The sequence below is a fragment of the Adiantum capillus-veneris genome, chromosome 30, assembly GCF_014529385.1.
Source record: "Adiantum capillus-veneris isolate H3 chromosome 30, ASM1452938v2, whole genome shotgun sequence".
In the NCBI taxonomy this organism is placed as follows: Eukaryota; Viridiplantae; Streptophyta; class Polypodiopsida; order Polypodiales; family Pteridaceae; genus Adiantum; species Adiantum capillus-veneris.
Window position 1 is genome coordinate 79,299,280 of NC_140960.1, and position 72,089 is coordinate 79,371,368.

The 72,089-nt window shown below is 40.9% G+C and overlaps 3 protein-coding genes across 3 annotated transcripts; all 3 read left to right on the forward strand.

The window, feature by feature from the left end:
* The first annotated feature begins 2,961 nt into the window (after positions 1 to 2,961).
* LOC147418264 (F-box/kelch-repeat protein At3g61590-like) lies at positions 2,962 to 4,783 on the forward strand. Its single transcript, XM_086507433.1, has one exon. It carries the CDS (start codon positions 3,260 to 3,262, stop codon positions 4,442 to 4,444), a length of 1,185 nt encoding a protein of 394 aa, XP_086363559.1. The 5' UTR covers positions 2,962 to 3,259; the 3' UTR covers positions 4,445 to 4,783.
* Positions 4,784 to 38,374: 33,591 nt separating this feature from the next.
* Positions 38,375 to 39,822, forward strand: LOC147418265 (phytolongin Phyl2.1-like). The gene has a single exon (XM_086506969.1). The coding sequence runs from the start codon at positions 38,887 to 38,889 to the stop codon at positions 39,820 to 39,822; it is 936 nt and encodes a 311-aa protein (XP_086363095.1). The 5' UTR covers positions 38,375 to 38,886.
* A 114-nt stretch (positions 39,823 to 39,936) lies between these two features.
* On the forward strand, positions 39,937 to 43,223 carry LOC147418266 (uncharacterized). The gene is made up of 4 exons (XM_086506970.1): positions 39,937 to 40,025; positions 42,471 to 42,571; positions 42,702 to 42,792; positions 42,882 to 43,223. Exons 1-4 carry the CDS (start codon positions 39,937 to 39,939, stop codon positions 42,952 to 42,954), a joined length of 354 nt encoding a protein of 117 aa, XP_086363096.1. The 3' UTR covers positions 42,955 to 43,223.
* Positions 43,224 to 72,089: the final 28,866 nt, after the last annotated feature.

A 72,089-nucleotide genomic window follows, 5' to 3' on the forward strand; every position in this document is an offset into this window, starting at 1 on the left:
TCTATATCGGCCTCTTGCTCGCTACCAACCATTGTCTTTACACACTTTTAGCTAAAAGTGTGGCCTTTATTAATTTGAAGCCCTTGGCTAGCCGCCCAGCTTAGCCAATTTCCTTTTGGCTGCACACCAAGCTCCAAATCCATTTGCAATTGAAGGGCCAATTCATTCTATACATCACGTGTCTTGCCCAGCACTAGCCATGTTTAAGTTCTTTTGAACCCGGATCTCCCAAAGCTTTGCAAAAAAAACTCCAAAACTTCAAAAATTCTCCTCAACCGTTAAGTCTTTCCTACATAACTTAAATAGAAGCTCAGCCAATCATCTTTATTGAACATCATCAAATACATTAAAGGCAGGTTCTAAAAATTTAAAGGAAAACCCGTGATTAATTCTTTTACGGATCCCTTTGCCAATTATCACTTGCAAACTGGGAAAGGGAGTTCGGAAGCAAAAAATGAAATTCAAGTTTCTCGCATGCTGACCTGCAATCGCCGACCTCAACCTCACTCTTGCATTGCACATGTGGATTGGGCAACCACTTGCAAACTTACAGCTAAGTAATTTTTATTATGTTTATTCTAAACTTCTTACCGCTTACATATCCTCTTTATCCATACATATATCTATTCAAAGAAGCATTAAAAGATAGAAAAAAAAGCACGTCATCATGGCTCGTGTTTGACAGTCACCAGCAGTCACCAAATATCTCACCAATCTGATTTTGATGGCACTAAAGATGCTAGCACTATTTTGGCATGGGCTAGTCAATTAAATTATTATTTTCATGATAAAAAATTTTAACGTAAAATGATTAAATGTGCATCAAATCACCTCACTAGTAACGATGTGCTATGTAGAATGCCATCAAACAATTACGACAGACATCCTCGCACTTGACATGCATTCAAAAAGTTTAGAGAAGAGCTAGGAAAAGCCTAACCTTCAAAAGAATTGCAAACATTTGAAAAACTAGTTGTATGTTCTTCCACTTTGTGTAGAAAGGATGGGGAGTTTTTGCTAGGATTTCAAAATGAAAAGTGAAGTCACCCTCCGAAGGTGAGGATTGATTGGCATTCTAAAAGAATAACATGAAAAAAAAGTAAAATAAAATAAAGAGACCCATTGACAAATCAAAACAAAAAAATTACTTTCATAAGAAGAGGTAGGTCTAGTAAGCATAGAAAATAGTAAGACAAATCAATGAAATGAACCTTGATTGAGGCCACAAAATACTTTATATTTTGCTAGGAAATTTATGCCATAAAAGAGGCTATGTCACCAGTTTTAAAATTAATAATTTGGCAAGCTCATATAATTGACACACGGTTTATTACATTTTCAATTACTAATTGTTCTTTGTGAAGCTTGTTTTTCTCATAGAATTGAACTCTTAGAAATATATAGCCGTTAACTTATCATTTTTGTCTTTTTAAAAGAAACCCTTAGTGTGTTGTGTTGGTTTAAGGAGACTCCTTTCATTTCACATTTCATTTCACATCTTAATATGATGGAGACTTACCTTTCATTTCACATCTTACATGTGTTTATTTTTTGTGAATTCTATTGTTTTCCCTCATGATAGAGACTTACCTTTCATTTCACATCCTTTGACATGTCTTTACTTTTCTTGAATTCTATTGTTTTAGAATGCTAAAGTGAAGCTTCAGTTTGCATAAATTTTAGTAAATTTTCCACACACACACACGCGCATGTTCTTTTTGCATTCTATTGTTTTAAAATGCTAAAGTGAAGCTTCACTTTGCATAATTCTAATAAATTCTATACACACACATATATATATTAATTAGGTCTTTTTATTTCACCTTTCATTTCATAACTTCACATAACTTTACATTTCTTGCATTTTATAACTTGATTCGAATCAGTGTTAACGTTAGAAAAAGTCTCTTTTATTAAGCGACTGCTAATCGAGTTTCTTCCTCACAAAAGAGAAAATAAAAAATAAAAGCAAAAATTTTGAGATTTGCAAAATTTTGGACGACTTTTTCACATATTTTATCGGGTTTTCTTCCATTTACCATGGTTTGCAGTTAGCTAGTCTCGATTTTCAATCGGCTCAAGATTAAGCTGAGGCAATCCTTTCTTAAACACTGATACCAGTTTAATTCAACTTAACAATTTTATCACTTTCTTATTGTTTTTGAAAGCCGCCGTGACCCTTTCACTTGTTTTTGTTGAAATGGAATATCAAAAATACAAAAGTATAAACCGCTTATGGTATGACAAAGGAATATAGTTGTTTGAGTGGAAACCTTTTTTCTTTTTTTTGCAAAACTCACAACAATGAGTGGTATTGTATTTTAAAAATCCAAAAGATTTACAAGCCGAGCCAGGGCACCAAGACAAGATTCAAGAAACCACAAACAGTTTCGAAGAGAGCATCACATAGTTGGTGAGTAGAAACCGCATCACATAGTTGGGGTGTAAAAACCTTTTAAATGAGCTATTGTTAGAAGGTTTCTCTTGTTGCTTTAAAAATGTCATTTATGTTGAATTGGATGTGTTTCTTGTTGATCGAATAGCTTGTATGCAAATACCCGGATTTGCATCTCCTACTTACTCCCCACAACTCTCATCCCCCCTTGCCTTCAGCATGCTTTCGTGACTCCTCACCTTGTTTAAATTAGCATTTTAAGTTTGTAATAGGAGGGCTCCCCCATACGCCCTCTAAAGGATATGTGGAAGGCCCTTCTTCTTCTGTGATGGAGCCCCATATGCATAGCACAACAAACAAGGTGACTCCCTAAATTGGCAAGCAGCAGCGACCTTTTCTCTAGGGGATGCTTCAACCACCCCCCACATGTTCGTATCCCTTTTGCACTAGTTGGTGACGGCCCTAGCATTGATAAACTCAACCTGCAAAACTTCACGACGTGTTCAGAGCACAGAAAAGGCCCCTCAATATTAAGGGTTTGAGCCCTCTAAATTTGGTCTCCCTCATGATAACTTTTATAGCCGACCGCGATTCGTACTTGGGACTTGCTAAGCCAACAAACGCTTGCTAGTGTTAAGCTTCAATGGCGAGCTTTTAGATCTTGACCGGCGTAAGCACTTAAAGGCGCCGCATCGGAACTGATACTAGGGTTTGTGTTGCGGGCTGACACTGCTGAAGGTTTGTAAACGGCAAGGGCTTGTGTGGAGGGCACGGCAACTGAAGATTAGGGTTTGCGTTTTTGGTTGAAGACTCAATTGCTAGCAGAAGCTGTAGTTTACTGATCGCTTTTGCTCAAATTAAACCATGGATTTCTGTCAGAAGGACGCGAGTACCAGAACTGCCCTCGCATGCAGGTCGCCTTGCTCTTCATCCACCTCTTCTGAGCTTTTTTGTGTTTGGGATGTGCTCCCAGATGTTCTGGTAGCGAAAATTATTGCTTTGCTTCCCTTCTCAAGCATCTACCTAGCCAGAGGAGTCTGCAAGCGATGGCGTGAAACTGTGTGGTCGCCTATGTTCTTCTCCTTCCTCAAATCAAGACCCTTGCACATGCCGTGGTTACTTGAGTTTCAGCAACACATGTACAATCAGGCATGGTCTTATGATCTTGAAGGTTGCCAGTGGTTTCATTTGAACTTCTCCTTCATTCCAGAGACTGCCATGATTCTGGCAACGTCTTGCGGCTTGGTTTGCCTTGGGAGAGTAGCAGAAGAAGGTTATGTCATGTATGTATGTAATCCACTAACCAAGGAGTGGAAGAAGCTGCCCACGGCTCCTAGGCAGCCAGATGTGGTTGTAATGGATGTCGATCGGCAGTTGCATGCCTACACAATTGTGGGTCTAGTGACACGGAGTGCTGCAGGCAGTGGATCGAGTGGTTCAGTACTTGTTTACAATGGAGTAACACAGAGTTGGAGAGAGACTTCTCGTGTTCCAGTTAATCTTCGTGCAGGAAACCTATGGGATGCGACGGTTTCAGGTGGGATACTCTATTGCCTTTCCACAAAGCAGCGTATCGAAGCATTCGATTTAGAGCTCGGGTTTTGGAGTCCTGTTCGCTATCCGAATGATTCGCTGTCAAGGATCTTGCATCTGCAACAACTTAGACAGCTGCAAGGGGCCCCTGCTCTTGAGCATTCCTACATTTGCAATCGAAAGGGCTGCTTGGCCATGATCACGCCTCATCATAATTGGAGGAACATTTTTATCACAAAGCTTGATCCGGTGTCAAGAACATGGAGGTCAAGCCACATCTCGGCAATGATAGGGAGGATCACGTGTGTGGGGCGCTTTTCATCTGTATCTTTGTCAATGGAACATGAGCAGAGCCATGTCTTCCTATTGCATCCAAAAGGGAATGGGCATTATAGCTCCGTGTCGAAGTCATTCCAGCAGCTTCCGCCAAGTCCAATTTCAAGGTGCAAGCTTCAGACAGGAGAGATTCTTGTGAAGGGACTCTGGTTCGAACCTCGGCTTGATGTGGCAGTTTAGGAATATGAGCTGATATTTGTGTGGTGGCTGTTGTAGAGCAGACGGTACATTGTATTTTATTAGCTTTTCCTGGGGAAGTTTGGTGGAATTTCTGCATCAACCACTTGTTGTATGCTACTTGTCCGAGGAAAATTGTGTTACGCATAATGCACTCAATTGCACAAAGGACAAGAAGTCAGCTTAATTGCAGGACACATAGTATGCGACAAAATTTTCTGAGGCAAGTGACCTTTTTCGACAGTCTAAATAGCTTTATGCATTTTGTACTTAAGAGGCTATTTGGACTATATATATTTGAGTTTACTATTAGTATAGTCAGAGGTTTCATGGATTTTATCACTTTTGAGTTTACTTTTAGCAGGGTTTTTTCAAGCAGTGGGAGTTTATACACTAAACAGACATTGAAAATCAAGTGTATGTAATTGAAGTGTGATGCTTATTTGGGTCAGGTGCAAGCAATTTTATGGAGTTGTCCTCTTATGTAGGCCATTGTGACTTTTCACCTTGTTATGTTAGTGCAAATGTTCAATGGTTCTCTTGTTTCTCTGGTTTAATAAAGTCAGAATAGCATGCCTATTTTGACTTCCCTTATGCTGTCACTTGTGCTTGAAATTGGCGTGCCCCAGTTTTCACACCTCTTAACACAGGGATAAAGCAATGATAAGGCCTAGCTTGATTGGTTAGAATTATTTGATTTATTTAGGAGCTTTTTGTTTACAAGTATTGGTGGCTAGGGTCTATAAGAAATTGCTTGTCCTAAACGATGCATCGAACTACCGGACTCTCTCTCTCTCTCTCTCTCTCTCTCTCTCTCTCTCTGAGGAAGATTGAAGAACTTTTGTGTCAATCATGAATGGTAGATTGTGTATTAGGCTTTCTCGTTTTATTTCTTGACTCATAAGTTATACAAGTAAAGAAAGATTCGAAGCTAGCAAGGGTGAAGCATTAAAGGGTGATTTCTTCCTATTTTTGCATATTACTAGCCTATGGAAATGGTAATTTTTCATTTAAAACACAGTAGTCCACATGCTTTTTCTTTAAGCATATCAACCTGGAATGAATGAACAAATGGGTCAGCTCTGAGTGATTAGCATGGTAAAGTCTAATGCAACTCATGAAAGGCTTCTTAGGATTTTACACAATGCATTACCATTTTTCAAAATTTGCAATGCTTTGAGAGTAAGTAAAAGTTTTAGTCTAATCAATGCTTTATTTGATTCAAGTATTTGATGAGCAGCTTCTCTTGAGAGTAGACCATGACACCAAGATTTGGAAGTTTTTTCAATATCTGAGGGAAGACATTGTATTGTTTACTTAATAAAGTTTATGATCTTTGTCAAATTTTCATTAAGAAAGATGCTAAAATTTTATGTGAATGTTAAAGAATCAAATTTGACCAATTTTATTTTGAAGTATTAAGTGACATTCCACATTACTTTTGGCTTTTGTTGGTAAAAGGGTGTGAAAATATAAAGCCTTCTTAGTTATATTAAAGCTCATTCTACTAAAATTGATCATTATGTTCCCTAGAATTAACTATCGTGTGCAATCTCACCTTCCTATTATTGTTGCCACGTGTATGAAAATTGAAGAATTTTTCAAATTCGAGTCATTTAGACACTATTCTATGCACAGCAACCGCTTGTATGATGATTGGCCTTCGCTAAACACATAAGCCTCTTGTTAATTAGCCAACCTTGATTGCACACTGACTAATAGAAAGTCCAGTATGATGAGTCCAACAATGAGACGTTGGACTGGTGGGTGGGAGCTTCCTTGGAAGCCACCCATGTAACAATTTCGAGTATAGAATGCAAGGGCTTAGGTGTAACAAATAGTACAAAAATGGGTCTTACAACTTGACTCTCCACTAAGAGACATGCAAGTGACAAGGCTCTCTATATGTGCCCTCTTAATATGGAGTTATGTTGGCCTTTAGAATCTCTACATCGCTTAGGCGACAAACATACCATCGTTGTATCACAAGTAGAGGAGCTCAATGGGCTTGCACTGGGGTGGGGAGTAATTTTGTCTCTTTGATGGTCCCTCTCAACCATTATAGAGTGCACTACCCTTGACTTTGTTTCTCCTGTGTAGCCCGCCTTCGCCATCGCTTTTCAGAGCTTGTTGTTTTTCCACTTGGGGCACCCAAAGGTTAGCCTGTAGGGTGAGGTTCAAAAAGAAAACAGTAACAAAGGGTGCCCGCGATCAACATCCCCCCCCCCCCCCCCCCCCCCCCCTCACTTGCTCTCTTTGGCTACGAACTCAGCTAGCCTTTGTGGGAAGGTAACCGAGGCATGTAAAGTCCCAAACCAGGTGATAGGGGTGACTTGATAGTTTGCCTTCTTTGATTCTCAAGTTCCATTGATGACACCTTACTCCAATTTGAAGAAGCAAGGATACGAGTAATAGAAGAGAGAAAGTCCTCTATCCATCACAATCATGGATGTAAGAGTCATACACCACAAAGTAGATTGATAAATCAAAGGTTGTACTGGAAGCTAGTTTCTATATCACAAAAATTGACATACCCAGGTTCTATAAACAACTCCTTTCTCCCCACATTTAAGAGGCAGGGCCGCCATTCAGAGTCTTAAATGTGATATGAGACTTATTCTTAACTAAGAAGTAAACTTTTAAAGAGTACCTGACTAATCGGGTTCACCCATCCATCATAGACATAGTTCCGTTTGAATACTAGTCTCCCACTTTCCACATCACACTCACCCATTCCTCGTTTTTTAAAATTACTTTCACATTCTTTTACATGCACAATGAGGGTTCCTTCATTAATTTTGGGTACGCGTTCTTTCATACAGCCCTTCAAACATTGGCCAAATAGTTCTTTCTCAAACAGTGTCTAACGAAAACAATCCTATATTTTAACAAAAAGAATTATCCAATTTTATGAGTTTGTCACTCCTTGCGAACTTTCTCTGTCTAACCAATAGAGCATTTGCAAAGGTTTTCTTATTCGCTAAATGCAAAGGGAACAATCAAAACTTTCACTACTGCTACCCGCCATGGATACTCGCTCACCCCAAGATGCAAGTGTTGCTAACCACAACTTATTCTTCGCTAACCATGGTATTTCCTTGCTAATTACGAGCTTCATCTGGCAAGAGTATCCCATATTAGTATTCTTTTGTAGGGATAACTTTCCATAGTGATCAAACATGTTTACCCTAGATCAAACAATTATTTCAACTTAATTTATGAAAACACGTGCTTGTCTCTTGTGATGATAATTACATTCTTGGTCTGCTTACGAATTCTTAGGCTTCTCTTAGTAAGGTCAACTTATGAATGAACAATGCAAAAATTGATAATTACTTACTAAATTAGGAGCAGGTGCAACAACAACTTGCGGTTGAGGATGGTCTCCAAAAACCTCATTCTTTAGTGCCACAAGTTGAGGATTCACTGAAGGTTCATGTATGGCATTGGAGCTTTGCGTTCTCTTCCTTGGTGGGTCTGACGTAGTACACAAAGAAGATAAATACTAGAATCAATCGGAGTTCCTAGTTACAATAGGAATATATATTTATAAACCATTCCTAAAATATGTAAGAATATGACTCTAGTGCAAGTTTTATGCTTTCATTTATCTAGGAACACTTCCTACCGCCAACACAACCTTATGTAGGAGAGGATTCATGCTTTACACTCCACATCCAAGTGATCGGAAAGAGGGTATTTAAAGAGGGATAATAACAACATGGAGGGTGATTAAGGTAAAGAAAATCACACAAAAACAATGGATTCTACTCTGTAATTACTAGTGCATGTATTCAAAATACACCACATACATGTGTGCTTAGCTAATCCTAGACGTTCCTTCATATGCTTATTTTTCATATAGTTTAGCTTAGGTAGACATAAAACTGAAGCTTAACCCCATACTCTTTTGAGAATATAGACAACAAGGAAGTTTAACTCAACGGTTAGTTACCGTGCACTTAAGTACTCTCCTGATGAGCAGTACTGGGATGGGTGCCCTCCCTCAAAGTTTTGAGTCCTTGTAAGTGTTTGTGCCTTGTACACAACCAATGGCACCAACGAAGCCTTTGTAGCTTTGTTGCCAAGTATGCCAAGGTATATACCTTGGTCACCATCTTGGTTGGTCACCTTATGTCATAATAATCAATATCTAATTCTCCTAAATGATTTTCTCATGTTAAACTGATCATTTAATATGGGGAAGTGCCAGGGGAGAAAAAGCTAGAATATTGGTTAAGCTAGCAAACCGGCCACAATAGGGATCCAAAGGAGGGAAAATAGGGATCCAAAGGGGGGGAGTCATGTGCAACAATGGGCTAAAAAGACCCTAAGGTTCAGCCCATTAAGACTTCCAAAATGCTAAGGTTTCAAAATTCAAAGGTTGCATCCAAAGGTCAGGGGAATTGGATGCTTTGTGTGTGTCCAAAAAAGTCTTTGCACATCCCTACATAGGAGGGGGCGAGCCTAGCATATAGGGGATGAGAGAGAAAGCCACACACACACACACAAGCTCCCTTTACACAAAGGAAATGAGGGACACATGTCAGCTCCCTAGGCTAGATGCCCACAAGGTGTACCCAATTCCTATTGGATGGCCTTGGAGGTGGACCAGTGAGAATTAGGCTAGAGTAAATCTAGTTTAATTAATTTAAAAACACTTAATAAAAGAACCAATGAGAATTAAGTCCTCTAGAAGACTATTGGACAGTCTCCCAAGGGGTCCAATGAGCATTCAGCAGCCCAATGGCTTGCCTGATTCCTATTGGCCAGGAGGCAAAGGGGTCCAATGAGAGTTTAGTTCAATTATTAAATTACTAAATCTCTCACAAAAGGGGAAAGGGGGACACATGTCAGAAGGCTATCACTTATGCTGCTTAATAGTCATTGGCTAGCCATGGGGAGGTCCAATGGGAGGATAGCAAGAGAGCTCGCCCAAGAGAGAGAGGGGGCTGATTTTTGCAAGGCATTATCACACACACACACACACACTCTCACACAGACTATGTGAGAAGCAAGAAAAAGACTATCTCTTCCCAAGCTTTAATGGAGAGCTCATCACCTACTCCAAGCCTGTGAGATAGAAGCCTACATCGACACACTCTTGGCATGTGGATGCAAATCCAACCAAGAGCCAAGCTTCAATGCATGCTCATCTCCTCTACCATGCTAATTACTAAGCTAAGCTATGCTAATATGAGTGATTATGTGAGGAGATGTACATCTTTCTCGTAAGATACTCCTTCTTCCTCTCAATCTACTCTCATACCCTGCTAGCTCTCACCATCTTCGAAGGTGTGTGAGGTCTCGGGTCTGAGATCGGGGATAATTGATGTTGTGTTTGCTAAGTGTTTTGCTTAGTGCATGAAGCTTTCATCTTCATTGCACTAGCTAGTCTTGAAGGAACACAAAGAATTGTATTGTACAATGTCTCTCTTGATGGGAGAAACCATAATAAAAAGCCTTTTGGAGGGGGGACCGGCTCCATGCAAATCCGGTCCTCAACTGTTGTCAATAGCTTAATTTCTCTCTTTTGAAAGTATTGTTCATGCTATCTAACTAGGTGTTATTCTTTTTGTTGCTCTCTCCACCCAAGCACTCTTGTAATTCTCATTAGGAATCTATTCTAATGAAATGCCCACTATGTTCATGCTAATTTCCACTACACACAAGTTTTTAGGCCATTAAATGTTACACTTTAGAGGGAGTCGAGCGGGGGGAGAGGAGAAGGGGGTGGTGCCGGGAGGGCGTGCTCTCATCGCAAAGGTGATAGGGTGTTCATAAGTGGTTACCATGGCCCATTTTCTGATGTAGATTCTCTCCTCGGAAGCTAGTGAGGTGAAGCCCGTTCGTCGAGGTGAAAGAGCATGTGAGATTGAATGTTTTTAGCTTTCTTCAAACACTGTAAAATCAACCAAAAATGGCATAATAATTGCATTCTCATAGAATATATATAATTAAAAAGCATATGCAGTGAATAGGCACAAAGATTGATTGGTAACAGAATATTAAACAATTTTTCAGCAGTAAACATTAAACTGTAATATAATCAAACACATAAGCACTTGTAATGATCAAAAAATAAACAAGTCTACGGTCGCTAATTTAATGGTCAAGAGGCACTAGAGATCAACTATTAATACCATGGGCAAACTTCTCAATTCTCTCTGGTCAAATCGCGATAGCAAAGTATTTCATGTCCGAGGACTGACTAGAGGCTATACCTAGAAGAAATTCTAGTTAAGTTACGATAAAAGGAATTGCATATGAAATCATCACCTAAATTATTCCCTTTGTTTGACGTGTGTGCTTTTTTTTCACTATAAAACACATGAAATACCTCTAGGAGGCACATCAGTGGCAAGAGGTACCAACCTTTATTGAACACAATCAAAACAACGTAAAGAACCCTAACCTAAGTATTTGCACCCCCTAGAGGATCAAGGGAAGAGGATATTGTATAGATGGGCGGGTAGCACTAAGTCTAAACCCCTATCCTCGTCATTGTCAAGAAAAAAAAAGTCATCAGCAGTGAGACCATATATGCCATCCATATAATCATGTAAATATTCCTCATCATTAGATGCACATATGTTCACTAAGAATGTCACTAGGCGTGTACAATCATCTTGCTCAAAAGGGTAAGCTTGTGCGATCGGAGAGACGTTCCCTACTAAGTAGGGATCAACCGTGGGAAGAGACGTATCAACCATTCTAATTCCTCAAAAATTTTCTCACACGCTAGTGTATCTACCAAATCCCATTCACAGGCAAGCATCGGGTAGACTATGTGAAACACTTGTGAAATGTAACGAGGATACCTCTCACCCAAGGTAGGAGTGGATGACTTTAGCGTACTAGCCATATCTGTACATACATATAGATTTTGATTAGTGTGAAAATATTATAAGGGTCATGTCAAAAGGTCATGTCCTTACAATGTGTTATTATGATTTTTGGGTCATGTACTAGAATTTGTAGGTTTCAAAATTTTTGTTTGGTGGCTCTTGCTCTTTTACTCTTTTTTTTTTCTTGAGAATAGGCTATATATATGCATTCCCTAAGATTGGGAGATTGAGAGGTCAGGGAGGAAGATTAAGAGGGTAGCAAGTGAATGATGGATGTCATCAAACACTCCCCCCTTATTTGTGTAGATCATACCTTTTGGAATGAGGCCGTCACCTTTTGAAACCAATTATTCCAAGTTGTAATGGGTGAAGACTTTGACCAATAGTTTTACACCATCCTAAGCGTTTCATCTTGTTGCAAGGGTGGTAAGCTACTCTCCCATGATTTTACTTGAAACGTTGTTTTAGGTGATGAATTTATAATGGGAGGTGCTATTCTTTTCTTGTTTTCTTGTACATTTTTGGTGGTAGGTGAAAGTTGTGAAAAAGTTTGTGTTTCTGTAGAAGAACTACATGAAGAGCAAGAAGCTTCATTTGGTTTTTCTATGTTTGAGCCAAGCAATACAAGTCGTTCTCGCTTGGCTACCCAAACAAAGCTCCGGATCAAGTGTCTAGTATTGTATGATCTTTCCCTTCCCACGATCTTCAATCGGCTTTATTGTTACATGATTTGACTCACTTGGGTCTATAAGTGACAGGTAAGAACACAATTTACGTTTAGGCACACCCATATTTGATCATTCCCTTCATAGTAGGCTTGGGCTTCCAATAGTCATTTAGGAATCCAACACAACGTTTTCTTACATTTCTTTGAGTGAGTGGGACGTCTCTTACAAGGCTTCTATTTTTTAGCGTCAGAAATGGTCGCTAAAGAAGCTTTAGGGACCCATTTGTATGTTTTCTTTGTTATATTACGATGAGTCTTGTGTGTCTCATGCTTTGTTTTAGCCACAAAAATTGAAGCTCTAGAGGGTTGGGCTACAGGTACAGATGGTTCAACCTCTTGGACATGCAATATTTTGGGTTGTATTTCCTCAGGAGGTGATATCTCAGGGACTATCACTTGAGTGGCAGGGCTAAGAGTTGGATTTTGTGTTGTGACACTCCCAGTCCCCCAATCAATAGTGCATTTGGTTGCTAACATCCACTTGCATCCTAGGTTAATATTGCCTTCCATAGTTCTAGCACGCATGACCAAAAAGTCTTGAGCTACAACCCCGTTGCCATAACTGATAGAAGTGTGTCAGGTTCCAAAAACAATAGTTTTTTTCTTGTTGATACCCTTGACTTGGATGGTACTGGAATGGGAGCTGGTCTCTTCAAACAGCTATTCCAGTGTTAGAATTTAGAGCTACTGTTTATCTAGATAGTTCAGTTAGTAAGGACTGAAATCAAGTGCTGGACGGAAACAGAGAACTGAATTGGAATAATGTACTGAAATGGAAAATTGGAAGACTGAGAATGGCATTATAGATTAAGATCAGTAGTACAAGATAATCAGTACATTGTATAACAGGCTTAAACTCAGATGAAGTCTGAGAATTCCCAAATCTGTTACTAGTCGATTAAGCCAAATTGATTCTTTGCATGCCTCTGATGCTGCAACATATTCAACCTCTGTAGTAGACTGAGTAACACAATCTTGTAATCTAGAACGCCATGATACTGCTCCACCAACCAATGTAAAGACATACCCTGATGTAGACCTTCGGTTGTCTAAGTCCCTGCATAATCTGAGTCTGTAAAATCCTTTACACTTAGCTCTTGACTCCCATAGCATATACGCATACTCTTTGTAGCTTTCAGGTATCTCAATATTCCTTTCACTGCCTCCCAATGTTTCTTGCCTGGGTTTGACATGTATCGACTTACTACTCCCACTACAAATGCAATGTCTGGGCGAGTAGCAATCATTGCATACATCAAACTACCCACTGCAGACGCATATGGAATCTTATCCATTTCAGCCTGTTCTTCCTCAGACACAGGACAATCTTGTTTGCTAAGTTTCACATATGGTGGCAATGGAACACTCAATGCCTTTCCCTTCTCCATATTGAAACGTTGCAAAACCTTGTCAATATACTCTGTTTGAGATAACCAAATCAACTTCTTTGATCTGTCTCTCTCAATGCGCATACCAAGTATATGACTTGCCTCACCCATGTCTTTCATGTCAAACAATTTTTCCATCTTTGACTTCAAAGCTGAAATTTCTTCCAAGTGCTTGCCAGCAATCAACATGTCATCCACATACAAAATAAGGATCAGCCAATTGCCATCCTTAGCCTTCTTTGTATATAGACAGTGATCGAACTCACTACGTTTGTAGCATGTAAATTTCCACATCTAAATCACCATGCAAGAACGCTGTCTTGACATCCATTTGGTGCAACACCAAATCTAATATGGCAACCAATGCAAGAAAGCATCTCAATGTAGTCATCTTGACCACCGGAGAGAAGACTTCATCAAAGTCAATGCCTTGTTCTTGCTTAAAGCCCTTGGCAACAAGCCTTGATTTGTACTTTGGCTGACTATCATGAGCGGTGATCTTATACCTGTAAACCCATTTACAGGGTAGAGCCTTTTTGCCCCGTGGTAATTTAACTAGCTTCCATGTCTGGTTTTTATGCAGAGCTGTCATCTCTGACTGCATGGCCAATTGCCAATTCCTGGAGTCCTTCATTTGCACTGCTTCCTTGTAACATGATGGCTCATTGCAATCAGTCAACATGACATAGTTCATAGATGGAACAAACCTATCAGGAGGTCGCGTGACACGTCCAGATCTACGCACAATAGGTGGCTCAGGCTCAGCCACAACCTGTGGTTCCACTCTATCCTGTCCTTGCTCCTCTTGAGCCCTGACATTTTGTCTTGCACGTGCAGGTCCATCTTCTTGGAAGACAACTCTTCTAATCTCCTCAACCCTCTCTGGTTTAGAATGATATTTGGATTCATTAAAGTGAACATCATTACTGTGGACAACCTTTCTGGATTCGGGATCCCAAAGTCTGTACCCCATCTCACCAGAATTACCATAGCCTAGAAAGATGCACTTTCTACTCTTTGGCTCAAGTTTGTTCCTAAATTCCTTTGGAACGTGAGTATATGCCTCACAGCCAAAGACTCTGAGATGCTTGTATGAGGGCATTTTGCCTGACCATACCATCTCTGGCACTGAATCCTTCTGCAAAACCTTGCTAGGAGATCTATTTACAAGATGAATAGCTGTTGATACAGCTTCAGCCCAAAACCCATTTGGCAGCTGTGCATTAGACAACATACTTCTGACCTTCTCTTGTATGGTCCTATTCATCCTCTCAGCAACACCATTTTGAGGAGCATTGTAAGGAGCAGTAAGTTCACGTTTTATACCTTTTGACTCACAAAAGTCCTGAAAGGCCTTTGAAACATACTCTCCACCATTGTCAGTTCGTAAGCATTTAAGCTTCTTGCCACTCTGATTCTCCACAAGTGTCACAAACGTTTTGAAAACACTAAACGCTTCATCCTTGTGCTTGAGAAAGTAAACCCATACTTTCCTCGAGTAATCATCTATAAATGTCATAAAGTAAGAAGCTCCCCCTAGAGATAGGTTAGGCATAGGTCCACACAAATCACTATGAACAAGTGCCAACTGTGTATCTCTTCTACTGATTCTATGCTTATGTGGCTGCTGTGTTTGCTTACCATACAGACAATGTTCACAGAATTCAAAATCATTAAATGAAAAGCCAAGCAAATAACCAGAACGAGACAAGATTTCCATTCCCTTCTTGGACATATGTCCTAACCGGCTATGCCACAAAGAAACGTTCGGCTGCTCGGTTACATTGATTACATTTTTAGAGACATTTGATACATAAATCATGTAAAGTCCTCCAGACTTTACTCCACGTGCTACTGTCATAGAACCCTTGGATATCTTCCACATGTTCTGTCCAAAAATGGTGACGTAGCCAGCATCATCAAGTAAACATGTGCTGATGAAGCTCTTTGTAATTGCGGGAACATGTCTCACATTCTTCAGCGTGAAAGAAGAGCCATTCTGAAACTTCAATTGAACATCTCCAACACCTAAGATCTCACATGTCTGCCCATTGCCTAGCCGAACATGATCTTTAGTGGTCACATAAGAAGTAAACCACTCCTTGTTTGGAGACACATGAAGTGATGCCCCTGAGTCTATAATCCAGTCACTCAGTGCATTTCCATCAGATGCTGTAAGAAGAGCTGAGTCCATTGTATTCTTTAAGAAGTAGATGTCTCCTGACACTAGACTGTCATCCTCTGCAACAGTGTTTGTCACATTTATTTCTTGAATCTTCAATGAGGACTTGTTCTTCTCACCATGGTCTTCAGCTTTCTCTTTGCCTTTTTCTGCTTTCCATTCTCTGCAGTCTCTTTTCATGTGACCCTTCTTGCCACAATGGTAGCATTCTATGTCACTCTTGCCTTTAGCACTGCGGGACATGCTACGAGACTGATTCCTCTTTCCACCTTTGTACTTTTCTTTGGTCCTTCCCCTCACAACTAAGGATGTTCCTTTGCCTTTGTCCATTGTCTTTCTATTGGTTTCTTCAGTAAGCAGACTTCCTTCTACACCTGCTATGTTCAAACCATTTGGAGGTGCAGAATTACTCAAAGCTGTGCGAAAAGTGTCCCAACTTTTCGGCAATGTGATCAACAGGAACATAGCTCTAACAGGTTCATCAAACTTGACACCTTGAGCTGACAACTGACTGTAGATTGTGTTGAATTCATTCAGATGATTGGACATAGGTGTCCCTTCTTTCATCTTCAAGTCAACAAGCTTCTTAAGCCAGTATACCTGTGAAGCTGCACTCTGCTTCTCATAAAGATCACTCAGCTTTAACCATGCTTGATAATCCGACATCTCGCCTGCTACATTGAAGTAAACGCTTTTTGCCAAAGTCAGCATAATGGTAGAAAGTGCCAATTCATCCATTTCGCTCCATTCATCTTCGTCCATATCTTCTGGTTTTATCCCCTTGAGCTTTATAGGTTTTATCTGCTTCTTTTGTACCAACACATGCCAAATCTGCTTCTTCCACAATGGGAAATTGGTTCCATCCAGCTTCTTGATATTGTAAAGAGCAGTGTCCTGTGATCCAGCCATAGCTACGCTTCATAGTAGTTTACTTTCCTGGGAAAAATTCGGCTGAGTTTCCCCTATAAACTGACCTCTGAACCAATATCAACCTGTCAAATGAACCAAGAAAGCTTCAGATTCTGCAGAAATTTTGGCAGAGTCTCCTTTGTAAAATGGCTCTGGTGTACTAAAAACAGACCAAAAGACAGCTCAAAAAACCACTGTCTCTCTAACACTGTAAGCTATGGGTAAACCTGTCCTGCACCTGTACTGTCTCTGATTGTCCTGTCACTGTCCTGTAAGCATAGACTGCGACAATGCCTCAACGGCAGTAAAGCAAAGATGCAATCCCAACTGTCTAACTCACAGTCAATACATCCTAGCTGCCTATCTAAGGGTGCTCGAGGGATCGCTCCAAGACCTGTATCACCGAAAGGATCTCAACATTCGAGAATCCCCCAGCTCAATAAAACCTCACTCGACCCTCAACAAAGGCTGCAATAAATTTGACAGTACATAGACTTCCCACAAAGTCATACATCCACAAATTTCCCACTATATGCTGTAACCGATGCGGCGGTTGTTTGCTGCGTGACTCACAGCCAGCAAACCCTCAACAAACATACATCATCTCTGACAATACATCCCATGTGGAAGTACCTGCAATGTCAGGATGAAATCTGGAATATCAAGCAGCAAACACAAGCTACCTGATGAACTAGTGGATGTCGCCTACAGTCTGTGTGTAGATGCGCCCGTGTCGTATGTGACACGCCTCCAAGAACTGTGAGCCGTCCTTCGATGTGTAGACAGCCACAAATGAGCATTTACAGTCGTAGGCCGAAAACCCCAAATTTCCAGAGTCGGATCTGCACCCGTCGAGACCACGTAGTCGAAAATGGCCTGCGTAGACCTTTGTCGAAGCCGAACGGTGATCGAGATGACCTCAGAGATTTGGGGCCGTGTCTTCGTCTGTCGAATTTCACTCCAATCTGAGCTGGTGACTCTAGTCTCCTGCAGTGCTGCCCCGAGCCTTGATCTGAGCTCTGATACCATTTGAAGGAGTACAAGCGGAAGTGCAACGCGAGAGAGAGTGCGAGAAGAAGAGCACGACGATATGGTGAACTCGCTCTACTGTAATGTGTAGAGCATAGTGAGTTCTTATTAGGTTTTTACAAAAGAATATGTGTACATACCTGGCGGCCCGCCCACTTACCTGGGCGACCACATTGGGCTTTATACCCCAACATCACATATATCACAAGTCTTTTAAAAACTGCAGACATCCGCTATAAGGGTTTGCCACCATAATCCGGCTTGCAGAATCTTCTTATAAGTAATATCAATGGAGAAGTGTCCTCCAGAATCCCCATCGTGTGCTTCAGAGATGACTTGCATCCTTCCTTCCATTGACACACACCTATGAAGAACACCATCTATGCCCAATCTATAGAGTAATCCTTCTATTATGGTGAACTTCAGACTCTGAATGATCAGAGCTTTCTTCTGATTCTGAGTGCAGTTTTTTGGGAATCCTCCTCTTGAAAGAAATTGATATACATCATAATTCAGGATCTGAATTTTCCTTAGTTGTCACCTGAAGCAGCTCTGCATCTACTGGCTCATCCCTCAAGGATACTTCGGAGTAGCCTTCAGTACTTCTAGAGAGGAAATCGGCACCACAATGAGATTTACCAAGCTTGTGGAATATGCGGAACTCAAACTCCATCAAGAATATCATCCATCTGATTAATCTTCCTTGGATAATACCTTTGTTGATCAGAAATAGTAGTACCTGATGATCCACATAAAATGAAATAATTTGCCCAGTAGGTAATGTCAAAACTTGGTGGCATTGAAAACCATACCCAGTGCTTCTCTCTCTGTGGTAGTATATCCTTGTTTAGCTAGACTGAATCTTCAACTGGCAAAATAAATTGGATAATCTATCCTTCCATCTGGTTGAGCCAATATTGCCCCCATTGCCAGCCCCGAAGCATCGACATGCACATGGAATATAACATTCCAGTCTGGTTGTCGAAGTACTGGCCTACTGATAATGGAATTTTTAAGACATTGAAAGCTTTCTTCACATTTCGAAGTCCAAATGAACTTACTGGCTTTCTTGGTAAGTTCATATACAGGTAATTCCTTTGTAGCAAACATATGAACAAATCTTCTGTAAAAATTGACATACCCCAAGAATGAACTCAATTCAGACGCTGTGCGAGAGGTGCCTTGGCCTGTTGAACACACTAGACTTTATCATTGGCCATCTTTATGCCATTTTTGGACACTATATGCCCCAGTAATTGTCCCTTCTAGACCAGAAAAACAGACTTGGATGGATTCAACCAAATCCTCTTCTCCTGATAGTGCTAAAAAACCATCTCCAAACATAGGAGATGCTTCTCCTCGGTTGAGAATACAGTGAAGTCATCCATGAATATAGCTAGAAATTTGTGCAAGAACTCATAGAATATCTCCATCATGCAACGATGGAATGTTGTTGGAGCATTGCAGAGACCAAATGGCATGACTAAATATATGAATGCACCCCATTCAGTAATAAAAGTGGTTTTTCTTCTATCTTCACGAGCATTCTTTAACTGGTTGTAACCACAATAGCCATCCATAAAACAATACATACCATGGCCTGCAATCTCATCAAGAAGCATATCAATAAGGGGTAGTAGAAAAGGATCTTTGATGGTCTGAGCATTTAATTTCTGGTAGTCCACACAAACTCTGAGTTTCCCATTCTTCTTCGGTACGACCACTGTAGGGAATAGCCAATCACTGCTGGCGACTTTTGTGAAGAATCCGGCTTTCAAAAGGTTGTCAATTTCCTCTTTGACCTTCTTAGCATACTTTGGATTCATTTTGTACCTCTGCAGACGTACTAGTCTGGCATCTGGCTTCAGATGCATTTTGTGTTGGCAAAGCTCTAGATCTACACCTTTCAAATCAGTATGTTTCCATGCTTTGTATTTTTGGAACATGAGTTTGGCTTTTTCCTTCATTTTTGGGTTCAGATGCTTATTCACCTTGATTAATCGAGGACTCTCTTCAAAACCCAAATTCCATTCTTCAATCTCTTAATCATATAGAAGCAGCCAATTCGGACCACCTCCTTTCCTTTGGGTTGATTCCTCAGCATAATCCCAGGACGGATCTGTTAGTTCTGAATTCTCATTCTGAACTCCAATGACCTTTTTAGTGTGCACTAGTGTACTGATCTGAATATCCCTCTTTGGAGTCAGATGGTTCCTCTGGCCGTCCAATCAACTAAACTGGTCTCTCTCCAGGATTCAGTTCAGTGAACTGATCTGGAAACTGCTTTCTCTGTTTTTCAGCTTGAGCCTTGTCGAATAATACTACATTCAAATCAATTTCACCTAACGAAAAAATTTTCATGGCTGCAAGCATCCGTTCAATCTTCTTAAACCCATATTTTTGGCAAAGGTCCTTAGGTCAAAGTGCTTGCTTCCAGCTTCTGGTGTTATTTGTCTGCAACTGGATTCTTCTACTGGTTTCGTGGATAGTTAAGGTCTGATTCGCATAATCATGAATAGCCTACATCGTCTGAAGCCATGGGCATCCTAGTAGCATGACATATGCTCCTTGAACATCCAGTACCGGAAAGCTGGTTTTGAATTTCTCTTTTCCCACTCGAATTTGCATATTGTCGATCATACCAGTTGCCTGAACAAATCTATGATTAGCCATTCTAACCTTAAAGGGTGTTGGTTTTAAATTAGTGATACCAAGCCATTGCTGAAGATGTGCCCCGAGAATATTCACACCGACCCCTCCATCTTGTATAGCACCGGATAGCGGCTCCCATTGTTTCCTGACCTTGTAATCCACCTGGATTACTGGCACCTCATCATCTCTGACAGTTGATGAATCAACTGCTCTAGCATCGGCTTCAACTTTTCTCCGTTGTTTGATAAACTTTGCTGCTTCAGGTAAAGTCTTTCTGATATTATCTAATTCGACCGTCAACTTTTGAATTCATTCACAGATTTTGACATGAATCTCTTATCTCTCCTGGTCAGAATTATCATCAGAACTCAAGGAATCGAGACTATCTTCACATTGCCATTCCTCTCATTTGGTGTCTGTACTGAGCCTTGACTGACACTGAGCAAGACACTATGCTTTCCCCAGTTCAATGCTTTCCATTGCAATCAAACCTAATTTGACTTGCCTTAGATCATCCACCAATCCTTGTACTACAGCAAGCATGGTCTCAGAGATTCCATATCCTGACTGATCTGGCTGCCTTTTCTCAGAAGACTGGGTTGATATCTTCTGAATAACACGAGCATTAGAACTCTTCAACTGCTCTGGTAGTTTTTTAGTTAGATCCTCTATGATCTTAGCTACCAGTTCTTGCTGGTCTTGCCATTCATCGACTACCTGCTCCTTGCCCTTAGCCTTCCAAACTACACTCTGCTGAGTCCATTTATTGGTTTCAGGACTGACTGGTTTCATAGGTTCATCTAGGATTTCTTCAATAATCACCCCTTTACTACTACGAGTGACTGCCCGTACTGGAACTGGTTCCGACACTTTTGCCGTAGTAGCCTCGGTATTGGGTGCCTCTGGACACTGAGCTGCACAGTGCTCATATTTCCCACAAGTATAGCAGTTAAGACTTCGGTTCTGGAAATTTCCACCACAACCTCGGCCTCGGATATTATCCCCTTAGTATCTGCAACGCCCAGTACCAGTCCCACTGGTACCTGAATTTTCTTCTTTGGCTCCACTGGTCGTCTCTACCTTAGCTGATTCACCATTTGTAAATGCACTGAGAAACAGATCCTTACCTTTCTTGAAATGATGGACAGTACGTGCATTGTGGGCATTCATTGGAAAAATGATCTCTGGATTTACATTTGGAACACCATGTTTCCATCTTCCTGACTGGTTGTATGGTCTGGCTGATTTCAGCAATCTTCCTGGCCATTTCGTCGATTTTTTGGGATCAAGACCCTTTCTTAGCCTTGTCCTTACTCGTTTCATATGAACTACTATAAGAACTGCTGGAAGTCTCATTGGAGTTGGAAATTTCCGTAGAAGAGCTGCTACTGCTAGACCTCCGCTTTCTATGGCTTCGCTACTTCTTGGCTTGCTGCTCAAGCTTCAGAGCTCTCTGCACCAAGTCATTAAATTTCTTTGTAGGTGCAGGTACCTCTTGCTCTCTCAGCTTCTTGCTACGGAACCCATTCGAAAACCATGCACGCTGTCTTTTTTTTTGAAGGTGGCTCTTGCAGATGCCTAGTCAATTTTTTGATCTTTTCCACATAGGTTCTTACATACAATTTTCCTTGCTTGATTTTTTCCAGTTCACAGAGAATGTTTTCATCACCTATGTTGTTTGAGTACTCAAGTATGAAAGCTTTGATCAGTTTATTGTAAGACCTGAGCTGGCAAGCTGGATAGTGGTAATACCATTTATTTGCCGCATCCTTCAGTGTTTGTTTGAGGAAAATATTCTCCCAGTCATCTTCATCACTATTCATTAATTCAACATATTGCTCAAAGTCTTGAATGTGGACATCAAGATCGTCTTTTTTCCCACCTTTGAACATTGGAAAAGAGATCTTTAATGAAGCAGTGTAATCATAGCTGTCTGAATCATCTTTGGTTCCTCTGGTCTTGGTAGCCTGACCGTGTCTGGATGACTTCCTGTAATGATCAGTGTCGGCATCCCAATGACCTTCCGTTTCACTTTCAATCTCAGTCTCTTCCTTGGCCTTCCTGCTTTTATTATGATGACTGCCTTTGCTACCCTTGGCCTCAGGTGTCTTGTGTGTGGATCGAGAACCTTGAGTCCTGGTTTTGCGTTCCTCTTGCTCAACCCTTCTCCTCCTTGAGTGACTGGAATGCTGAGAGTCTCTGACCTCTTCAGCATTACTCTAATCTCTTCAGCATTACTCTGCTCCTCTTGAGCCTTAGTCTCACTCTCGGGGTCCCTCTTAGTATCGGACTCTCTTACTGACACTTCTGGAATAGGTCGACCCACAGGTGGAATGAGTGTGCAACCCGGTTGATGATTTTCGACCACGACTGACTTTGGGTGGCATGTTTGTAGCTGAGAATTCTAACTGGGAGACAAAGCTCGCTGGTCTAAGAGCAATCAACTCTAACCACCGTGATCGCCAAAATGGAATGGAAGCCGGTCTCTTTAGACAGCTACTCCGGTGTTAGAGTTCAGAGCTATTGTTTATCTAGGTAGTTCAGTTAGTAAGGACTGAAATCAAGTGCTAGACGGAACTAGAGAAGTGAACTGGAATAATGTACTGAAATGGAAAACTAGAAGACTGAGAATGTCATTATAGATTCCATCAGTAGTACAAGATAATTAGTACATTGTACAATAGGCTTAAACTCAGATCAAGTCTAAGAATTGATTACAGGAGTATGTGATTACAGGGTTGAAAGCCAAAAGCTTATGAAGCTAGGACTTTAGAAGCAAGATCTCATAAGCCAACAGTTAAAAGAGCTTTCGTAAGTCCAAAAAGCTCTGGAAACATTGTAGTTTATAGACTTACAAAGTTACTGCAATAACTGCTATAATTACTGTCAGTGTAGCAATCCCCACTAGTCCGCCTTCTAAGGAGCAGTTTTCGCCTACTGGGACTATCCTCGCCTTCTACAGGTACTCTCAGATAGAGATGAATTTCCTAAGTGACTCCACACTCCATATGATAGTAGATTATATTTAGCACCTATGTCCAATAAGGCGTTATATAGCACTTTCCTATAGGTGCTATTTAACTGAATAGGGTATCATAGAGGTGTGTCAGAGTCCAACCAATCATCCTCTGTTTCAACTTGAAATGCATGTGTAACTCCAAGGATTGCCTCTCTAATACGTTGTTGTCGCTCCTTAGCCTCAGCTTGAGCTTGTATCTTTTTCAATTCTGCTTGTGCCTTGGCTGCCTCTTTTTAATGGATGGCACATAGCTCCTCTTGGCTTAAAGGATCATAGTATCTTTAAACTTACTCCCATTGAGGAATCCAATGGTTTCACCTGCATCAAGAGTTTCCACATGAATGGTACCTTGTGGGGTGATTTCACATACTCTATATATGGTCCTTTTCCCGCATATTTCAACTTTTTCTTCTCTTTATGCACTCCATACATAAGGACTTTGTCCCCAACATTTATATCCTTGTTCTTTAAATGATGGTCAAACCATTTCTTTCTATCTTTCTTCACAAGCGCAATTTGCACAGTCAATTTTCTTTCTTCGTCTAACCTCTCAAGGATACATAAACGCTCAACTAAAGGATTACCATCCCAACCTTCTTGTGAAGCTACCCGCAAACTAGGAATTACAAACTCCCATGGCATACCTGCTTTTTGGCCATATACCATCTTGAATGGTGTATAATTAATAGCCACTTTGTAAGTAGTATGATAAGCCCATAGAACCGATGTTAGCTTCAAATCCCAATCTGTGCAATGAGCCTCTATTGTCTTAGTCAAAATAGAAATTAAAGTCTTGTTAGTACTCTCAGCTTGGCCATTTGCTTGTGGATAATAAGGTGTCGACTTATGGTGGGATATCATGAAGCTTGTTGTGAGTTCCTTTATCACTTCATTTATAAAATGAGTGCCATTATCACTCACAAGTTTAAAGGACAACCAAATTGTGCAATAATGTTCTCAAAGAGAAACTTAGTGGTTGGCCTTGCATCAGCCTTGATTTTCACCTTAGCTTCTGCCCACTTTGTCACATAGTCAATGGCAACAATAATATATCGAGATTGAGTGTTACAGACTGCCGAACTAATTGGGCCTACAAAGTCTAAACCCCATTTTTCAAATGGTTGGGTCACTTTAATAGGATGTAAGGCATCCTATCCTTCCGTTGTGTGGTCTTGTAATGTTGGCATTCATCACATCCCTTTGCAAAAAGTGATGCATCCTTGAATAAGGTGGGCCACCAATAGCCCGATTGCAACACCTTCTTAGCAGTTAGTTGTCCTGAAAAATATCCTCCGGCTATACCTATGTGGGATTCTTGCAGTATGTATAAATACTCATCCTCATGAGCACAACGTCTAAGAATATCGTCATTTCGTAGCTTGTAGAGAGTTCCAGCAATTACAGGATAAGGTTCACATTCCTTTAATAGTTTTTGAGCTATATCCTTATGAAGCTCTTTGGGTGAAAAACCATTAACTAAAAAGTTCACATTCTTCTCACTCCATTCAGGCATGGTATCGACTAGGAACATGGAAGTATAGGGCAATTCATCATCGATTCCAGTAGGGGCTTCACCATTGGGTATGCGAGACAAATGATCCACCATGACATGTCTTTTATCAGGTCGTACCACAACGGCAAAATCAAACTCAAGAAGAATTAATAACCATCATGTAATTCTTCCCATGGAACAAGGTTTATTCACTAGATACAACAACGCTTGATGATCCACATAGAAAACAAACTTGTTGGCAAGAAGGCAGTAGTGAAATTTCTTTACTGTGTAAATAATAGATAAACCTTCCCGCTTTGTAGTGGTGTAGTTCCTCTCAGCATCATTTAATTGACGACTTGCAACGCTAATGTGGTAGTCCAATTTATGTTCTCCTGGTTGAGCTAGAACACACCCAATAGAAAATTTTGATGCATCAATATGTACATGAAAAATTACATTCCAATCAGACACTTAAAGGATGGGAGAGCTTGTCAAGTCCTTTTTTAATAACTCATAAGCATGGTCACACTTTGTGGTCCAGTGGAACTCAATAAGAAGCTTGTACAATGGGCGAGCTATCTCGGTAAAGTTTAAAATAAGTCGTCGGTAATAACCAACATGGCCCATGAACCTTTGGACTCCTTTATAGTTTGTAGGTGGTGGCAAATTGGAAATGGCTTTAATTTTGCTCTCATTTGTGGGAATCCCATATTTGGACACTATATGTCCTAAAATGACTCCATGTTTAACCCAAATTGGCATTTGAAAGGGTTTAATGAGATGCGATACAATTTGCACTTTTCAAACACTTTTTGTAAACATGCCAGATGTTCTTTCCAAGAAGAATAAACACAAAGGTCATCTAAGAAAGCTTCGCAAAACTCCCTCAAATATTCCCTAAAAGCAGTGTTTTATTAATCTTTGGAAGGTAGCAGGGGCATTGGTTAAGCCAAAAGCCATAACACGAAATGCGAACACTCCAAACTTGGTTATAAAAGCAATTTTAGCTTGGTCCTCTAGTGCAATTGTGATTTGATTGTAGCCAGAGTACCCATCTTCTTGAACACTCTTTGCATACTTATGATTTATTAGGCAGGATTGTGCTGGACTGGTTTAGCCATGCTATTCTTCATGGAAATTTTGTGTTGCACCACGGAAGGTGGAACAGCTTGCATATCATGATATGTCCAAGAAAATATATCCTTGAGTTCCTTGAGAAGCTCCTTAAGTACATATTCCTAAGTCACTTTGAGATCTTGGGCAATGAAAACAGGTTTGGACTCCTCACTTGGGTCTGCTAACTCTATTTCCTTAACTATCATCAGACCATCATAGACTCCATTACTTCCATTGATAGGTGTTCTCTGGGCCTTTGCATACACAACCTTACGCTCCTCCGTGGTGAAGGATTTGAAATGCTCAGGTGCAGGATGTAGATATGTGGGGTCCTGTTGTTCTCTAGACTGTGATTTCTCTTCCGCTTCCTTTTGTTGCGATTTTATTGTCTCCTTACACTACGGCTCAACTTTGGCTTCTCTTTAGCTTCTAGGTGTACGATGTCAATGAGTTGTGGACTACACCGCATGACATTTTGAAGGTATTCACCCCAATTATTTACCAACTCTTTCGATGAGCATCACATGCCCCCACATAATTAAGCCATTCTACGATAAATTTCTTTTCATTTATCCTAGCACGCACATTTGCTCGAAATTTTACATCTCTTACTTCTCTTGTTTAATTTTGGATTACGACCTTCCTCTAGTGAAGAGTCACTAGATGAATTGCTACTCGTGTCTTCTCCTCTCCCGGATAGATTGTCAATTAGGGCACTTTTGGGCTCCGTATGGTTCGTTTCCATATTTGCGCCAATATTCAATTCAAATTCTTTGTCCTCAAAGTCGGTTTCAACTGATGATCCAGAATCCGAATCATGGGAGCTATAATCTTTTGAGACGCTACTGGTTTTAGTGTCAATCAAGCCTTCACCTTCTAGGTCCCCACGAGCTATATGCATTGCTCTTATCATATTTAAAGGTACGAGTTGTGGCATTTCATCCCCATCAGGTGTTACCCAGGTCATCCCCCTATTTTCTTAAGTGTCTATGGTTGCTGCTAGGTGGACCCAATCCACATTGTCAAACTCAGTCATCTCGGGTAGAGCATCCATATAAGGAAAATTTTCCCCAACATCAGTGTCTTTTTTACAGGTGTAACAATACTGCAATGGGGCCGAATGAATTGTGGTGTTAGATTTATGATCAATTATAAATTTGTTTCCTAGAGGATGTGCTTGACCAATTACAAGATCAACTCGAATGACAGAGTCTTGGAATTACAAGTAGACATGGTTTTTAGACCAGTCATGCACCATTTTTGCTTCCCTCATGAAAGGAAGTCATAAGATCATCTCAGATGACATAGTGTGCTTGACAAAATCCATAACAATGAAGACATGCCTTAATTTGTATCCAAGGACCTTTATTTTGAGATCTTCTATAGGTTTAACAATAGTCCCATTGGCCATCGTTACCACTATGTTTGTAGTCCCAAGGTGAGGTTTTTCCCTAGATTCCCATCAATTTTTAGTTACAATGCGAACCCCAGCACCACCATCAAGGATTCCCTTCACAGTTAATCCCTTGGTCGATTGGTATAGTCACATAAAATTCATCGCCTTCAAAGTATTGTCCCAACTTGTTAACATGTATTTCAACAACAGATTTCTCATCAAGATTGGGTTGTGGATCTAAGTGTTCCTCCTCTATTGGCACCTCCCTAGCTCCATCCATTTGTGCAAATTGTGGTAGCCCGACTTTCAGTTCTGCATTGAGAAAAGCTCAAAGAGCTAAGAATAGCTCAGGGTCTCTATATCTTGTAATGGAAATGGACTATGAACTTTGAGAATAGCGGAATTAGGAGAATTAGAGAGAGAATTTTTGTGAGACTACTTTGGGAACATAGAGGGTGAACTTAATTGATGGTATCAACATAATCATAGTGCTTAATTAACTTGGCATGAGCAATACTTTTACAAGAGAGAGAGTTTAGAGGACTTGACAGAAGTTGAGGACCGGATTTATGTAGAGTCGGTCCCCCCTCCTATAGGCTTTTGTATTATAGGTTCTCCCATCAAGAGAGACTTGGTACAATACAATCTTTGTGTTCCTTGTGACCTAGGTGATGCAATGAAGATGGAAAGCTTCATGCATCACAAGCATAACATAGACTTTTCAAAAAGCATTAACTATCCCTAGCCTCAGTCCCAAGGCCTCAAACACCTTCAAAGCTAGAGAGAGCTAGCGGGGAATGAGGGTAGGGAAGAGGAAGAAGAAACATTCGTAGGAGAAAGAAATAGCTCCTCACTTATCATCACTCTTCTTACTAGCATACATAATAGAATAGTAATGAAGATGGAGAAGATGGAAAGCTTAAGTGTTGAAGCATGGCTCTTGGTTCGATTTGCATTCCATAGCCAAGAGTGTTGGTGTAGGCTCTCAAATTCTCGACTAGCTTGGAGAAGGAGATGGAGCTCTTGCACTTTGCACTTCACACAATGAGATGTGTGTGTGTGTGTGTGTGTGTGTGTGTGGGGGGGGGGGAGAGTGTACCCCCCAAGCTAGCTCCCTCCTTGCTTTGGTTGACCCCCTCTTCTAGCACTATTTGACACTTGATTGGACCTCCTCAAGCTTGGCCAATCACATGCCTAGTGCATATCAAGCAACAATGGTAGCCTTGGGACAAGTGTCCCCCTTTCCCCTCTGAGAGAGAGAGGACTTGATAAATGCAAAAAAAATAAATCAAATCAACTAAATTATCATTGGACCCCTTGGAAGGCTACCAATAGGCTAACCATGAGGGCAACATGAAGAGGAGGTTGACAAGTGTCCCTGTTGCTTTCTTTGTACCAAGGATGCCTTGTGTGAGGGTGTATGTGTTCTCTCTCTAGCCTCTACAAAGAGGGATCACCCCCTCATGAGTAGGGATCATGCATTGACTTTCTGAACCGCACCTTAGCACCTTAGTCATTAAGCACCTCAAGCACCTTAGTCAGCACGACAAGCACCTCAAGCTTGGACCGGGTTCCCACCTCAAGCACAACCCTAGCTTACCTAAGGTCAGGAATTTTAACACGAACCTTTGGAGGTTTAATAGGCCATTTCCATTACAGGTTAAGTTTCAAGCACTTGCATGAGGCAACTCTATCATGCTACAATATCCACAATAAGTTCATGAGGCTAGACTAGAGTGTCATATGCTAGTGCTCCGATAGCATTAGAAGATGAGGTTCAAGCTACATTAGTTCATTGTTCTAGGTTCTCACCAAGAACACAAGGTACCAAAATGAGACATCAAAAGCGAAGTTTATGTCAAGCAGCAACGACACGCTCAGTACCCAAGCAAGTAACTGCTATTATCTTTTTTGGTTTAAGTGGTTATTGGTTAATTACTTAATTAGAGCTATAGAAACCAAAGGAAATTAATTCTATTGTGGAAACTTTAATTAGAGATTAGTCACTTATTTTCCATTTGAAAAGCGTGATTTTCACGTAACTATAAAGCGATTAACTTAGTAAGAGAGGTTAAAAGGTATATCAAGGAGACGTTAGCAACTAATTATGAATGCATATAGTCATTAATTAGAGTCATTAATCAACAAGAGTAAATCGAGATTAGAAATTAACAAGCAAAATTGAAGAGTGAATTTTGAGATGCACTTAGAATTCAAAAAGTAGAATAGATTAGAGGAGAGGAAATGGTTACTATTTGAGAACATTATCTCAAAGATTACATTAGAGAAGAGTAGAAGTTTAAGATCTAGGAATGTAATCTGAGAAGATAGATTAAAATGGTTAACAAATGAAATACTATTTAGTGCAAGGTTAGGAGAGATTAAGAGGAGGTGAGGGAGTGATTAAGAGGAGGCGAGGAAGATTACCAAGAGAGATTAGGGAGTGATTAAGAGGAGATGAGGGATATTATACACAGATTAGAAAAAGGTATCTCACACATGAGAGAGAGAGAGAGAGAGAGAGAGAGAGAAATGAAATGAAATGAAATGTAATATTAACGTCTTCAAAAGGCCAAAGTGACCTATGAGACCAGAAAGTTACAATGTGGTGGATCTGATACAAAGTCAGAGTAACAAAAAATGACAGAAAAAAAATACTATGGAATCCTAGACTGCTAGATGTGAGCTAAGCAGCTAGGTGGGATAGTTAAATCATAAAAGATCCAGCATCGATCACTGGCAGATCTCATCAATCTCCTCCATGGTCAATAGCCTAACCGGGCATCGTGCATGTCAGACCAAAGTGATCTGAATCCTCTGATGCAGCCTCCATCGACGCAGTCGCGGGCGCTTGGATCTCTCTAACTCGATTGCTCGGTCCATCATTGTGCCTCTGGTGTGAGGTGACAAGCTCTCCTGTGGTAGTAGCTCCTCCGGGTGTCCAATGTCTGCTCTAAAGAAGTCTGTGATCCATCTCTAAGACTGGCTAGCCTCTCCCCTCATCAGGCTCTCTGTGTGTCTATGCGCTCAAGAAAAAACAGACCCAAGCATCTCTGATCCTCGTACCGCATGAATCTCGAGAGTGGTCTGAAGCCCTCTCTAAACAAGCAGTGGAAGTGGCCACGTATCTCGTAGTAGACGGGGCAGTGGCATGTGTAGTGCAACTCTGTCTCAGGCTCCACGTCACATAGATGTCCTCGCCTTTGTTGGTAATCCACTGTATCTCCCAGTCTCGATCCGTAGCTGGTGTGAAGATGTGCGTATCTGGCCAAAAGCACATCGTATCCCATGAGACAAGTGGGTGTCCATGTATCTGGGCCTCGTCACAAAGCCGTCCTCTGTAAGCTAGAGAAGATGCTCACTGTAGAAATCCATCTTCGTGCCCAACTCCTATGTTGGCTATATCCATGTCCTCCTGGTGTCTAGGTGAGTCAGGTCCAGGTGGATGGGCCTAGTGATCTCGAACTGTGTAAGAGTCAGAGAGGGTGCATCCAGTGAGTACTAGAAGGGGGGCAATCTGTCTATGCTAAACCCATGCATCTGAAACCATGAGAGCGAGAGAGAGAGAAGACGAAGAAGAAGAAGAAGATTGTTTTAACATCGTAGGAAACTATCCCAAGAGCCCTTAAAGATCTATTCGACAAGGAGAGTTGAACTCAAGATCTGTTATTTAAGAGGGAAATGTCATAACCAATCTACCACGCTTGGGTGATAGAAAGGTTATACCATTTTCATGTTTTTATTAGCACACACACACACACACACACACACACACACACACACCCACACCCACACCCACACACGCACACACCGAGAAGAAGATTATTTTAACGTCATAGGAAACTATCCCAAGAGACCTTAAAGATGTTATAAATGAGAAGAGTTGAACTCAAGACCTGTTATTCAAGAGGGAAATGGCATAACCAATCTACCACACTTGGGTGAGAGAGAGAAGTGCACCTGGATAAGCCTTTGAAATTTAGAATTCAAAATTCAAACATGAAAACCACTATTTGCTATAAGTGAACTTCACTTGCATTTAGAGAGAGGAAGAGAGAGGGAGTTAATGTAGACCTATGAGAAAGAGCCATGTGGGGCCCCCAATAGATGCGCAGAGGAGAGGGAGATGCAAGAGTAAAGGACCTTACCTGTCGCATCGTAGTTTTGTCACAATTTGCACAAAAACCCAAACCCTATTATAATGTAGAAGTTTTAAAAAGCATTAAAAAAAGGCTTTAACAGCTTTTCCCACCAACACTATCAAGATTAGATTAGCATGTGGCACCAAAATTAATGGGTTTTTGTAATGGTTAAAAAGGGGGGGGGAAAAACATTTCGCAAAAATCAACATAACTTTCACACACGGAGTCTGCAAAACTTTTTTAATGTGCCTGAAGCGTGAAAGCAGCCCTACGCTTTCATGAACAAACCCTAATCAAAATACCTATTGTGAAAGGTTTGATGATTTTTTTAAAAAAATTGTCATTTAAAGGGTCAAAAAATTTGACGACGTTAGAGGTGTCTAAAACTAATAGATAGTGCATCTTGCAACTCTTGTTAGCAATAGATTTCTAGCACTTAGATGTACATCTAGGCTCTAACATCAGCTCGAGGCCTCCTATCAAACTCCATGAGGGCTCCATCTTGCAACAATTGTGAGCTATAGATTTCTAGCACTTAGATGTACATTTATGCTCAAACTTGAGTTTGAGCCTCCTATCAAATTTCGCAGTGTAATTTTTCTTGAATTGAATAAGATGCAAGTTTTTGGCAACATCATTAGTGTGGCTTGGGAATGTATTAAATTTTGAGTTCTATGTTCCAAGAAACACTTTTACTTACATTTTAGATTTTCTTAGGAACTGTAGGGTCCAGAACAAGGTTCTTGTTGATGGTTCTACAAGGCACGTTTGCTAGGCTATTCATTTCACTTATGTTTTTCAAAGTTGTGGTTTCGAATTGATTTGTGTAACATGTGTGGTGACACATGTACTAGAAAGTTTTGATGATACTTTCCTAATTCCATTCATCACAATGGATGTAAGAACCATGTCTCAAGAAGCTGAAAGCATTATCAAATGGCCATTGAATGATATTGTTATGGGCAAAGGAAACTCTAGCACAATAGATGAGGATTTTCTTGTCGGTCAAGATGATGGCTCAATAGATAGAGAGAGTTGGAAAGAGAAAAGAGTCATTCTTTGGGTTGACAAGAAGATGGACAAAGGAAACTCTAACACAATAGATGATGATTTTCTTGTTGTTCAAGAAGATGTCTTGATAGATAGAGAGAGTTGGAAAGAGAAAAGAGTCATCCTTTGGGTTGACAATAGATCTACAAAACATGGTAATGGAGTGGTATTGCTGGTCCACCCATATGAGGTTAAAAATTGTAGTTGCGAACTGGGTGAGAATAGCTTGGGTGTCATTGTGGAAGGATCTTTGCATCCACATGAAAGTGATATTTCAAGTTTAAATTTGATAAGCTAGCCTATTAGGCAGCTCACATTTGAGAATGGTGAACCCTTGATAAAAGATACATGATCTTCTTCTGCCATTGAGGGTATTCAAGATCCCCTCATGGAAGAAATGGAAGATTACCTCAACAACCTAGACGCTTCAGTGATGAATATGAAGATGATGACCTAGACAACAATACTAAAAATAGTTTTGAAGTAGGTACCACTATTATAGAACTAGGTATTCTTCTTCATGCTCAAAATGATAGAGATCCAGATACCATGGCTAGTAAATATAATATCAGAGATATGACAACTAAGAAAAGAAGCTATGTCCATAGAGTTAGGCCTAGAAAAAAGAAAGGTAACGCTCATGCATTCAGCAAGCGATGTGATGCTGCAAACATTCACAAAGTTGCAAAAATTGATTGTTGCAACTTGAGAGAAGCAATGTTGTCAGATTGGAGACAGACCCAAAATCATGCAAGTTAAGGACAACTTTTGGGGACAAAGCTACACTCACCGATGCACATTTGTATTAGATTGCATGAGCATGGATTATAGACAATATCAAGATAAGGAATGCTTTGAGTTAACATTTGATGGAAAGAAGGTATGTAATAAAGCATGGAATATGGAAGTCAACATTTTACATAATGAGAAAGAAATTCTTGGATGGTGCGTGCAATGGCAATCATGGAAACACTGGAATAGTAAGGAAGAGCATGACACATGTTGAGATGGCAAAATTGCTCATACAAGGCTTCATAGATAATAATGCAGATAAAATGCCACATAAGTCAAGGACAACTATGCATGGGACTCGTGAAACTCAACGTTCTCTACCATCAATGTACAAGCAAGTGAACATTTTGCGGGAAGTAAATGGCACACTTGTCACATTGGAATACAAAACACTGTCACAACCAACATTCTCAAGGTTGTGGGACACACTCTTCAAGACAATTAATTTATAAAAAACTACCACATTCTCTAAATGCAACATTTGCACGTCAATAAAGGTCAAGCTAGAGTCCACCAAAAATCACGTGGAGACTGTGTCACAACCAACATTCTCTTTAACGTTAGTTGTCTGTAACGTACATTCTCTTACAAAACACTGTCACAATCAACATTCTCAAGGTTGTGGAACACAATCTCCAGACAATTAATTCATCAAAAACTACCACATTCTCTAGATAAATGGCAGAGAGGAGTGCACACATCTTGCAACAAATGAGCTACATAAATCTATACCATGCTTGGAGAAGCTTTTCAAAAATGAACCCAACCAAGTTCTTGTGCATTATACATGAAAAGATGGAGCCGAGTAAGAATGTTGTACCAAAAATTAAACCAGGTTCAAAATCTCTCAATGGACTTGAGAGACTTCTTGTATCCTTGACAAGAATGCTCCACTCATGGACATGGGCAAACGACTTATGGTCACTTTGCATTGCGGTTCTGGCCATGATAAACACATGTTTAGCGACTTGAGCTCAAAAAACTCAAATGCGTAACCATGAACATATCTTTTTTATTGTGTTTGTCTACCAATTCCCTCTATCACTATATGAAATTGCTTAGGAGAAAAACTAGTATTGCAAGCAACAAAGTGCTCATTATGAAGAGGCAGAGATTGATCTAATCCCCACAAATGTGGACACCGATAAGATTGTGTCTAGACAAGGAAATGGACCCAAGATTCCTAAAGATGTTCCAAAAGTATTATCACCCCTTGAGTATGTTAAAGACAATGAGAAAGTTGTGGAGGGATTAAAGAAGTATGTTAGTTGGTGGAAAGAGCACTTGCAAGAGAAAGGAGACAAAAGTGAGCATGCTAGGTGGATCAACCCAGTCCTTGTGTACTTGGAGAATCTTATGCAAGCTATGCAAACCCCTAGTGCAAGCGAATACACTTTCTTTGATGACTTTTGGCCAAGGAGTATATGTGAACGAGTTTATCCTCTTGAACTTCCATTGGAAGGTAATCTTCTAGATGCATGACTTGATGTAAATGAGGGCCACTATTGTGGTCCAATGCACAACAAACCTACTAAGGAGCTCAACCCAATGCTTGATGTGCCAAAGGGAGCCTTTGTACTTGTGCAACCTTGTGATGCAAATTATCCAATTTGATTAGGAGTGACAACAACAGACGTTGATCAGAACAATGAGTCAATAACCTACCTACAAGTCAAGATACAAAACTAGGCATCGATTTTAAAGAAGAAGAAGAATGCAAGTGATGTGGAGGTTTACAAGGATCGTTGGAACAAGTAATGGCAAGAGAACATAAATGATCCTCAATGCTCGAAAAACACTAGTTGCATCACTTGGGCATGGAAGCCCAAGGGCGGACAAATTCTGGAAAAAATTAAGATTCCAAAGGCAATAATCCTCAAGGCCAAAGAGAGTTAGATGAATCTTGGTGAACATGAGGCACCATCAAATGTCAATGCAAATGAGGGGGAATGATGGCTTAGCATTGGCATTGCACCTTTGTAATCTCCTAGCATTGGCATTGTCATTGCACATTTGTAATTTGCATTAGCAGGCAATCTTATGTATGCCATGGTAGCCATCAAACCAAACATTGCATTTACGGGGGGGTGGTTAGTAGATTTATGGAAAATGCTAGCAAGAAGCACTAGGAAGCAGTGAAGCACATTCTGAAATACTTAAGGGTACAACAAGCAAGTGCTTATGCTTTGGGAACAACAATGCATCCATAGTGGGTTACACGGATGCAGACTATGCAGGTCGTATGGATAGTCAAAGATCCACGTCTGGCTATGTATTTCTATTTGCTAGTGCAACTGTGTCATGGAGATCATGTCTCTAGGACTACACTTTGTCTTTCACCGTGGAGGCAGAGACAGTTGCAGTTTTTGGTGTTAGCAAGGAAACTATATGGTTAACTCATCTAGTGGGAGCCCTTGACATTTATCAGACTCCAATGCTACATTTTGATAGCTAGAGTGTTATTGCATTAGCAAAGATGGTTAGCTCATCTAGCGGGAGACCTTGGCATTTATCTGACTCCATTGTTGCATTGTGATAGTCAGAGTGCTATCGTGTTAGCGAAGAACCTGGTGTTTCACTCTAAGTCGAAACACATAGATGTCAAATATCATGTGATATGAGATATACTGGCTAGCAAGCGCATAGAGATAGTCAAGATTCATACAGATTACAACCTTGCAAATGCTCTCACAAAGAGCTTAGCCTCAGAGCAGTTTGCACATTGCATTGGGTGTAGGGTGAAGCCATTGAAATGTTTCACGATTGTACAAGTTGTACATACATAAGCCACTTGGGCTACAATGGCCTTCAAGTGCGAGATTGTTGGTGTTCAATCCAACTGGTCAGATGCTCGTTGCTAACCCAACACTAACTTATTCTTTACATATGCAAAAAGAAGAAGGAGCCCGTTATCCTCATTTTGAGCTCCACCCACTCTGCACTCTCCATTCTTGCACATCGTTCCGAGCACTTGGAAGCTTTGGCCTACTATGTAGGCGAGAAATATTTGCACCTGGAATCTATTCATCATCAACATATACTTTCGATCTGAGATATAGAGTCTATTACGAGAGCCACATGCTCTCGGGGTTCTCTATCTACTATTGATTTTGAACGAACAAAGAGAGAGAATCTGTGTTTCCGATGTTTATTGGATTCACATACAAAGCAAGATTGCTCTTTGCTCAGGGCCACATAGCAAAATCAAGACAAGAGAATTGTCCATCAACCTAAGTCTTCAGCCTTCATGTTTTGGATTTTGATCCATTCATGCTAGTACTTCCTAGCTGAAATTTTGATAGATGCTATTTATTTGTGCTTTTTGAACCAAATGTTCTTTGTTAGTATGCATTATTTATAATAGTAATTTTACAGATTGCATGTCCAACTTGGGTTAGCTTGATCATATGAAGCATCACATTTTGCTTTCTCAAATAGAAAGTATTGTACAAAAGTATGGACATTGATTCTTTAAGAGTAAAGATGTTGGTCCATTAGATTGTGTAGCTAGGAATTTCTGGGATCTTGTTCAGTTCAGTAGAGACACTCAACCCGAGCTCTTCTTTTTTTCATGAGACTAGCATGAGTTTGGGGATCCACTCTGCATGTGGAGGGTAAATGTACCCATGGACTTAGACGTAGGGCACCAAACTGTAAGAGGCAAGTCCCAAACTGTTGCATGCACTTGATTGCTCTACACTGGTACGTAAGCATTCCATGTTTTCGGAAGGAATCGCTTCACGAGTGGGAGCAATTTGTTTTACTTAGTAAGGGCACCTTGATTGAGGTAGACTCTTTTGTTAGTTGAGATCCCTTTTGACCAAAGGGACATTCTCTTTTGGACTTTTAGTTCACAGTCTAACAGTTTTACAACGTTCAGCCTTTAGTACAAGCAGATAATAAGACCAAATGTCGATTTATTAGGAATACATTGGTGCTTTTAGGAAAAGATTATTGATGTTTTCAAGGACAAAGAATTTACTTTCTCTCATGCAACTTGCCATTCCATGGATTCTCAACACGACTTGTGCTAGGTAACCTCTACATTCAACACAAAACCTGTAATTGCACACTTGCATTTTTTGCAACCACATTCTCCTTTACATCAGACCAAAATGATCTTTCATAGCGGTATGCCAACTGTTCATTTAATAAAAACAAAATCCGTACTCACATGTATTAGGGTCGTAACATCTGTAACCTTTTTGCTCAAGGAAATAATAGCTTTTGGATCCAGCTTAGTTTTGGCACATGCACATAAGCAATACATCCAGACACTTTGAGGTGTGTCAAATTATATTTTCTAGAAATAACCTTCTCCTCAGGCATCATGTCATGTTTTAAAAAAAAAGTGTCTTGTCAATAATACAAACAACCATGGAGACTATCTCAACCCAATAACAATGAGGCACAATCTTCTAACCGGACTTTTCTTCTGTGGCCATTGGTGTTGCGCATGTGCTCCTCTCTCTCTCTCTCTCTCTCTCTCTCTCTCTCTCTCTCTCTCTCATTCCTCCCAGGTGTGAATACGTTCTTTGAGTTCACATATCTTCTCATTTAAATGCTTTGCCATCATTAGATGCTAGCAAGCAACACAAAGCTTTCGTTCAAGACCTTCTATTGCACTCAATCAAGAATAGATTGACAATCAAGACTGACAAGGAGGTTGTAGGGATAGGGTTTTGCAAGCATCTACAACCTCTCACAAATATGCTAATAGCAGGGCCTGTGTGCAACCCCAATTCATTTGTGGCCACCATGAGGATGAGATGATTGTAGTTCGACTTGAAGGCAGGGTAAGGAATGGCTGAAGGAGCAGAGAGTGATTGTGGAAGAGAGAGTGATTGGCTCAGGTAGTGGTTGTGGGCAATCTTGTCTAGGTGATGGAGAGGTGCGGTGGGGTAAGACTTGAGAAAAGCTTATGTTAGGCACGTCACTGGCTTTTCAAAATTAAAGTTCACAACTACGGGGTGTGAATACGGAGTCGTGATGCAACCATCATATACTCTGGTGCCATGTGGAACGTCGAGGCCGTGGCCTTACCACAACACATATGTACATGTGAAGGGCACAATTTGGGTGTTCATGCGCACATGGAGTGTGGTGTTACATATTCGTGTACAACCAACCCCATACGCCTCATGATAGAATGGGATAAGCACTTTATTTTTCCCCTACAGTTCATGCACATGTGGCTTGGCATTACTTCTAGTCTAGCTGTCATATGCACTAAAGCCCGTTTTTGCTGTGCAGCCGGCTATGGCGGAATCCCACAGTGCTCTTCATCGTCCAGATTCCCTTTTGCAGTTCTCTACTTGACGCCATAAAAGTCTGCTCCATCTTCAACTCTTCTTTTTCTCTCTGTCACACACACACACGCGCGCGCGCGCGCGCACATGCATGTACCCGTCGCTTTACTTTCCAGCTGTCTTTGGTGTTTTTACAGAGCGTCCGCATCTGCCTTTCTGCATTGACGATCTTTCAAGGTGCATTGCTGTCAAAGAGATCTCGAAGGACGCTATGCCTCTGTGCATTCCGCCTGCAGGCATTCCTTGATAGAGATGCTGATTGTGAAGCGCTTATGAGTAGGTCGAATGCTTCATTCATGCTGAGTTTATACAGAAAATTTGTGCAGTTTGTAGCAGCGTTTTTGTGTCAACGTATACAAGCTTTTGTCTGCCAAGTTTTCTAAGGGTAAGGATGTTTCGGAAGAGCTCATCCTCTACTTCTCATCTGCTTAGCAATGGATCTTGTAATTTACAAGATCATGAAGCTCAATTAGTGACTGAAGGCATAGATGCTCCGCCTCTTCCAAGCCTGGTCTATTATGCTGCAGTAGCCAAAGGTGCAGCTGCTGTCTCCGAGTATACAGCAGAAGGCAATGCTGATTTGCCTGCCATTGCTGCCGCTTGCTTGGAGAATGTACCCCCTTTGCATGTCAGTTTCAGCTACACTACCAATCAACGCAGGTTCATCTGCCTCCTTGATGGTGCTATCACTTACTGTGCCATCATGGATGAAGCCCTTACCAAAGCAGATGCCTACTCATTCTTGCAGAAGGTCCGTGATGCTTTCAAAGCATTTGGAAAAGGCCGTGGCAGGTCCCTTACTCTTGGTGCTCACTTCCTGGATGATGAGATGATCCTTGTCATGCGTAATCTGGCTGCTTCCTTTGTTGGTGTCCCTCAAAGAGAGAAGAATCGGATTGAAGCTGAACTTTCGGCCCAGCACAGCGCTGAAGTTGATCTGGAAATAAGCTCTCCATCTGCAGTAGCTCCCTTGTATGACATGAGTGATCATGAATTCGACTCGAAAACGGCAGAAAAACGTCTTGGATCTCGATCTCCTCGAGTGCCTTTGATAGGAAAAGGAAGGAAAGGGAAGAAGAAGACAAAGGAACAAGCAAAAGACGGTGTAGAGGATAAAGGTCAGAAAGCAATGGATAAGGACAGTAGTGTTGAGGTTATTGTTGACAGGGGAATGGGTGGTGGCTCAGAAAAGAACAAATTCATTGAAATGCATAAAGCATGGCGGCGCAAGGTGATTGTTGTTGTCACATTGGATGTGCTTGTGTGCTTAATGCTTTTAGCAGTTTGGCTTGGAGTATGCCAGGGCGTCAGTTGTCTCAAAACTTAGCAAGAAAATTAACATCTACCCATGAAAGAAGACCAAGGGTTGATCTGCCATGAAAGGCTATGCAGGTTGTCCAGTTTTTCACCCCGAGATAGCTGTTGCAACTTCTAGAAGCTGATGAGGGAGCATCCACCTGTAGAAGTAATGGGAGCGTTTGCACTCGGAGTTTACAGCTCTCAGAATCTCAACTTGCTTGAGCCATTACGGTATGCTGCTTTCAATTGCGATATAATGCATTTATATGTTGGTTTTGACAAATGATTACTCTTTTGTTCCCCCAGAAAGGGACGCACGTTTGACTTTATTTTCAGACCCACAGGGCAGATGTATGTATCTGGAGTGTGGTTCACATGGGGGGTTTGTCATGTATTGATTTTTAAATACTAGCTATGGCGGGCAGGGGCCACATATTAGCCATGCGAGGCATCCTTGGTAACCACCACATATATCAATGGAGGGGTGGCGTATTATGGTCTCCTCAGTGGCTACCACAATATAGTGTGTTGGGGAATAATAAAGGGAGTATGGTGGGATTTTCCATTTTAGTGGAATCACTCCAGTGCTCAAGAGCATCAGCCCCGAAATACAAACTTAACTGAGTGTGGGTGTCTCAAAAAGAGCCCAAGGGGGATGCGGACTCACGGACTTGATGCCGGTGTCTCCAAGAGAGTCTGAGGGGGCTTGATTCCCAACCTTTCATTCATGACACACCATGACACACAAGTCTTTGATTGGGCTAACTTATGTTGGACAGGGCTGTCCACCACATCCGTCATGCCAGGTAGTTACATGCCTGCTATCTTACTCCACTTTAGTCTTAGGGGGCGTCTTATAATTTACTAGCTCTTGCCCAATATTGTTTACAAGCTATGCGATTTAAGGCGCTTTACAGATGACCTTTTGTTCTTGACACTGATTCTTTTCAAGATTTTTGTGGATGTGTTTCAGCCCCTCTTTTAGTTGGTAAATTCAAGCTTTTCTGACCTTATGAAGGTATATAGATAATAAGCTATCTAGGTAGAGAAATTTATGTGATTGGCTTTTAATTGTACTACAAATAGTTCCTAATCTGATTGGGGCTTGGAGGTAGAAAATCTTGATAAGGGCCTTGAGTCAGAGTATGCCAATCTTAATACTGTTTGTATGCTTGAACATTCTTCCTCTGCCAATTATGTAGTCATTCTTAATTTTTGTACATTCTCTTGAGTTTCATTTGTTAAATCTTCTTTTGTTGTTCAATTGTGCCTTATCTCATTACTTGTTGAAAAGGGGTATTTTCTTTAAAGGTTGAACAGCTTCTTTGTGACGCAGTAAGTTGATAGTAGCATTTTAAACTAGTACATAGCTCATAAGCCCCACCCATTAGTTAGCTTAGTCCTAATTCAGTCTAGTGATTCACCTATTTGCTATTAGTGGTCTTGGTACATTATCCTTTCCTTGAAAGTTCTATAGCCTATCATGGTTGAGTTCGCCCATCGCATGTAGAGTGATAGACTCAATTAGTTGGTTTTTAAAAGTATGTTCTAACTAGGAACTAACTTTATACAGCCCTGCACCTACCTTCGGCATTGAAGACGTAAATAGGCATGCTATAGTTGTGCTTAATGAAAGTGATGACTTTTTGTTTCTACAACAAGCGAGAAAAGGTAGCATGCTGTTTGGATATGTTGTGTAATGCTTCGTTCTAGGTCCTACCTCATTTCATTTTATAGCTCCTTTTAGGGATCAAGAGATGGCATGTATATCATTAGTCTTACATTGAAGTTAATTAACGAAGTACACTTCAAACTTGTCTTCTAGTAAAGAGTAGATTAATACATTTGTACAACAGTACAAGTGTATTGCTTGATTATTTGTTTGATTAAATGTCTCGGCCCTTTTATTAGTTCCTAAAGCCAGTCCTTTCTGTTCTTAAGAAGAAAACTAGTTTTAACTTACCCTCTACTTTTGGCAGGAAGCTTCCCTCTGTAGTTTGTACTTTTGGATTTTGGGAGGATGTCTGCTTCTCTAGACCATGTTGAGCCCAGCTATACTGCTTTTTCTGTAACATAACTTGTACATATAACCAGATTGGGGTGGTTTTTACCCCCAAGCTCTGTTCTAGTACGCGTTTAGTCCACCTTGACTTATTCCTCTACTATGATGAAGCTCTTACCTTGACTGTTGGCAGGAAGTGTTGCTCACAAGGTGCATGTTTCTCCTGGGAGCACCTCATTGTGAACACCCAGTGATTTTGTGTGTGTGTCTGTGGTGTGTGTTGTGTCGGGAGCCTACAAGGTACACCCACTATCAGGTGCTGATGACATCAGTGGGAATGTCCAGGATGGAGCTGATGGTTATCTTGTCATGTGCATGACTACCATGAGTCTATACTAGCACTTTCTCTCAGGTTAAATCTGGATTAATCTACTTGCCTGTTCCTGAAAATAGTTTGTGCTAATAGCTTCTTTGTATGTCTTTTTCAACAGAGGCTTAGTAAATAAAAATATATATCCCCATTTTATGTATGACAAGCTCACAGGGACATTGTTCTTTTTCTTGTACATTTGAGCTTCACCCATTGGTTACCTTCAAACATTTCAGTTGTCGTTTTTAGACGATAGTTGAACATTGATCTCTCACAACTATATTATGACTGTTGATGTGGACAGGAACACTATTGCCCGCTGGTCAAATGTCGACACTCAATCAGAAGCTCTTTCAGTGGAAGTCAGACAACCTGAAGTTGCTGCATGGCTGCACTCAATGCTGGGTACTTGGGTTCTTTGTATCATCTTCACAGAGCACAATTTACCTATTCAATCTGTTATAGTTTCCCTGTAAATTGAGCCTATTTTTCCTGGAAGTTTATTGGGCATTTTGATCTTTAACCGGATGTACAGAATCCCTACAATGTGCCATGCATAAGATGCGAGATTTGCACCGAAAATCTGATAGGACTTCTGCTCATATTGGAGGTGCATTTGTTTCCTGGTCAGCAAAAACATTGAGATGTAAATATTCTTGAAAAGAGAATGCCACAAGTCTGGTTATAGTGAATCACTCTGGTCCAAAAGCATCAGGGTGAAAGTTCAATTGTTCAGTGTCTTGGGTGCTCTTTTGAATGGGGGTATATGCGCAGTTATTTTCTTGTGATCATGCTTTTCATGCATGTTCGCACGGGGTTCATCTCTTAAACCATGCATCCAATTTAGAATACATGCAAGATAAAGTGGTTCGACACATCAATTCTTTTATTATATAACTTTGATTCAATACAATGAATCTCTGGTCTATTCTCTTGTACACAACCTCTCCTTCCCTTCCTCAGGTCGTGCTCTGCTCTCCTTCACCGCTCATGGCTATGGCTAGCCAAGCCAACATTTCAATCTCCTCAATAACATAAGGTACCTTGGTTACTTGTAGACGTGGGTGGCATGTTTTGATGCTAAAATGTGCAATGTTGGCTTGCCTTAAGAATAAGAAAAAATTCATATCACCTCCAATTAGACCCATGAATTAATTTCCCTTGAGAAAGAGGTCTCGAGTTCAAGACTTGTTTGTCAGATCGTTGAGGTCTCTTGAGATTGTTCTGAGAAATGTTTTCGTAATTTTAACTCTGGAGTACCCATTACTGAAGGGCTTGGTGTATATCAATTCAATCATCCAGGTCCTTCAAGTAAGACTAGGGAAATCAAAGCCCATTCTTTATCTTGATCAGCCTCTGTACCAGTTTCATTCCCCATCTTCAAAGAGGTCCAATATATGGTCTTGAATGTTTCTCCAATGTGAAATCTCTTCCAGAATTTCTTGATCTGTTCCATGCATTGTTCAAACTTATCAGTCAAAAATTTAAGTCCCTTTCTTAGCTTTGAGTTTGCTTTCCCCAAGCCTTTCTTCAAGTGAGGAACTTCAGTAGGTGCTAAGTCATTGTGGAAATTGGAAGGTTTGGGTACGAACAATTCTCTTATGCCTAGCATTGCTGGAGAATGTTAGACATGAGTGTTTAGAGGTCTTTCAGATCTATGGGCTCTTACAGCCAGCTCAGAAGATGTCATATGGACATCTAGGAACCCTCTAAAATCACAGATGGGATAACTCATACAAAATTGTCTTTAACTTCTACAAATTTGCCCATATACTAAGCTTTTTCTATGTGCACTGTCTTCTTCCTCATTGAGAGCCCAACTTAGCAAGCCTTCATGCACACCTCTTTTCTAAATTTGGCTCCTCGACCAAGTTTAGCTTTGATACCACTCTAAGACAAGAGGGAGCTTGAACCCTCAACTCTTTGCACATCCATTACCCTTTATATAGTCACCCTTAAGTCGCTCAGATTGGCCCCTAGACTCTAGCCCTTGGTCTGACAACATTGGTCACTTTGCTATTAAAAAACGCAATGTAAAGGAAAACAGAGCCAAGCAATGTGTTTTTTATCAAGCTTTTATTGTTGCACTAAGAAGAGGTAGCAATAACATTGCTACTACTTTCAAAGTTCCTTCTTCAAGTAGCAAGCCATCTTTGACAAATACCTCCCATAATGCTAATGCATCTAGTAGATCTATTGAGAGAGAAAAGAAAAAGTTGCAATACAACTATTGCAGAGCTACTGATCATCTGATAAATAAACGTCATAAGCTAGAGGCTAAAGAGGTATTGTTGGCTTCTTGACATCTTTTCAACACTTCCAACACAACTTCAAATCATTGAATCAAAATAAATTCACCAAACATTTGATCAAATATCACAATACAAAGAACACACAAAGAGAACAACATAAACAAGAATCAAAACACAAAACACCATACTACTGGGTACCAACCATCCCTCTCAATTATAATGATTGAGCATTTGTCTTCCATCTCTTTATTCATTTCATTGAGCATGAATTACAATAAAATAAATATATGAAAGATAATAGAGGATGAGCTACGTGATCAAGAGAATGTATGCCATGATTAAGAGAGAAATTAGCATAAAAGAGGAAAAAAATGTATCTTCCACAACTTTGGTTTGATCGAGATTATGATGACTCCATTGGCTTTGAGAGGGGGATAAAAGGCCAAGTCACTTGGTTAGGATGCTTTCGACGCACTCGTCTTACTCGTGAATTCAAGAAGATGACTCTTGTTGAATAAGTATGATGCTTCTTTGTAACATTTAATGGCCTAGTAACTTGTGTGTAGTGAAAAATAGCATAGACATAGTGAGCATTTCATTAGAATAGATTCCTAATGAGCATAGCAAGAGTGCTTGGATGGAGAGAGCAACAGAAAGCATAACACCTAGTTAGATAGGGATGAACAATACTTCAAAAGAGAGAGAAAGTAAGCTATTGACAACAGCTGAGGACCGGATTTACATGGAGCCGGTCCCCCCTCCAAAAGGCTTTGTATTATAGGTTTCCCCCATCAAGGGAGACATTTTATAATACATTACTTTGTATTCTTTCAATATCTTGCTGGTGTAATGAAGATGAAAGCTTCAAGCACCATGCACACACTTATAAAACACAACATCAATTCCCTCACAGTCTCAGACCCAAGACCTCACACACCTTCGAAGATGGTGAGAGCTAGCGGGATATGAGAGTAGATTGAGAGGATGTCAATATCCTTGCTAAGAGAGCAATCAAGTGCTCCTGACTTAGCAACCGCTAAGGGCCAACCCCTAGAAAGCAACATTGCATCTAGCTCAAAGGACACCCCTAGCACCTCAATCTTAGATGGAGCGTTCTTAAATGAGAACTGGGAGTACGAACTACAAACGAAAACTCTAACAAACCTATACACAGGTCACACCTATCACGTGGGCTGGTTAGATGTCCTACAATCCACAATGGGTGCTACTAGTGTGGAGGATCAACAACAAAGAGTTTGTGAAGTCATCCATAGAGTCATTGAGTTAGAGAGAAAGAACAAGGGGATCAACATGCCTTCAACGGGTATCATGAAATTCTTGGATACAGGAAAGGCTAAACAACCAATCTTATCGCAAATGGAGACTCCCTTGGTAAGTCCGATGGATCCTCCATATATTGTTTCGCCAGGGGTCCTAGTGCAATCTGAGCCCACAAGTGATAGCTTTACCTTTCCAAGTCTAGCTCATCTTTCTCTTCATGATACCATGGCTACCATGCCTACTCCAATGATGGGCATGCCAAGAAACACGCCATGGACTTCATTTGTTAGTAAAGTACCGCTACATGGTAGCTCAATGCCTGCAACAGTACCTACAAGTGTGTACCAATCGCATACACCCATGGGTCCTCATACTCATGTAGTCCCTACCCCTGCCATTGTTTCAACAACCTATGCTCCACAACCACAACACCCAAGTTCTTATTTCCATGGGACTATATCGGCTAGCATTAGCATGTCACAACCGACGTCTGCTATACCTAGGGCCACACATAGGAACTTTGGGACGCCACATGGCACAACATCGTACCAAACGTGGAACCCAAGGGCTTCCTATGCGCTGAGCCCAATGCCAATACCTACTCCACATGTAGTCTCTGGAGCGCCTTCACCCACGGTGCCTGCTCACTTAGGTGACTTGGCAACATTTGCTTAAGCTATTGGTCGATCTATTGCTAAGAATATGCGTAACACGCCTGATAGAGAGCCTAGAAGTAAGGCAGTACAAATAGCCAAGCTCACACAAAAATTTAGTGGAGACGGGGATGTGAGAAAGCATATCGAAGTGTTTGAACAAATATGCGATTCTCTAGGAGAACACAATAACCTGCATAAGTGTAATGCTTTAAGCCTAACCTTAAGTGGGAAGGCAGGGGATTGGTATAGAACCCTAAGGGTGGAAGAAAAAACGATTTCTATAGAGCCCAACGAGAGGAAGGAGAGTCGGTGAGAGACTTTATTAGTCGCTTAAAGCATTTGAATTCTCGTTGTAATCCAAATGAGCGCTTCAATAATAATCAATTGCTCGATAGATTATTCAGGGATTACGACATGAGGATATCTACAATGGCCTAGTCATTCGAGGTATCACCACTTGGGAAGCAGTCACCACCAATGCGATCCAATTGAAGGATAATTCAATGATTCAAGGAGAAAGAGTGTCTATTGAGCCTAAATCTATTAGCTCGCAAGCATCAGGGCATCATCCAATGACCCTAAAGCCTATTGCTAAGGAGCCAAAGATATCCAAGATGACTTTAGCAGATCTCACCAAGGCTATTCAAGAGAGTCTTAGAGACAATCGTGCTCCGCAAAACAATCATATGTATCCAAGAAGGGAGCAACAATGGTGCTCAGTATACTATGGACCCCATAGTACCAGTGAATGCCCTACTTTTAGAGTAAAATTCAATGGTAATTGAAATGCCTGTGGAAGGTATGGTCATCAAGCTAAGGATTGTATAGTATTTCAGCGTGCGATGGCCAATAGACCAACCTTAGCATGGACAGACACACCTCGAGTGCCTGCATTGATGCCGACCCCACCTCTTGAACAAACAGCACAACACATGGTCCCTAGGGCCCAAAATGTTGTTCAAACAACACCGTTACCACCTCCAGTGCTAGGACCGCAACCACCACATCCGAGAATCATTTCTGTGAATCAAGTGGGTTGTGAGTCATCTACTGCTTGTTTTGGAAGGTTGTGAGGAAGATATGGACCCTAATATTGCCTATGGGATGGATGTGCTTGAAGAAAGTCCACAATACTACATGGAGGACTATTGGGGACAAGTCAAACCTGTATATCAAGTAGCTGCTCTTGCGGCAAGAGGCCAAAATATCAATTACACTACTAAGAGACCACCTCTTCAATGCTAAGAGACCACCTCTTCAATGCTATGATTGTGGAGGTCCACATCGTGTAGCCGAGTGTCCTATTAGGCTACTGAAGAACGCCACACTAATGCAAACCAATCAAGCGAGCACATCTACAATGCCGATACTCATGTGTAATTGATGTGGCATAGATCATTTGATTGCCCAATGTCTAAATAATCCAAATGCACCGAAGATCACGCCATTAAACTTGATTGAAGTTACCGAGGAGCCATCACAAAGTACACTTGTGGTACCAGTAAACGTACTCACACGATCAATGCTCCAAAAATAAAATTATATCCTTGAGGAAAGAGACACAATTGCCCAATCTCAGAAAAAGGAGAAAACCCAAAGGAAGAGATCGCAAAAAGCAGCGGAGTTAGACCCCGGTTCAAAGACCAACATAGGGATTGTTGACGACCCTGTATATATGAACGACGCTGAAGAGGATTCTGATTCAGGTGAAACCATGGAGACCAAAATGACCACTAAGATAGAAATCAACAAGGAAGATCTTCATGAGCCACAATGGCCAGGATCCAAGAAGAAGATAGGAACTTATCCAAACCCTACAGAGGAGATGGAGCGAGTCAAGCAATTAAGGAGTTTGGTAGAAGATACCCAAAGGGATCTAGAACCGGCATCGAAGTAGATCCAAATTACAGACACCGTGTTTCCTACGCAACAACAACCTCACCAAGTCCATAGACCCTTAGCCATACCTAATGTCATCCAAGAAGAAAGTGACTTAAAGTCATGGGAAAGTGGGCGTACTCACTTCTTGATGGAAAGAATGTTTACAGAGGGACTACTTGATCCTATCGAAGAAATGGAGATCCCATCTTTCCCACATCAAGGGGCTGAAGCCCAAAAGGTGCCGTTAAACATTGCCAAATTGATGGATTTCATGTCTTCAAAAGTTGGAACCACCATCATGTCCAAACTATATAAAGACCCTGAGCTAGTCTCAGCTCTTCGAGCCTTCCTCAATGGAGAATTGATGTTTGGGCTACCACAATTTGCACAGATGGATGGATCTAGGGAGATGCCCATAGACGAGGAACACTTAGATCCACAACCCAACCTAGATGAGAACCTTGTTATAGAAATACCTATTAACAAGTTGGGACAATCCTTTGAGGGTGATGAATCCAATGCGACCATACCAATCACTACTAAGAGATTAACTGTGAAGGGAATCCTTGATGGTGGTGTTGGGGTTAGCATTGTGACTAAAAATTGCTGGGAAACTATGGGAAGACCTCATCTTGCGACCACAACCATAGTAGTGAAGATGGCCAATGGGTCTATTGTTAAACCTATTGGGACGCTAGAAGATCTCAAGATTAAGGTCTTTGGACATAAAATAAGGATTACCTTCATTGTTATGGATTTCTCCAAGCACACTATGGCATCGCAGATGATCTCAGGACGTCCTTTCATGAGGGAAGCAAAAATGGTGCATCACTGGTCTAAAAACCATGTCTACTTGCAGTTCCAAGATTCTGTCATTCGAGTGGATCTTGTAACTAATAGAGCACATCCTCTAGGAAACAGGTTTATAATTGATCATGGATCTGACACCGCAGTTCACTCGGCCCCATTGCAGTATTGTTACACGTGTAAAGTGGACACTGATGTTGGGGAAGATTCTCCTTATATGGATGTACTACCTTGGATGACTGAGTTGGACAATGTGGATTGGGTCCACCTAGCAGCAACCATAGACACTTGGGGAAATAGGGGGACGGCCTGGGTAACACATGAGGGGGATGAAATGCCCGTACCCTTAAATATATTACAAGCAATGCATATAGGTTTTGACAAGACTCATCCCCATATAACGAGGAAAACATACAAGTGGGTCCCTAAAACTTCTTTAGCGACCATAGCTAGTGTTAAAAAACAGAAGCCTTGTAAGAAACGTCCCACTCGCTCTAAGGAATGTAAGGAAACGTGGCGTTGGATTCCTAAATGACTATTGGAAGTCCAAGACTACTATCAAGGAATTGATCAAATCTGGGTGCCAAAACGTAGATTGTGTTCTTACTTGTCATCTGACCCATGTGAGCCCAATTCCGTAGCTCCAAAATGAATCAACGATCGTGGAAAGAAAAAAATCACAGAATGCTACACACCCACTCTAGAGCTAGTTTGGGTACCAAAGAAAGAACGAATCGTTCCACCTAGCTGAGAAACAACGAAATCAAATGAAGTTTCTTGCTCTTTGTGTAGTTCCTGTACAGAAATAGAAGCTTCAACACAACCTCCACCTATCATTGTACATATCCATTCAAGCAAGAAAGAGTTTGCACCTCCCGTTGTAAGTTCACCACCTACAACAATGTTGCAAATAAAATCATGGGAGAGTACCTTACCACCCTTGCAACTAGATGAAACTCATAGGGCAGTTGAAAACTATTGGTTAAAGCCTTCACCCATAACAACTTGGAACAATTGGTTTCAAAGGGTGACGAGCACATTTCAAACGGTATGATCTACCCAAGGAAGGGGGGAGTGTTTGCTGACAGTCATCATTCACTCACTCCCCTCTCAACCTTCCTCCTTGACCTCTCAATCTCCCAATCTTAGGGAATGTATATATAAAGTCTTATACTCACAAAAACAAGATTAAAATATAATAAAGAGCAAGAGCAATTAGCAAACGAGTATGCACAATAAAAGTCAAAACATTGACCTAGACCTACACATTCACATCCGGTACACTGAAACAGAAACCTATGTCATAAAACACCTTTGATCCTCATCACTCGAGTGATGGAGGGTAGGTAGGATTAGTACGATAGGAGTGTTTTTGTTTTAGAGTTTAGTGATCAACAAAGTTATTTCTTCCCATTTATGTGCCTCCTAGAGGTATTCTTTGTGTTTCCTCGTGTGTACAGGAACGCGTTGCTGTGGTTAGGATTTGGACCTTCATGGAATCTTTCTCTCGTTCACACTTCAAATCAAGCACGACCATCAACACAAACAGGTGTTTCTTGTCCATTAGCTTTGCGCCTTATCTTTTTGCATCCATGTTTGTCTACTTTAATTGTGGTTGGTAGCATAATATTCAACACATTTACTTAGTATCAAACATTAAATTCAATGTAATTTTTTGTCATAATCACTTGTTCAGGTTTTAAAATCAAGTAGTCTGACTAAGCTAGTTTGACCAAGCTAGGCGTTAGAGATCTTCTCTTAATATAATGGGGAATGCCTTCCTAATTATCAATGGTTACTTAGGTTCTTAATCCGATTTAGGTAGCATTGTGTGAAATGTACCTATTGACCTTTAGCTTAAGTATTATAAAGGGAGTTTACTAGTGTGATGAGCCTGGGGAGGGTAACAGTGGTATATGACCCCCAAAGTTACAAAATTAAAATGTTGAAAACGAACAAACAGAAAAATCAAAGTGCCACAATGTAAAATCTTAAGCTGGAAGAGAAACCTCAGCTTGATTTGGTACTCCACTCACATGTATCGCCTATGGTACTAGAGCCCTAGAGGTTCCCAGTGTGGGCGCTTTTCCTTGAAAAGCAAAAAACCCAAGGCATACAAAATAAGCACACACACCAAAATTGGAACAATGTGAAAAGGAAATAAGTTAGGCGATGATTTCATGAGCAATTCCTTTTATCGTAGCTTAACTACAAGGTCTTCTAGGTATAGCCTCTAGTCAGCCCTCAAACACGAAATACTTTGCTCTTGTGATTAAACAACTTAATTGACCAGAGAAAATTGAGAAGCCCATGGTATTAATAGTCGATCTTTAGTACCTTTCGACCATTAAAATTAGCGATCCCATACTTGTTTAATTTTTTACCTTTACAAATGTTTATGCGTTTGATTATATTGCAATTTAATGTTTGTTGCTGACAAATGGTTTAAAATTCTGTTACCAATCAAATTGTCTGCCTACAACTGCATATGCTTTTTAATTGTATATGAGAATGCAATTACTGTGCCAATGTTGTTTGATTTTGCAGTGATCGAAGAAGGCTAAGGACATTCATCTCAAATGCTCTTCCACCTCAACGAACGAGCTTCAACTCAATAGCTTCCGAGGACAGAATCTACATCAGGAAGGGGGACATGTTAACCCTTACGCACATTCCTATCACCTACGACGGACGCTGTATTATTTATTTGGTAGAGCCACGTATCGGGCTTGTCGCTCCAATAGAAAAATGGTAAGAGTGATCGCCGATGAGAGACACACTCTAAATGGAACATTCAATGGATTAGTTGGCTAAGCATGGGCACCCAAGTGTGAATGGGGCGAGCTCATATAAAAGTCAACTAAACCTAAAATTCACTCATTCTCTCATTTGTGCAATTGAAGAGTGCTCTTGATCCATCTCCATCTTCTTCTTCTTCATCTCCTTGTGTGTGTGTGTGTATGTGTGTGTGTGTGTGTGTGTGTGTGTGTGTGTGTGTGTGAGTGAGAGAGAGAGAGAGAGAGAGAGAGAGAGAGAGAGAGAGAGAGAGAGAGAGTGTGTGTGTGAGAGAGAGAGAGAGAGAGAGAGAGAGAGATGTTGGAATTAGGGTTGCAGAGAAACACACACAGCTTGGAGAAGACGAAGGAAACTCAAGGCACACAATAGAGAGTGTATAACTTAGTGTGCAATGGAAAGATAGATAGCCCTAGAGTGATGGACGTATATACAATGCTCGGGGAAAAAACCTCCTAAAGAGGGAAAAAATGCCCCGGCGGTCCTAGTGTGTTCACACACATCACTACCACATGTATATGGTAACAAATCCCCCCTGGAGTGATGTGATGAACGAGAGCTGGCACATGAATAAAGGGAAGTGCCATGCCCTAAGGACATGATCAGTCCACAAAGGGGAGTAAGCCCAAAGCTTTGTGGAAAGATTCAAGCTTCTCACTAGATAATGCCTTTGTGAAAAGATCTGCAAGGTTGTCCTGTGTTGGCACATAAGCCAAGCTGATCTCTCCTGCTGAGAGCCTCTCCCTGACATAGTGGTAATGCACCTCAATGTGCTTTGTGCAAGCATGAAAAACTGGGTTCCTCGCAACTGCCAATGCGCTCTGACTGTCAGTGTAGATAGTGTTGGCAGTGTCCTGTCCAACACCCAAATCAGCCATAAGGCGTCTGAGCCATACACACTCAACCGTAGCTGTGAAGACTGCCCTGTACTCAGCCTCACAAATCGAAGTGGCCACAGTAGGTTGCTTCTTGCTCAACCATGATATACATGAACTGCCAAGCATGAAACAAAAACCACTTGTGGACACTCTCGTGTCAAAACAACCAGCCCAATCTGAGTCCGAAAAAGCATGTAAGTCTGGCGGAAATGATCCCCCCTTGGGATAAAACAAGCCAAGATGTAAAGTGCCACTAAGGTAGCCCAAAATCCTCTTGACAGCCTGCCAATGCTTAGACCCTGGGCTATGCATAAATCTACTGACCTGTGAGACTGCAAACTGAATATCCGGCCTTGTGTTGCATACATAAATGAGGCAGCCAACAACAGTTTGATAAAGAGTGACATCAGCAGGATCGCCAACATCATGTAGACTCAACTTCAATCCTATTTCCATGGGAGTGGCAATAGGTTTGAAATCCTCAAGTCCAAACTTACATAGCAATGTCTCTATGTAACTTTTCTGACACAAGGCAATACCACCATCACACTGCTTAAACTGTATACCCAAGTAATGATGCAACATCCCCAAATCTTTCATCTTGAAAGTAGCATTCAAATCAGCCTTAAATTCAACAATATGTCTCTCATTTGGTCCAGTGATCAGCAAATCATCAATATAAAGAACCACAATGAGAAGTACATCACCCTCACGCTTTACATACAATGTGCTTTCTGTTGGACTGTTACGAAAGCCTTGTTTGACCAAATGAATGTCAGCTTTCTCTTACCAAGCACGAGGAGATTGCTTCAACCCATACAAAGCCTTGTTACATATGCACACTTTGTCCTCTTGTCCTTTTATGACAAAACCGCGAGGCTGCGTTACATAAACTTCCTCAAATATGTCACCATTCAAGAAAGCAGTAACAATGTCTGATTGATGTACATCCCAACCAAAATGAGCTACCAATGCACATAGAAAATGCACATTAGTCATACGACAAGTGGGAGAAAAAGTCTCTTCATAATCTATGCCTTTTTTATGTGCATAACCCTTTGCAACAAGTCGAGCCTTATGGCGATCATTCTCACCATCCGGCTTGCGTTTCAACTTGTAAACCCACTTGTAAAGTCCATGTGTCATTTTCTATAAGTGCATCATATTCTGATTGCATGGCAGCCATCCAATTTTCTAAATTTTGTGCTTCATCAAAAGATAGAGGCTCCTCAACATCATGTAAGCTAGACACAGCCAAAGCATAACAATCTGATGCATAAGATGCATGGCGAGAGCCTGAACGAGTAGGACTAGACAAAGGTGCATCCAATTTACTGTCACGCAAAGTGTGCACCAGCCATTTTGGCATACCTCTAGCCTGCTCATTTTCAGCCCTTTTCACATTAAGTACATCATGTACATATGCATCAGTAATAGGCTGATCTAGAACATTTTCAGAAATCCCCATAGGCTTTACATTTGCCTCATTGGAACTTACATTCGTATTTCCACCACTGAAAAGAGGCAACAAAGTGTCATAAATGTCCTGTGAGCTTACATTACTGTCTCTAGTACATGACAGCAAGGGCTGAACAGAATCTTCCACAAACACTACATCCTGAGAAACCAGAATACGTTTTGTTTGCGGATGATACAACCTGTAACCTTTTCTTTCAGCATTATAACCAACAAAAATACATTTGACAGCCTTATCATCCAATTTTCTGCGCTGCACTTGTGGCACCAAAGCATATGCCAAACAGCCAAAAACACGCATGTGCTCAATAGAAGGCTTTCTATCATGCCATGCTTCATATGGAGTAATAGACTGCAAAGCTTTTGTAGGACACTTGTTAAGTACATAAGTGGCACACATGATGGCCTCAAGCCAAAAAGAATGCGGCAAAGCTTGACTTTTGACCATAGATCGGGCCATTTCCGTAAGTGATATGTTCTTCCTCTCAACAACACCATTTTGTTGAGGTATATAAGGCACTGTACATTGGTGTTTTATCCCACGACTAGCCAGAAATGCATTATATTCATGAGACATATACTCCCCCCCTCGATCGGAACGGAGGGTGCCCATAGTACAATTCGAGATATTTTCAACCATAGCCAAAAATTGTTTGAAGCACATAAAAACTTTGGACTTCGCTTTAAGCGGATACCCATGCATGCCTGGAGTAATCATCAATGAAAGTCACAAAGTACAGGTAATTGCCCAAGGACGGAGTTTGCATGGGCCCACAGACATCACTATGCACAAGCTACAAGCTGCATGTGGCCCGAACTGAACCATCCTTTGGAAACTTAGAACGCTGCATCTTACCCAAAATACAGCCTTCACAAACATGTTTGACAGGTGCTTCAAGAGGCGGCAGAGAAGCAACCATATCAGATTTCTGCAAACGCAGCAAACTGGCAAAATTCATATGACCAAAACGTGCATGCCAAAGTTTTGCATCTGAAATAGCCCTTGAATCTGCAACAGAATTTGCAAAATTTTGTCCACACTTGTCATACAAAGTGAGCTTATACAGCCCACGGCACAAAAGGACATATGCAACAATTTCATCACCAAAAATGAGATCATGAACTGTACATCTATCATCCACAAATTTGACTACAAGTCCAAGTCTAGCAAGTGTGGATACAGACAAGAGATTCTTCTTGATCCCAGGTAGATAAAGTGCATCAACAAGTGTGAAAGAACTGCCATTAGCAGCAGTAAGCACAATCTTTCCAACTCCCTGAACTGGATAAGAGGCATTGTTGGCACAAGTGACTGAATTCCCATGATGTGAGGTAATGTGCTTTGTAGCATCACTGTCGAAATACCACACATGTGAATCTGCAGCAACTGACAAGCATGCATCATGGACATCAGGATTGTAAGTGCACTCTGCACTAAAAGCCCATTCTACATCAACATCAGCATTACAGTCTCCTTTTATAGAAGACTCAACAATGGCTGCATTTGTAGTGGAACCAGCATTTGCAGTGGAACCACCCTCTTTCTTCTTGGCCTCTTTGGCCTTCAACTTAGGACACGACTTAATCAAGTGATCATTAGCTTTACAATAATGGCAACACATCTTCTTTTTGCCCTTATCACCAGAATTTCCAGACGAATTGCTTCCAGCAAAAGCATTAGGAACATAATTTTTGCCACTCGCAGCAGAACCATAAGAAGTGGTTGCATTGCTGTTACCACCCTTTCTTTGAGAAGCAATAAAAGCATGTTCAACTACACGCTGCCTAGTCCTGTTTTTTCTGGAAAGTGACTCTTGCAATAGAAATGTGCATAATGCATCAAACTTGACAACTTCAGGATTTCCTTGGGTCATAAGTCTCCAAGTACTAGCAAAAGTCTGGTAAGAATCTGGTAAGGCATCAAGAACAGTCTGCACTAGGGAACTATCTGAAATGACTTCACCTGCAGAAATGAGTTGCTCATTGATATCCTTGACACTAGCAAGGAAAGTGTCCAGTCATCTTCCTCATGCATAATCTTCGACTCCAGCTCTTTATGCAGCAAAGCAATTTTAGCCTCATTGCGAATTGCATAAAGACCAACCAAAATATCCCAAGTCTGTTTTGCATATTTTGCTGAACGGATGTGAGGAACAATAGTGCGCTTCATAGACAAGGCAATCAATGCATGAGCCTGCGCATCCTTAACATCCCAACGAGCTTGTTCTGTCGTAGGCAAAACAACTCTAACAGCAGCAATCCTTGCAGCAAGACCTGCAACATCCTCAACATCGCCTACATCCTCAGAACCAGGACGTACATCAACGCCCTGCACAATATTCCAGACACCCTTTGACACAAGAACATGTTGCATCATATAAGCCCACATAGGGTAGTTGTCCCCATCCAACCTGTCCTCAGCAACAAACATCTTGAACACATGTGTGTTGTTGTTGTCAGCCATGGTAAATGCTGCACCTGATGTGAAAACTGCCCGAAAATAGGAGAAACGGAGCGGGAACAACCTGTGCTATATAGCACAAACCATAGAAGACTATAAGGCACCTGTTATGCAGAGAACAGCACTGATAGAAATTATGCACAAAATGAAGAAATTGCCTGTGCAAACCTACCTATACTAGAAACGGAGGCCGAAATGAGCCCAAATCGAAAATCTGAGCAGACCTGACTCTACGAGCTCTCCTAAATTATTTTTCAACCTGCGAACGCTCGCCAAAGCTCACTGAAATCGGAGAAAGTGAGCAGGCGTGTACTGGAGCAGCTGGCGACTAAGCCTGAGAGGATGCAACCTGCTCGGATACCAATTGTTGGAATTAGGGTTGCAGAGAAACACACACAGCTTGGAGAAGATGAAGGAATGGAAAGATAGATTGCCCTAGAGTGATGGGCGTATATACAATGCTCGGGGGAAAAAACCTCCTAAAGAGGGAAAAAATGCCCCGGCGGTCCTAGTGTGTTCACACACATCACTACCACATGCATATGGTAACGAGAGAGAGAGAGAGAGAGAGAGAGAGAGAGAGAGAGAGAGAGAGAGAGAGAGAGAGAGAGCATTACTGCGGCACGACGGCGGCGAGGCGGTTAATCACGGCGTAGTGGCGTCTCCCTCTTCTTCGCGGCAAGGAATCCTCCATGACAACAAGCGTAGAGCGGTGAGTGACACACCATCACCATCTTTGAGCTTACTAGTTAGGCTGGTTGTGTGCTTGGAGCCATTTGTGGCTCACACACAGTGTATCGGCAAGTTCCTTGCATTGACACGTGCGACAAATGCGCACACAATTTCATTTTAATATTGCTCACATTGTTGGCAAGCATAATCAAGTAGCCGATGCACTCTCAAGATGACCGAGAGTGAATGCGGTTTCCATAGCAACTCACAACAATGATCTATCTTCAATGATAGATGAGTACGCTATTGATTCCGATTTTAGAGATGTGATTTCAGCCCTTGCACTAGGGAAGAAAGAGGAACCATTTACCTTACAAGATGGTTATCTTCTCTATTGCAATAGACTATGTGTTACTAACTCACTACGTGAGAAAGTAATGTATGAATCTCATGCTCCTCCTTATGCGGGGCATAGAGGGATTCAGTCTACCCTAAAAGGGATTGAAACATATTTCTATTGGCCTGCCATGAAAGCAAATATACAAGAGTATGTTTCTAAATGTGTGGTATGCCAAAAGACAAAGTTTGATAGAGGAAAGCAACCTGGATTGTTTCAACCTTTGTCAATCCCTAATTCACCATGGGAGAGCATATCCATGGATTTTATCTTTGGATTGCCTAAGTCAATCCATGGGAATACATGAATATGGACGATAGTAGACAGGTTCAGTAAACAAGCTCATTTTATACCTGTCAAAAAGACTATCAAAGCCCATCAAATGGCAACCCTCTTCATATCACAAATCTTCAAGTACCATGGCTTGCTGATGTCCATAGTGTCGGACAGAGATCCTAGAATGACCAGTAATTATTGGAGAAGTCTCTCTGAGAATTTAGGAACAAGGCTAAACTTCTCTTCGGCATATCACCCCCAAACGGATGGCCAACGTGAAATAGCTAACCTAACAATTCTTGATCTACTAAAATCCCATGTAACGTAAGTAGATCAAAGGTCCCAATGGGAGAAGTACTTACCCTTAATGGAGTATGCCTACAATAACACTGTACATACTTTCACGGGAAAAGCACCTTTCGAGGTAATTGAGAGGAGATCCAAAAGTCCCCTGCTACTTAAAGTACACGGGAAGATCTTCGCTGATGAGTATAGCCGAGACCTACAAGAATCTTTCCAAAAGATGAAGGATGCTTTCTTTATCTCACAGCAAAGCCAAAAGGCTGCTCTGCTGATAAGCACAGAAGAGCCGAAGCCTTTAAAGAAAATATTAGGTCTTGCTTAAATTTCCCAAGGCTTCGATTCAGGCACACCACGGTCAAGAATCCTATGGGACACCAAAAGTACTATGCTAAGTTAGCAACAAAAAGGTACTATGGTCCCTTCTAGATTCTTCGACCAATCAATGAGATGGCCTATCAACTCAAGTTGCCCAGCCATTGGCTCATACACAATGCTTTCAATCTGAGCCTACTAAAGCCTTACAAAGGAGAGCCACCTCAAGAACCAACTACTGAAGACCCACCGGAGATCGAGGACCAAGAAGAGGTGTTGCAACCCGAGTCCATTCTCCGACATGAAGACAAGGTATTCAAAGGCAGTAAAACAATCTGACGATATCTTATTAAGTTTAAGAATTATCCTTTTGAAGATGCTAGATGGATGCAAGGCAAACCTTGTCAATTTTTACAATGCTTCCCTAGAGTAAGCAAATGTACAAATGTTTAAAATGAACAAAATTTTTGTCTTATAAGACTCTCTTTTTCTTTATTGTGCACAAATGTTAAGTAGTATGCATGCTTAGAATCAAGTTTGTGGAGACGACGTCTTCCAAACACCAAGTGGAGCTTGTCACTCTACTATGATAGGACTAATGTGCAAACATGCTTGCGGCAGCCTTAGGCTCTCAAGCGCCAAATGGATTAGTCATCCATTCTGAAACGATATTGTAGGGTAAGATAGGGATCCTCTACCCACTAGAAAAAAGACTAATGAATAGGCTTTATCTTCTCTACCCTATAGTTGAGGACGACTATGATTTCAAGAGAGAGTAATGCCATATTAACTAATATCTAATTCTCCTAATGATTTTCTCATGTTAAACTGGTCATTTAATATGGGGAAGCACCAGGGGAGAAAAAGCCAGATTATTGGTAAGGCTAGCAGACTGGTAACAGTAGGGATCCAAAGGGGGACCATCTGCAGAAGAGCAATGTGCAAGCAATGGGCTTCAAAGACCTAAGGTTCAACCCATTAAGACTTCCAAAATGCTAAGGTTCCAAAATTCAAAGGTTAAGTCAAGGCTTAGGAAAATTGGATGCTTGATAGTGAGATGCCGCTACGCCGTGCTCAACCACCTCACCGTCGCAATGCTCTCTCTCTCTCTCTCTCTCTCTCTCTCTCTCTCTCTCTCTCTCTCTCTCACGCATACACACACACAAGGAGATGAAGAAGAAGAAGATGGAGATGGAGCAAGAGCACTCTTCAATTGCACAAATGAGAGAATGAGTGAATTTTAGGTTTAGTTGACTTTTATATGAGCTCGCCCCATTCACACTTGGGCGCCCATGCTTAGCCAACTAATCCCTTGAATGTTCCAGTTAGAGTGCACCTCTCATCAGCAATCACTCTTATCCTTTTCCTATTGGATCGACAAGCCCGGTACCTGGCTCTACCAAATAAATAATACAGCGTCCGTTGTAGGTGATAGGAATGTGCGTGAGGGTTAACAAATTGCAAAAGGAAATTTGCCCACCTCATTTGTTTGTCGGAGAGCTTGGTTTGTGTCATGAAGTACTTAAGGCTTTGGTGATCCATCCGCAGAATGAAAGGAGTCCCCAGTGAATAGTGCTTCTACGAGTCCAAGGTGAGTCTAAGGCATGTAGAACTGCGAGGAGTTCCTTTTCATATATGCCTAGAGCTTTCTCAACAGGGTCGAGCCTTCGGTTTTCATAGGCTATGGCATGCCCTTCTTGGAGCAAAACAGCTCCAAGGCAATCACCACAAGCATCACATTGGACCTCAAATGGCTTTGAGAGATCCGGCAGTGTAAGCATAGGTTGAGAGATAAGCTTTTCTTTAAGCTCTTCGAAAGCATTGTTCTCCTTGGCAGACCATGTATACCTAATGTTTTTCTTTGTTAGGTCATGTAATGGTCCTGCTATTAGTGAGAACTTTTCTATGAAGCTTCTATAGTATGCACACATACCTATAAAGCTTCTTAGTTCATGAAGATTCCTTGGATTAGGCCATCCTTTTATTACCTCTAGCTTTGATGGATCCATTTGGATGCCATCTTGAGAGATAATGTGACCTAAATACTGAATCTCTTGTAAGAAAAACTCACTTTTTTTTCGATTAACATAAAGTTAATTCTCTCGTAAGACTTGAAATATTACCTAGAGATGTTGCTTGTGTTTGTCTAGTGAATTAGAGTAGATGATAATATCATCAAAGAACACTCCAGTAAAGGTTCGGTGAGGCCTGAATAGCTTCTCCATCAAGCTATTGAATGTAGCTGGTGCATTGGTCAAACCAAAAGGCATGACAATGTATTTGTAAAGACCAAACGTAGTGCAAAATGTGGTCTTTACAATGTCTTGATCAACTATCCTTATTTGATGGTAGCCACTTTTTAGGTCAATTCTACTAAAGTAGGTCAACCCTTGTAGCTTATCAAATAGGTCTTCTACCCGTGGAATGGGAAACCTATTCTTGATAGTGATCCTATTTAGTGCTCTATAGTCGACACACATACGATGTGTGTCGTCTTTCTTTGCACTAGTAACATAGGTGACCAAAATGGAGATGAGCTAGGCCTAACCATGCCCTTCTCAACTAACTCATGTACTTGCTACATAATCTCCTCTTGTTGAGCTAGAGAAACTCTGTAAGGAGGTTTATTAGGCGGTGAACTTCCTGAAAGAAAGTTCAATTGCATGGTCATTATTGCCTCGTTTAGGAGGTAGTTCACAAGGGATGTATAAAAACATCTTGAAATCCCTTGAGAGAATTGGATAACTCTAATTCCTTGCGATTATTTATATTTTCTTTTGCTAAAGCATTACGTTCATTTGGAGAATCTTTAACAAAAATCATGTACACGGAAATAGAGCTCTTAATTGACTTATTGAAAGCTTGCGTATGTACAATGGGTATGGTGTTACCCAACTGTTTGGCATCTATGTACATATCTTTTTCTCTGAACCTAAAGTATATTTTTCTTTCAAAGAATTTAACATTGGCAGCCATGCAATCAAACCATGGTGCCCCTAGGATTACATCCTCGTGCTTGAGAGGAGAGATAAAGAAGTCCTCTTTGTCCACATAGCTTTGGACATGGAGCCTCAATTTCCCGATTAAGGGAGTGACTGAAGCTTCTTGCCCCTTGAAAGCACCATCGGCGGGTAGGACATCTCCCATCTCATAGGCTTGGATGCCTAGCTTGGTGGCCAACTCTGTGGATATGAAGTTGTGAGTAGAACCAGGGTCAAAGAGAATAAAAGCATGATGTTCTCTTACCTTTCCCCAAGCATGCCATAGAGGAGATCCTTTGTGGTGAGCTTCCTCTTCTTGGATTTCAACCAAGGTAGCTCTAGGAGGCTCATGGTGGGTGTTCTTTTGGGGGCAAGCACGGTACACATGCCCTTGCTTGCCGCATTTAAAACAACGATTATCCTTACGATAACGCTCAAGCTCTTCAGGAGAGGGTTTAATTTTGCCTTTAAAAACTCCCTTCTCCTTAGCTTTGTTGTTGCTGGCATGCCTTTAGGACACTTCTGGACATTGTCCTTCCCCTTAGGCTCATTGTTACGGTCCTTGTTCTCTATGGGCTTAAGGTTTCTCTTAGCCCCATTTGGAAATTGATTCGTGAAGCCACCGTGGTATGGTGTATGACCGCAGATATGGTGCATGGCCTTTGGGAGTTGACATACTCCGCCATATCTTCAGTAAAGCCTGCATAAAATTGTCGTTTTTACTCTCCAAAATCCATCTTTTTGAAGACAGTGTCTTTGAGATGTAAGTCCTAAAACTTGTCTACATATTTATGAATAGATTCATAAGGAGAGAGCTTCAAGCTTCGCCATTCGGTGAGTACTTTGTCTTTGGCATCGGTAGCCAAAAACTGATTCATGATGGAAGCTCTTAAAGCTTTCCATGTTGGTGGAGCTTCACCATTTTCCCGTAGGCTAGACCACCATTGTCTGGCAGACTTTTGAAAATGCATAGCTACATGGCGTAGCTTAGAGGACTCCGTGAAGCCCTCATCTCCAAACGCCGCATCGAATTGTTGGATGAAGGCCAAGACTTGGTCCGTAGCACCAAAGGTGCCATCGTAGGTAAGGAAAGAGATGTTCTTTCCTCACTCTTTGAACTTCTTGAGATTCCACAACCTCTTCCACGCGGCATAGGATTTCATATAGCCTCTTATGTTTGATGGTTCAAAAGTTGCACCATCGCTTTCTTCAAAAGATGAAGAATTTGAGGAACATGGAGAAGAGGATGACCTCTTTCTCGCCTTTTTCTTGCCTTGTTCCTCCTTGTCTGCACCATCACTTTCTTCATAAGAGGAAGAGGATGAAGAAGATTCCATTTAGGAGGTGATGGAGAGCGTTTTGTCTGTCGTCTTCGTGGAGCGATCTTCGCCAAGGTCGCAGGAGACTCACTTCTTTCTCTTTCTTTCGGTGGGGGCTCTACCATTGAAACTTGAGTTCTCCTTTAAAAAGGAGATGCATCGTCAAGTAGTAGATTTGTGAGGTCCCCAACCCCGAGAAGATTGGGGCGACTTGATAGATGGCCTTCCTTTATTCTCCTTTTTCATTGACGACACCCTACTCCGTTTCCACAAAGTAGAGAAACGAGCAACAGATGAGAGGAAGTCCTCTATCCATCGTTCAAGGGTCATACGCCACAAGCCAGGTCGATAAATCTAGGAGTTTAATGAAAGTTGTTTCCTAACATAAAGATGAAATCCCATTGACATATTTAGAATCCATAAACCACGCCTTTTTTCCACGTTTAAGAGGCATGGCTGCCATCCATAAACCATAAATACGATATGAAACTTAGTCTAAACTAACTAGTAATCTTGTGAAAAGTACCCGACTAATTGGGCCCATGGCATTCACTTCTCTTAGTAAGAGGGAATAGAGAGTTTCCCAACTAATCAAGACCACCCATCCTTGACTAGCAACCTGAGCCAGCCCCCACTTTCCACCCCACACTCACACTTTTTAGCTTGTTTTCTAATTACTACCACACTATTTTACATATACAAACAGTGTTCCTTAATTAATTCCAAACACATATTCTTTTATACAGCTCTTCAAACAATACCAAAACAATTCAAACAAGGCCTAATGAAGACAGCCCTATAATTCAATAATTTTTTCAATTTCTCATGAGTTGCCGCTACCTGCGGACTTCCTCTGTCTAACCAACAGAGCCTTTGCAAAGGATTTATTCACTAACCGCGAATTGCGCAACCTTCCCATCTCGCTAGCCGCAAGGCATCTTGCTAACCGCCAGGCATCCCGCTACCCACGAGGCATCCCGCTAACCGCGGGGTATATTGCTAACCGCCAGGCATCCTGCTACCTGCAAGGAACAAAAGAGAGCTATTAACCTCAGCTTAATCTCCGCTAACCGCGGAATCACCTCGCTACCCTGCGAGAAACAAAAGATAATCTTTCAACAATTCTTCTCTTTAAATGATTCTTCAAACATGATCAACCAATTCTTCATATCAATCCGTAACCACTTATCAAACAATAACAATTTATTAAGCAATAACAATTCAACAAACAGTGACAATTTATCAAACAGTTTTTTCACTAATTTATGAAAACATATGCTTGTTTCTTGTGATAAAATCACGTTTCTCGGATAGTTTAAGGGGTTCCCTATGCTTAGCTTCCCAAGTCATCATGAATAGTAATGCAAAATTATAAATTTGTCTTACCGGATTAGTGACATGTTTGATTACCTCCCGTGTTTGAGAGTGAACGACTTCGACTTCTTCTGCAACCAATACCTCCGCTTGAGCAATGTTTGGAGTAGTTGATGCCTTTCTCTGCACCTTCCTTGGAGGTGGAGCGACATGAGCATCCTTCGAGCTTCGAGTCACTCACTTCGAGACCATCGTATCGATGTAGAGAAGAGGGAAAGAGAGAAGAGAACTCTAGAATTCCAAGGGCAACACAACGATGGTAGAGAAAGACTTGGAGATGGAGATGGATTGAAGGTAAGAGCTCAAGGGAAAGAGGTTGAGGGAGAGAAGGTGACTCCAACATCGACGCAAAAGAGCTTCCGCTTCTGAGAGTGTGTGTCTGTGTCCTTCAAAGTGAAGGGAGAGGGGTCTTTATATAGACTCTCAAGGCCAACTAAGAATAGAGAAAAGCAAAGAGAGCTAAGTTTGCATACGTCCATGGCTTTTTTTTAAAAAAAATTACACGGATTCCGGTGCGCGATTTCAGTTCTCCAATTTTAAAAGAAGCTTGGTTGCCATGACAAGAACTCTAAACTTAACTCCCTCCTCTTTCTTTCCTAAAGGTACTCCTCCTTTCCTAAAATTTCTCTCTCTTTCCTAAAGGGTCAACTCTTATCATTAGATACAATCTTGAGGATTAAGTTTCCCATCAACCTATATTTTTCAAGTGAATAAGGGTCATAATTCATAGTTCAAGAGTCCGATTTTCAGTCCGATCGTTCCATTGGAGCGCTTTAAGACTTAACAAAATGTAAACCTTAAATATTTGCAAAGTAAATGAAATACTTTTATTGAAAAATGTTGGGTACATTACAACCTCCCCAACTTAGGGATTCGAGCTATCCTCATGTCGAAAAAAAGTGAGGATACTCCTACTCTAATTACTATCTCAATCATCATTATATCCAAAAGAGTGATGTCTTTAGTCTGCTGCACTTGCTACTGCTGCTCTATTAGTCAATCGTGGATAAGAGTTCCGATAGTGTCTCAACTCTCCACATTCAAAGCATCGAGCATTCAAGCGTCAAGAATCTTGCACATTAGCAGCATAAACCCTTTGTGATTGTCTATCGTTGAAGCTCTCATTCAGTTCAATTCTTCTTGTAATTCCTTATTCCTTCATCAAAGGTTTGGTGCGTAGTAAAACATCTTGTACAGTGGTAGGTTTTAAAGCTTCTAATCGCGAACTGATTGGTTCTCTTAAACCTTGAAAAAAATGAGCTACCTGCTTCTCTATGGTCATTGATGGTGTGTAATGTATGAGCCTTACAAACTTTGAGTAGTACTCTTCCAATGATAAGCTGTATTGTTTCAAGCTAAAGAACTCATTCATCTTTATCACTTCATGAGCAGGGGGTAAGTATCTTTCCTTTACTGCTTGCTTAATTTTCCTCCACATCTGGGAGCTCTCTAATACTCCCATATCATGACAATGTTGTTTCCACCAAAATTTCGCTTCCCTTAAGAGGCAAAACATCCTAACATCGCTTGATTTGCACGTATGGTCCTTGCAACAGAGAAGTAATCATCCATAGCTTCAATCCATACTTCTGCATCTTTCTCAATATCATCACCCTCTCCTTTAAAAGAAGGTGGTTGCATTTGTTTGAGCAACAACTTCTTCTCCTGAATCTCCGTATAGATAGTATCGTTCTGAGGCTTTTTCATTATAGGAGTGGTTTGAGGATTCTCCTGAGTGTATATCAATGTTTATAATAACTCAAATCAATAGGGTATTTTTTTCAAACTTGAGTGTATATCAATGTTTATAATAACTCAAATCAATAGGGTATTTTTTTCAAACTTGGACTTATCTAGTCCACTAACAACTCAATCGTATGACTTAACCAATCATTACTTATCCAATGCCTTAAAACTCAATCACCTTACTTAACCAATTTTGACTTAACCAGTCCACCAAAACTCAATCACATGACTTAACCAGTCATGACTTATCCAGTCCATCAAAGCTCAATCATACGACTTAACCAATCATGATTATCTCAATCGCATGACTTAACCATTCATGGGTTATCCAATCACATGACTTAACCAGTCATGAGTTTCTCATCACATGACTTAACTAGTCATGGCTCATTCAATCCACCAAAAAACTCACTTTCATGACTTAACCAGTCAAACAATTTTCTTGTAGAAAAACAATTCAATCTTCTATTCATAAAGTCGTCAAAATGTCATATAGGGGTTTACAAAAGATCTCTCCATGAGAAAACATAATAGAGGTTTCAACCATAACTATGGTATACATCAATCGATATACTGTAATATCTCTGCGAGTCAAGTTATGAGGATAGAAAACCATACACGCGAGGAAGCTTGAAATAGCCAATTAAATATTTTTAACCTAGACTCTGATACCAATTGTGAGGTCCCCAACCTCGAGAAGATTGGGGCGACTTGATAGATGGCCTTCCTTTATTCTCCTTTTCCATTGATGACACCCTACTCCATTTCCACAAAGTAGAGATACGAGCAACAGAAGAGAGGAAGTCCTCTATCCATCTTTTACGTGGTTACAAGGGTCATACGCCACAAGCCAGGTCGACAAATCTAGGAGTTTAATGAAAGTTGTTTCTTAACATAAAGATGAAATCCTATTGATATATTTAGAATCCATAAACAACGCCTTTTTTCCACGTTTAAGAGGGACGATTGCCATCCATAAACCATAAATATGATATGAGACTTAGTCTAAACTAACTAGTAATCTTGTGAAAAGTACCCGACTCATTGTGTCCATCGCATTCACTTCCCTTAATAAGAGAGAGTGAAGAGTTTCTCAACTAATTGAGACCACCCATCCTTGACTAGCAACCTGAACCAGGCCCCACACTCACACTTTTTAGCTTGTTTTCTAATTACTACTGCACTATTTTACATATACAAACAGTGTTTCTTAAATAATTCCAAACACATATTCTTTTATAGAGCCCTTCAAACAATACCAAAACAATTCAAACAAGGCCTAATGAAGATAACCCTATAATTCAATAACTTTTTCAATTTATCATGAGTTGTCGCTACCTGCGGACTTCCTCTGTCTAACCAACAGAGCCTTCGCAAAGGATTTATTCGCTAACCATGAATTGCGCAACCTTCCTATCTCGCTAGCCACGAGGCATCCCACTAACCGCGAGGCATCTTGCTAACCGCCAAGCATCCCACTATCCAGGAGGCATCCCGCTAACCACGAGGTCTCTTGCTAACTGCCAGGCATCCTGCTACCCGCGAGGAACAAAAGAGAGCCGTTAAGCTTAATCTCCGCTAACCGCGGAATCACCTCACTACCCGCGAGAAACAAAAGATAATCTTTCAATAATTCTTCTCTTTAAAAGATTCTTCAAACATGATCAACCAATTCTTCATATCACTCCGTAAACACTTATCAAACAATTAAAATTTATTAAGCAATAACAATTCAAACAGTGACAATTTATCAAACAGTCCTTCCACTAATCTATGAAAATATATGTTTATTTCTTGTGATAAAATCACGTTTCTCGGACAGTTTAAGGGGTTCCCTATGCTTAGTTTCCCAAGTCATCATGAATCGCAATGAAAATTTATAAATTTGTCTTACCAGATTAGCGACATGTTCGATTACCTCCCGTGTTTGATGCTGAACGACTTCGACTTCTTCCGCACCCAATAGCTCCGCTTGAGCAACGTTTGGAGTAGTTGATGCCTTTCTCTGCACCTTTCTTGGAGGTGAAGCGATATGAGCGTCCTTCGAGCTTTGAGTCACTCGCTTTGGGGCCATCGTATCGATGTAGAGAAGAGGGAAAGAGAGAAGAGAACTCTAGAATTCCAAGGGCAACACGAGGATGGTAGAGAAAGACTTGGAGATGGAGATGGCTTGAAGGTAAGAGCTCAAGGGAGAGAGGTTGAGGGAGAGAAGGTAACTCCAACGTCAAGGCAAGAGAGCTTCCGCTTTTGAGAGTGTGTGTCTGTGTCCTTCATAGTGAAGGGACAGGGGTCTTTATATAGGCTCTCAAGGCCAGCTAAGAATAGAGAAAAGCAAAGAGAGCTAAGTTCGCGTACGTTCGGGGCTCAAAATAATAAAAATAAAAATAATATTTATTTTTATTTTTTTAATTTATTTTTTGACACGGATTTCGGTACGCGATTTCGGTCTTCCAATTTCAAAAGAAGCTTGGCTTCCAAGACAAGAACTCTAAACTTAACTCCCTCCTCTTCTTTCCTAAAAATACTCTTCCTTTCCTAAAATTGCTCTCTCTTTCCTAAAGGGTCAACTCTTATTATTAGATACAATCTTGAGGCTTAAGTTTCCCATCAACCTATAGTTTTCAAGTGAATAAGGGTCATAATTCATAGTTCAAGAGTCCAATTTTTGATCCGATCGTTCCGTTGGAACGCTTTAAGACTTAACAAAATGCAAACCTTAAATATTTGCAAAGTAAATGAAATACTTTTTTATTGAAAAATGTTGGGTACATTACAATATTTTTGAACCCTTGGTACGGATCCTCTTCTTCTTTCCTTATCAGAAAGAGACCTCTTTTGGAAGTCTCACAAGGAGTCTTCCTAGGTACTCTCTCTTCTTGGTGGAGAGTTTGAAGAATCCCATGAGCACGTAGTTGCCGTTGCACTTCACTTTGGAGGGATGGATTACCCATGGCTTGTTAAAGCCTAGAAACAAGGTAATTAACAAGCATAGGGACATCATTAGTAGCCTGTTCATTAGCAAAATCAAAGCTATCAACATTAATTTCACTCTCTTTACTATTGTCAGCCATTCTAACAACTTTTAGGTGTAAAAGTTTTAAGTGTACTTTGGCACTTCAAGACCTAGTTGCTACTCCTCTTAACCCCTTTACAAAAGCACTCAAGCTCCTGTACCCGTGGCTCGAATATCATTAATTGCAAGGAATAGAAGAGAGAATCTTTCACCACCAAAACAGTACCGGCTCTTGTCAAGCTTCTAATAGCTCAATAGTTGTAGGCAAGCCCTGTAGGACTCCACTATTAAGACCACAGCTCTTGATGGTGATGCCTCGTTATCTGCACAAAGCAGGCGCACTGCAAGGCTAAACAATCCCTATTCTACTTACTCAATTGCAATTAATAATACCAACCATTTATAGTCAACTTGAGGACCTCTCTTCTTCAGCAAGAAAAGAGAAACCTTGTGCTCTGATACCAATGTAACATTTAATGGTCTAGTAACTTGTGTGTAGCGGAAAATAACACAGACATAGTGAGCATTTCATTAGAATAGATTCCTAATGAGCATAGCAAGAGTTCTTGGATGGAAAGAGCAAACAAAATCATAACACCTAGATAGATAGGCATGAGTAATAATTCAAAAAGAGAGAGAAATTAAGCTATTAACAACAGTTCAGGACCGGATTTACATGGAGCCGGTCCCCCCTCCAAAAGGCTTTGTATTATAGGTTTCCCCTATCAAGAGAGACATTTTACAATACAATACTTTGTGTTCCTTCAATATCTTGTTGGTGCAATGAAGATGGAAGCTTCAAGCACCATGCACATATTTATAAAACACAACATCAATTCCCTCACGGTCTCAGGCCCAAGACCTCTCACACCTTTGAAGATGGTGACAGCTAGCAAGGTATGAGAGTAGATTGAGAGGAAGAAGGAGTAGCCTTACAAGAAAGAAGTATAACTCCTCGCCTAATAACTCATAATAGCTTAGCATAGCTTAGTAATTAGCATGGCAGAGGAGATGAGCATGCATTGGATCTTGGCTCTTGGTTGGATTTGCATCACTCAAGCCAAGAGCTGTTGGTGTAGGCCTCCCTTCTCACAAGCTTGGAGTAGGTGATGAGCTTTCCATTAAATCTTGAGAAGGAGAGAGAGTCTTCTTTGCTTCACACATGAGATTGTGTGTGTGTGTGTGTGTGTGTGTGTGTGTGTGATAATACCTTGACAAAATCAGCCCCCTCTCTGTCTTGGTTGACCCCTCATGCTTTTTACTCATGCTAACACCCCATTGGACCTTGCAAAGTCTAGCCAATAATGATTAAGAAGCATAAGTGATATTCTTGTGACATGTGTCTCCCTTTCCCCTTTTGTGAGAGCTTTAGGTAATTAATTAATGCAATTAAACTCTCATTGGACCCCTTAGTCTTTTGGTGGCCAATAGGAATCAAGCAAGCCATTGGGCTGCAGAATGCTCATTGGGCCCCTTGGGAGACTGGCCAATAGTCCACCTCTATGGCCATCCAATAGGATATGAATGCACCTTGTGGGCAATTGGGCTAGGGAGCTGACAAGTGTTCACTATGTCCTTTGTGTAAAGGGGCTTGCATGAGTGTGTGTATGTGTGTGTGTATGTGTGTGTGTATGCATGAGTGTGTGTATGTGTGTGTGTGTTTCTCTCTCATCCCCAATAAAAGGGCTCGCCCCCTCCTCTTTAGGAGCTTGCAAAGACTTTTTGTACACTATCAAGCATCCAATTGTCCTAAGCATTGACCATTGGACTTAACCATTGAATTTTGGAACCTTAGCATTTTGGAAGTCTTAATGGGCTGAACCTTAGGTCTTTGAAGCCCACTGCTTGCACATTGCTGTTCTGCAAATGGTCCCCATTTGGATCCCTACTGTGACCAATCTGCTAGCCTTACCAATAATCTAGCCTTTTCTCGCCTGGTACTTCCCCATATTAAATGATCAGTTTAACATGAGAAAATCATTTAGGAGAATTAGATATTAGTTATTATGACATTCTCTTTCTCTTCATGCATGTATCCAAAATAGAAGCAGTTGCTTTTCACTTAAACTCTATGAATAGTAGTAAGGAAGAGTTCTATTGATATTTCATCTTTTGAATGGTTCTTGAGAATAAAACATAAGCAACATTGATAAAATGTCCAAAAGTAATAATAGTGATGGTAGTCCTCCCCGATAGGCAAGCAACTACCAAAAATAAGAGAAAACTAAGTATTTTTAAAATTTGTGTGGAGACGAGGCAACAGATCTCCAAACAATATATATTGAATCAAGTAAAGTAGTCAGAGGGAACTTCCAACTACTCATCATAATATCCTGAAAAGAGGAAACCAGAAAGATAAGTCCAATCCACATATAAAAATTTCTATGATACTGAAAGAGTTCTTTGTAAGCAAGCCCGCTAACAAAGACAAGAAGAACATGAGAATAGTGAAAAGAAATCACCTTAAAGGGCAAATCTCAGGTACCAAATACCACATACTAATAGTCAAAGGCCAAACCTTAGCATCAAATAACTACTGAATGAATTGTCACAGGGAAAACCTTAGGTATGAAATACCACAGTCATCAGCCAAAGACCAAACCTCAAGTAAAGAATAAAAACTTCAATTTTTAGAATAGGATGAGAGTGAAAAAGTGGAGTACGAGCGGAAGTGCGACGCGAGAGAGAGTGCGAGAAAAAGAGCACGACGATATGGTGAACTCGCTCTACTGTAATGTGTAGAGCATAGTGAGTTCTTATTAGGTTTTTACAAAAGAATATGTGTACATACCTGGCGGCCCGCCCACTTACCTGGACGACCACATTGGGCTTTATACCCCAACAACCTCCCACTTAAAGTCCAATGTGGTACTTTAAGTGTGAGAGAAGCTACTATACAAGCTAATATATAAGAGATGTAGAGAAGTGATGTACTACCCTACACCTAACTGCTTGCGAAAATGCGCAAAGCTCTCTGAGGGAAGTCCTTTTGTAAGTAGATCAGCAAGATTTTTTGTGGTGTGAACTTTGACAAGCTGAAGTTGC

Excerpts from the sequence above, each read along its gene's own strand:
- LOC147418264 (XM_086507433.1), top strand. The coding sequence starts at position 3,260 with ATGGATTTCTGTCAGAAGGACGCGAGTACCAGAACTGCCCTCGCATGC.
- LOC147418265 (XM_086506969.1), top strand. The coding sequence starts at position 38,887 with ATGTTTCGGAAGAGCTCATCCTCTACTTCTCATCTGCTTAGCAATGGA.
- LOC147418266 (XM_086506970.1), top strand. The coding sequence starts at position 39,937 with ATGAGGGAGCATCCACCTGTAGAAGTAATGGGAGCGTTTGCACTCGGA. Across the intron at positions 40,026-42,470 it reads AACTTGCTTGAGCCATTACG|GAACACTATTGCCCGCTGGT; the intron begins GTATGCTGCTTT and ends TGATGTGGACAG. Across the intron at positions 42,572-42,701 it reads ATGGCTGCACTCAATGCTGG|AATCCCTACAATGTGCCATG; the intron begins GTACTTGGGTTC and ends CCGGATGTACAG.